At 33.1% G+C, this 72,089-nt stretch overlaps 1 long non-coding RNA gene across 2 annotated transcripts; it reads right to left on the bottom strand.

The window, feature by feature from the left end:
* Positions 1 to 51,048: 51,048 nt before the first annotated feature.
* On the bottom strand, positions 51,049 to 60,975 carry LOC149577577 (uncharacterized). Of its 2 annotated transcripts, none has more exons than XR_016363648.1 (3): positions 60,821 to 60,975; positions 60,570 to 60,672; positions 51,049 to 51,264 (listed from the first exon to the last, which is right to left on the bottom strand). It is a non-coding gene; the product is annotated as an uncharacterized LOC149577577 (long non-coding RNA). The 2 variants fall into 2 exon arrangements; XR_016363651.1 differs by lacking the exon at positions 51,049 to 51,264 and adding an exon at positions 57,881 to 58,290.
* Between the last annotated feature and the right edge of the window lie 11,114 nt (positions 60,976 to 72,089).

The following is a 72,089-nucleotide window of genomic DNA, read 5'->3' as shown; positions in this document are numbered from 1 at the left end:
TTTGCTTATAATAACTTTGTAAATAGGAGTACTGGAAAATCACCATTCCAAATTGTATATGGGAATAGCCCAAGGACTGCACCAGAGCTGAGGAAGATAGAACAAGGGGAGAGGGCAAGTGCTGAAGCTAAGGAATTTGCTGAACATATCAAGCGTCTACATGAGGAGGTTCAAGCACACATTACCAAGATGAATCAAGAGTATAAAGCTAGGGCTGATGAAAGGAGAAGACATAAGGAATTCCAAGTAGGAGATTTAGTCATGGTGCACTTACGAAAAGAAAGATTTTCAGCCGGTACTTACAACAAGCTGAAAATGAAGAAATTTGGCCCTTGCAAAATTTTGAAGAAACATGACTCAGGAAATGCATATGAGGTGGAGCTACCAGAAGGTATTCACATTTCTCCCATCTTCAACATTGCAGATTTAATAGAGTATCATGATGATGGTGCAGATGAGGAGCTGGTTTTAGAGTCATGTCCAATTCCTGCTTCTAAGAAGGAGGAGATAGAAGACATTCTAGATCATCGTGTGGGTAGGAGTACTAGAAATAGGCAGTATGAAGAGTATTTGGTGAAGTGGAAAGGATGGCCAATCGAGGACTCAACTTGGATTTCAGCAGCAGAGGTTTCCCATTTGGGATTTCCTCTACCATTTATAAAGTGACAGGGTCACTTTTCAATCTACCCTGGGTGTCTGATGCAGGAGCATCTATAGGTATAAGGGCAATCCTGTGTCACCAAAAAAAAAAAATGTACTTAGACTTAGTTTCTGTTTCATGTCTTTACTTTTTAGGATACCCATTTGGGTCAAGTAAAGGTTCCAACTCTCATAGTTCCACTATCAGTGCTTTTGAAAATCCCAAAAAAATAGGAGCATGTATTTGGGCCATCATTTTGGTAAACTAGAAGGTGTGAATTGGCCAGATGAATGTAATCATGATTTAGAGCATTCCAGAAAAAGAATCAGGTCAATAGGCCCCACGGTTTGAAAGTTATTGTAGTTTTTTGAGTTTTGGAGACCTCTTAAGAATGCTTCAAAGTGAGGTTTGGGGCTTTAAATGACCTCGAAAAGGGTCAAAAAATGGGGGATGAGCAAAGCTCGTCCATAGGGCTATAGAGCACTTCGAGAGCTTTCCAAAAATGTAAACGGTTCATCAATCGGAGCTAGGGTTCAAAAGTTATGCCTCTCGAAAGTTCGGTTACCATTTCTAGATTCTTCTAGATTTGCATCGACTTCTAACACAGCTTCTGGAACCTTCTATTTTGTCGGTGGATGCCTACTAGCACTTTCTAGAATGTACTCCTAGTCCTTAACCCTTCGGGGTCTATTTAAGGAGATTTCTGGCATTGTAAAAGGCAGTTCAGAGTGGAGTTTGAGAGGAGGTACTGAAAGGAGAAATTATCTCTAGATTTATGCTATTGTAAGCCCTTAGGGCATGTTCTAAAGTTTATTTTCTCTGTACTGTTTGTAATAGCTTATTTTCTCAGTTAATATAATTTTCCCTTTCTGTTGTGTCCATTTTGTTCTTGGGTTGTGTCTCCATCATATCATCACATGATAGTATAACTAGACTTAGGAGTACAACTGAGGTGGATGAATAGAAAAAGGCTACTAGAGGGAAAACATGAGTATATAGTGAAAACACTCTTTGTGACTCAACCAATATATATGTAGGACATCCTATATGCACGTGGGAGGAGGTACAAAGATAGACTTGGGTCAAGACCCTAACCTAGCATTGATGATATAGAGTTGATAGATACAGAGGTACCTCCTAAACTATAGAAGTAGGAGTGTGAAGGTACTACTTGTAATATACCAGTGTACATGGCATTAGATTATTTTTCACATATGATTATTCAATTGGAGATCTGGGTCTATACTTAAGAGTGTAGCAAGGAGATGAGGAGACATATGAGGAGGACGAGGAGGAGCTACCATTAGATGAAGATTCTATGCAGACAAAGGGGAGGGAGGACATGACAATGGTAGGTTTATGAGCCACCATGATCCCCTATAGTTACTAAGCCACTATGATCTGAGTGATATGAGCCCATATTCATATGCCCCCACCTAAAATCATACAAAAGAATCAAGGAAAGTCTATTTTCCCATAATCCATATCACATCCCCAAGACATAGATCTTAGGTTTCACAAGGGAGATCCAGGTATGAAAGATAATTAATGCAAAAGTTATGAATATAGAATATAGTATATGTTGTAAATGCCATATGCAGCCACCACAAAGGAGTGGAGGTCCTTTGTGAGGGACATCTTGATACACATGGTTATAACTCTAAGGATTCCTTCCACTTGCCAAATCCTCTATGAGAGGACACATGATCCAAGGAGACCCATAGAAATGTAGATACAATTGATGAAGGAAATGCTAGAGAAATGAGAATGCGAGCTATAGGAGTGTCAACACAAATCTTAAATTTGGTTAGAGAGGAGCACTTACAAGAGTAATTCCAATTTTTCAACTACCCACAAAGAATCTCCCTCATCATTTCATAGATTAGAGAGATCTATCTCTCACTGTCCAATGGATGATGCATGATGTACTATTTTTCTATTGGACACATTTTGTATAGTGTCTGCTTTGTATACCAAAATAGTTTTATGATCTCATATATATATATATATATATATATATATATATATGATTGACACTACACATTTGTTATCTCTTTGTATGATTAATTTTCATTATATAATTAATGACATAAAAAGGGGAGAAACATGAATTTGCTATGATAAGAAAAGAATATGTACCTAACATTTTTTACATCATATTTGAGAAAGCATAAACAATACTCTAAAGAAAAAATGAAAACACATATAATAGAGGATGAAGAAATCATGTAAACATAATAATGATGTAAATGCATAATATTAATAGGTTCCTTTAGAGTCACACCATTCATATCAAAAATTTTATAAGCACTAGACCCATAAACTTATGTAACAATGTAAGGACTTAAAACTTTAGGAGAAAACTTCCCCTTTTTCACTAGGTAAGGCATTCACATTCCCTTGATTCTCATAAAGAACTAAATCACCTACTAATAAGGAACACCTAATCACTTTATCATTATACCTTTTATTAATAGTTTTTTGATAAGCCATGTTATGTTCCAAAGAATATATTGGTTGTTCATCCAACATTTCAAGCTATTGCAAACATTTCTCTTTAAAAGTATCCTTACCAACTATACCCTTGGAAGAAATTCTCAAAGAAGGAATTTCTAATTCTAAAGACATAACTACATTTGTGCCATTAACTAAATTATAAGGAGATGTTCTTGTCACAGTTCAAACACTAGTTCTATAAGCCCACAAAGCATAGGTTAATTGTGTATGCCAATCCTTAGCATGTTTATCAACTATATTCCAAAGGATATGCTTGATAACCTTATTAGAAGCTTCAACTTGACCATTAGATTGAGGAAAAATAAGGAGTACAAAAATGTTGATGAATACAGTCTTTTTCCAAAAAATATTTTACTTCCTATTTTTAAAATTGAGTTTCATTATAAAAAAAGTAATGCTATAGGAATACCAAATCGAGTGATAATTTTTTGAAGAATGAAATCGCAAATAACATCACAATAGTTGAGCAAAGAGGGATAACTTCAACCCACTTAGTAAAGTAGTTAGTAGTTGTAAGGATGTGTGTGTATCCTTGAGAAGAAGGGGGAGAAATATTACCAGTGAGATAAAAGCCTCATATGTTAAATGGTCATGGAAGAACTTGGGAACATAATGCATAAGAAGGATTGAGTTTGACATCTAGATCCATCAAAGTATAATTTCCATATGTTATATATCTTAATAGGAAAGATAAATTTGTTGGGGAATTCAATTGGTTCTAATATAGAGAGATAGGAAGGAGCCTCATCCAAATGGTCAATCAAGGCCTTCCATATAATAGATTTATGAGGAGTAAACTTTAATTCAAACTCTATTAGGGGCATGACCCATTTATCAAGGTGCCCCAATAACACTATTTTAAAAATATGTGTTTCAAAGGATCAAACTCTACTAAACATTAACTTCTACATTAAGGAGTTAATGTCTGAGTTTCTAACAAGCAAAAACTAAAGCAATACATTTTTTTAAAAATAATGTAAAGTGCCTCTTCATAATTAACATACAAATTATGTAATATACATGATTTTCCATACCATCTTGATCATGTTTAGTCAAGACAATGCTTAATGCCTTAAAGTTAAGATATAGATGAAGAATGACTTATTTGGTTGAGCCGGTTGTAGAATGGAAGGATTAGTGATATAAATCTCAAAATTTTGGAATGACAGCTTACAGTCTTCATTCTAAGATAAAGCAACTTATTGTTCTTAAGCAAGGAAGTGAAAGAAATGGTACAATCTGCTAGATGATAAACAAATATACGAATAAAGTGTATCATCCCTTGTAAGCTCGAAGATGTGAGATATTTTGAGGAGGCATATTGATAATAGCATCAATGTTCTTAGTATTTACCTCGATACCTCTATTAAAGATGATGAATTCTAGGAGTTTTGTCAACCCCAAAGGTACACTTTTGTAGATTCAAATCCATCTTATATTTTTGTATCATTTCAAAGATTTGTCTAAGAGTAGGAACATGCTCACTTAATTTTACTGATTTAGCTAATATATCATCCACATAATATTCAAGAATCCTATGACTGTAGGCATGAAATATCAATGTTATAGCTTGTTGATAAGTAGCACTCGCATTCCTTAACCTGAAAGGCATAACCACCCAAAAAAAATTCCCCAAAGAGTAATGAAAGTGGTATTGTATTGATCATAGGGAATCAAAATCTAATTAGATCCTAAAATCCATCCATGAAGGATAATAATGCATGCCCCTCTATGGAATCCACTATCATATCAATGTTAGGCAAGGAAGATTCATCCTTCAAGGAAGCCTTATTCAAGTCACAAAAATTAGTGCACATCCTTATCTTATGTTATCCCTTGGGGATAGCCACAATATTAGAGATCCAAGGGGAATGATATATAGGACATATAAAATTGTCATCAAAGAGTTTATGTATTTCTTCTTTAATAAGAAGAGAAACCCTAAGATTCATTATACAATTCTATCCATGTTTTCCTTACTACTTCCTAGTTTACAAGGTACAAATTCCATTGGAGCTAAAGAGATACATTTTAATACAATAGTTACATCAAAACTTAATTTATATCTACTTTAGTTGTTCTTTATGTAGGCAGATTTTGATTTGAAGTGAGCTTTAATCAACTAAATAGACCTTTAAGTTTAGAAATTAAATAAAAGCTACAACTGCCCCTTGGACTATTAGTTCTAAAATATGTTCAAGAATTTTCTTGAACATAAATAGATACTAATTATTGCACTCTATAATTGGTTTAAAAACCTTTGAAATAATCCAATCAACATTAGATACTAAATTGACAATTTGCCTCATCATACGAAGAGAGTTACAACCTATTATCATTTCAATACAAACCATGAACATTAATTTACTTGATCAAGAGAGCATAAAGTGTAAAGACTAGATCAAGAATCTGTTAAGTATCTTTCTAAATTTTAGCCTCTTGCAAGTTTGATAAGGAAATATTTCTTTTGATCTTTCCAAGTTTTGTACATTGTCATGAGACCAATTTTTGTGCTTTTACAAGTAATTGTTGATTTTATAATTTTGGTGCAAAATTGATCTGTTATTGTATAGAATCTATATTATTCTATCTTTTTAGATGTATTTTTATTGTTAGCATCTTCTTAAGATAATATTTGTATATATACATCTTTCCTTAGTCTTTTTATCAAATCGTAATCTGTTATCCTAATTGAGTCATGATTGTGATAGAGATACATCATAAGTACTAATAGCCATGATTCTAACTTAATCTACCCATGTTACTCAAGCCACTAAAGATAACTAATATCTAACTGAACTCTTATTAAATCCTAAAGATAATATTAAAGGCTCCCCAAGCAACATCAAATTTAGATCAAAACAAAACTTTAATAGTACATAAATAATAATAATATAAGAGTCTAGTGTATATAAACTAGGTTGAGGGTAGCTAAATGAGAGATGACTGAGTTCTCTAAGAATGGATCTTATAAAGGAGGTTATGCTTATGAAATTAGAGTCAAGGAAATCATAAAAGGGCAATAGATAATGACTAGTAATTCTTATAAACAAATCTCCATTTATATTATAATTACTTAAATACCCAACTAAGTCTTGATTGTCTAGGATCTTGGGTATCTAGATACTCTATATAACTAAAAATATTACTGTCATTTTAAATGTGATATGGTAATATCAAATATAAATTTAAATCTAGTCTATTTTAGATATTTAGGTCTTGTGTAACTATCTACTCACAACCAATTCTAGACTAAGTTATTTAATTTTTAATAGGATCTCATTAATTGAGTGAATAAGTGGACCTATTGCAGAATACCCATGTATTAATGTTTATTAAAAATGGATATGACAAGATGCTTGGCTTCTGATACATATAGATTTGATGATTTTGTAAGACCGAGTGATTTAAGTCTTGTAACTTGGACGATTTATTCTTTTGATAACTTAAAACATGGAAATCTTTGATTTGGGTTTCCTAATACTATTTTCCTTCTAAAAAATTAATAGATTAAGTAAAAGTTTTTTTTCTTGTATGCATCACACTCTGTACTTGTCATTTTGTTTTATGTATCACATTCATTTTAAGGATAGAAAAATAGAGCTATTTATTTTTTCCTTCCCTTGTATGTAGCATTAAACTAAATTGAGAGAATTCTTAATAATTAACATCTTGAACTCATTATATTTCATGGATTAATCTTGTTTACATATAAAATTTCCAATATTACATTCATTGTCTACCATATTGTAAAATAAATTGAGTCAATTTATATTTATAAGGAACTCCTTTAATGTTTATGAACCTTGGAAACTCAATTAAGTCAACTATTATGAGTTGTATTGACTCATAATGGCATCACAAGAGAAAGCATCTACTAAAGGCTTGTTAAAGACTGTGAGAAGAAGCTACCTAAAAATTAGCCTCTTCTCAAAGATAAAATGTTAGTAATTGATTACTAATAATTTAAATTAAGTAAATCCTTACCTATGTTTCTTTATAACTCTTTTGAGGAAAAAACATCTATCACTGCTCTTATGCTAAGAGATACAACATAAGCTAGAGATCCTAATATCATAATAGGGAAGTCCACAACCTAAAGGAAAATAATAATAAAGAAAACAAGATGAATATACATATAAGAAAACTACAACAAACCTATAAAAATGAGAAACCTAGGAGACCAATGGTGATTGATACAAAATACATGACTTTGTATTCCAACTGGATAAAATTGAATAGAGCCAATCAACATACCTTATTGACTAAATCCTGATGTGTAATTGGGATTTTTTAATCTAAAGGTTGTTAACTTGTCGTAGTATGCCAAGTGCTACTTAAATTTACTTTTATTGTATGATCACTTGGTTTATTAAAGGTTATAAGATTAACATTGAATGATATGATTATTCTTTACTAGAGAGTCATCGTCATCTACTCATTTTTTGGCTGAAATATTTGCCTTCTTATTTTCCTCTTGATAGATATGTTTGATATAGATTTCTTTGAATTTATAAACTATATTTAATGCATATTTGATCCTAGAATTTAAATATCCAATTAAGTGTGCTTCTTTTCCTTAAGGCATTTAGTATTGTGAATATTCTTCAATGACCAAATTGCTAATGCCCATTTCCAAACTAAGGTTTAATCCTTTGATCAAAGCTTCTAATTCCACTAGATTATTAGGAAGAACCCTTATAGGCTTCTCTCATTTAATCTATGAATCTTTATCTGAATGGATAATGTTAGCCCCAATTAATAATGTGATTGGTAATTCTATGAATGTATATAAAATAGTCATATCAGTTGTTAAGTTGTCATTGCTGTCAAGTCTTAGTTTGTTAGACATTATGCTAACTTAGTTGAGTGCTATATCAATAGGATTAATGAAGATCATTATGATTGATGAACATGATTTGAGGAAAGTATGTTGAAGATAGAGTTGGCAAGTATGGTATAAAATGAGCACTTGAAGGAGTTGGACAATGATAATGTAATGTTGGTTTGATTAGTTTACAATCATGTAATATTGTAATGTATTGAGCTACTCAAGCTTAACTAAGTGACAAGGTTAAAGAAGAGAGTCATTATTCACCAAAAAATTGGCAAAGTAGGTGGGAAAGTCTGTATTGCCTAAGTGAGTTTAGTATTAATTGAGTACTATATTACCTGCGTGAAGTGTTATGTTCACCAAGTAACAACTAGAAGAACAAGTTGAATGAAATGGAATCTAAGGTTGACTTTTCATGGAAATTTGGAATGTTTGAGATGTTCAAAGGCTCAAGTCAAAGTTTGTTACAAGGTCAATAACTAGGAAAATTCAATAAATATTTGATGATGCAGATTAAAGAAGGATAAGGAAGAGCAAAGAGTTATATGAAAGTTCTATATTTTATCTAGTTAAGTACATTGAGTCTGAGATCGATGATGGTGATTAAGCAAAAATAAATGGAAGAATCTGGAAGCACGTAAACAAATATTTAAGGAGGAGACAAGATAATTTGTAAGTTTTTGATGATGATGATTGTATTGTTGGTTGGAAGTTGATATTGCTGATGAGGTTGATGTGAATGTGAAATTGAAGAAGGTGAAAGAAGATAGTTGATCTAGGTGAACCAAGTAGATTTGGAAGAAAGAGAAGGAGTGAATCAACCAGATGAGTGAATAGAGGAAAGAGATCAGAGTGGAAGATCAAATAGAAACAAGAATATAAAGGTAGTATTATACGTAAACAAATTGTTTTTCATTGTTACTTTCTAATCATTGTAGTAAAAATTCTTGTAGACTGAGTTGACCTAACAAGTTGTGAAATCCTATGTGATAACATCAATTTGTGGTGTTTGTAAGTCCTTTAGAGTAGGCCACTCTTTAAACAAGATCAAGGAATCATAAGGTCTAGATGATCTTTTGATAAAATCCTCTAACAAGGTCACATTAACAATGTGTTGTAACCTTTAACAAGGTTAGATCCTAACAGAGCTCACTTTAGAAGAGTGAAATTTTTGGGTTTTTACTCCTGGATGGTTTTTTCCTTCACAAGGTTTCCACATTAAAAATCTTGGCGTTAATTGTGTGAATATTGTTATCTTTCAAGTTGTTTTATCTCTTATTTTTATTTTACTACAACTTGATAACAATTAATTTTATGATCACTAATAACTAAGTGATATTACTGTTAGCCAGTTAAAATAGAACAGTGAATGACAAGTTTGAAGTAAAGTGATTGAATGAGTTAATTATAAAGTTGGATGAATACATTGAGTGAGAATTTTTTGTGTTAGTAAAGTTTTTTTGGTACTAAATTTGTTAAAATGGACTATGGATAAATAATTCACCCCCACCCCCTCTCCCTCTCACTTATCTAACAATTGGTATCAGAGAACAATGCTTGGAGGAATAAGTTTAAAGAAATTTGGGCTAAAGAACAAATATGTATAAGAGAGAGGTACCAAGATTGAACAAAAATTACTTCTCATCATGGAAATATAGAATGAATCTGCATCTATCTGGAATTGGAGATATTGTCAAACATTGGTCGGAACATGAATACACTACCCATGGTGGTCCTCTAACTATGGAGAAAATGAATGAAAGGAGAAATCACAACAACCTGATCTGATTGAGATTTCTTCTGCACTCAATGATGTTGATTTTGATGATGTCAAGAACTAGACTACTACCTAACAAATATGTGATAAGCTGACACTTTTACATGGAGGAGATGATAATGTAAGGATGGCAAAAGCTAAAATTATTAGAGAAAAGTATGATGACATGAGAATGAAAGAAAGTGAGAATGTTTCTCATTATGTAAACCAAATCAAATAATTCATGGGCACAATCAAAGTTGTTGGAGGAGTTATCAATGACTCTAAAATTGTATGTAAAGTTCTTAGGACTCTTCTTTCTATTTATGCTATGAAAGTATGTGCTATTAAATAAATGATAGAAATTCATGTTAATGGATTTGAACTTGATAGTTTAGTTGGTTGGTTGACTATATTTGAGTTGAGAAATTATGGTAATACTATGGTTAAAATTGAAAATGCATTTGTAATGACCCTTATTGGGATATTCCTCATTTTCCTTAAAATTTATATTACCGACTTCATAAAATCCTTTTTATGTCTCTTTTCCAGTGTTAATACTTCTCTTATATACAATATCAAGGGAAAAGATGTGTCTTTTCATATATTATATAAAATAATATAAGGTTATTATTTATATAATATTATTAATATTAACTTATCACATACACTTCAATTTTGACATATTAAAGAGTATGTAATAACTCATAAATTATATGCTTTATATATATATATATATATATATATATATATATATATATATATATATATATATATATATATATATATATAAAACTTATCACATACACTTCAATTTTGACATATTAAAGAGTATGTAATAACTCATAAATTATATGCTTTATATATATATATATATATATATATATATATATATATATATATATATATATATATATATCAATTACTATTTCATTATTGTATAGTAAAATAATTGTTATATATTATGTTATTATTATTTCAATATGTATATGCCTAATATTATATAAAATATATTATTATTAACCTTTTATTTATATATATATATATATATATATATATATATATATATATATATATATATATATATATATATATATATATATATATATATATATATATATATATATATATATATATATATAAGATTTAAATATATCCAAAAGATTAGTATTATTTATCTTATTTATTATAAAATAGAAGATAATAATATTATTTTAATGATAATTAATCCTTATTTCTTATTAAAACATATTTTGAAATTGGGGACATCATAGTCCTCCCCTCTTGAATTTGCTTATCCTCAAGCAATTGATTTGATCCTCATTAATTCATAGTCTAGATTCATTCTCTTTCCTGCATATGTGTTAGGCACTTGCAAAGTAGACATGTTAGCATGTACAAGAACATATGAATGGAGACACAAAGTAGACACATTAATGCATGAAGACACGATGCAAGCATGAGGTAGACACACGAATGCATGAAGACATGAAGAAGACACAAGGCAAACAAATTGATGCATAAAGGCATGATGTAGACACATAGTATACATGTTAGAATCTAGCTTACAAATTGAAATAAGAAAAGGTAAGGAAATGTTTTACCACCTTGATCGTGAATGTCGTGCTCCTTTCCCCTGTCTTGAAATCAAAAGTTAGATTGGACATGCATATTTTCTATAGCTAGTACTATAATAGGGTGTATCATTCCATAGTGGATGGAAGATCTACTGCGGCTTTGAGTTTGGACATGCTCAACTTGGGGCTCCCTTAGATTTTTAATCCATATTGGGATTCTTGCGTCCCAACGCAACCAATTTACTCCTCCCCCTATGCACACTCCCTACCCACTAGGAACATGCTTAATTTTGATGTGGATGGAAGATTTACTGCGGCTCTAAGTTTGGACACACTCAGCTTGGGGCTCCCTCAGATTTTAAAATCCACATTGGGATTCTATTGCCCCAATGCGATCGATTTACTCCCCCTCCTGTGCACACTCCCTACCCACTAGGAACATGCTTAATTTTGACATGGATGGAAGATTTACTATAGCTCTAAGTTTGGACAAACTCAGCTTGGGGCTCCCTCAGATTTTAAAATCTATATTGGGATTCTATTGCCCCAACATAACCGATTTACTCCTCCCATTGTGCACACTCCCTATCCATTAATATAAGGGGTCTTATCAAGTTATTCACAACTTATTAATTACAATAAACACTTCTCTTAAATACCTAATAATGATAATATTTAAATTAACCAATAAGATAATCCCTATCCTCTATACACTAATACCAAAATCCTTATCATTGACATAAATCTTATTGAACAAATAAGAATATTAGAAAATTATATCAAATGTGAGAGTTAATTTGACTCTCAATATTAATCTTTTTTACATATTTGAATATAGATATTGAATATATCATTTCCCATATTATAAATTGTAATAATATTTAAAATTAATTATTTTCTTTAAGAAACAATATTGATTTCTATAAAAAATGTACCTATTCTCATTTAGATATCATACATCCACTCTATATAGATTATTCTTACATATATCTTGAATTTATAATATCTATTTCTAGATGAAAAGAGAAAGTTGAGACTAATACATACCTTATATGTTGTCCTTCAGCATACTTTTTTCAAACTCTCCTCAATCATAAAATATTTTTATATGCCATTCATATGGCTACCTACTGTGGTATATGTGACTGGTTCATACGAAATCTTTCAAGTGAATTGTAATATGGCATTAGCTACTTATCACATGGTGGTATATTTTTCCTTTGTTGACTTGTGATCACTGACTGAGGGTTCCTTCCCTCGAATTAAACCAATCCACATGTTCTCTGCTAAAAAAATGGTAATACCACATTGTTGTACTTGGTCTATGTTTCCCCATATTTACAAATCTTCTAACATGGATTAGAGAATACTCACTGGTTCATGTTAAATAATTTTATTTTGGAGAAACTTATATGAACTACTTGAATTTCCTTAATTAGATTTTCTCTTTATCATTGAATAGAACATTGATCTTTATTTTTATTGGCATCTCTTATATTACAATGTCTATGCTTTATATATAATTCATGTGACCAATGCACATTCTTGTTTTAATCAATAACATTATATACGATAGATGTGTTGGTTGAAATGATCAATACTTTCTCATATTTGGGTGTTTGAAGTTGTGAGGCCTCGCCCTGGCCCATCATGGCATAGTTGATACATTATTATTTTGATACTCATGACTCGATATGTTGAGACACTGTCAGATACACTGAACATTATTATTTTATTTTATGTTGTGTGATGTTTTACCTATAGATGTTTAATTAAGTTATTCAATATTTTATGAACATGTATATTGATGAAGTAGTGTAGAAAGTGAATGCAAAATTAACACTTTGATCATACAATATTAGCAGTTAGGTATATGAACAGAAATGAGATAAATAGTTAATTAATTGAAAGATGTATGTTGTGAGTTATGTGATTATCTTGATGAGTTATATATCTATATGCATGTGATTTTTCTTGAGCTACTGATGTGTGCAGGATATTTTAGCCGAAAAATCTAACGGAGAAATGGAACTGAACCTTATGTACCAATTGTGGAAACTAGGGTTGAGTCTAACAAAAGGCACAAACCCTATTGTTCATATTTTATTTGTATCATGGATTGAATGAATGTATCATTTTGTAATCTTTAAATGTTAATGTTTTGTAACAGTGATTTTATAGCGTCGCTTGACACTCATGAATTGTATATGCATTCCAGTATGATAGTTAGGGTTAACCGAGTAACCTAAAGATTTAAGTTGGATCAGGTTGGTTTCCTTTTTGCTAATCAGTTAGTAATCAAGATTAATTACCCTAATTAGGATTAGTGAGTAATCTACATTTTTGAAAGTTGTTAGAAAATCCTAAAATTTCTTAGCTTTTGATAGGTCCCTAATTAGTCCTAAAGGCCAAAAATAATGAAAACTAAGTACCTAAGGGGTATGGGTATGGGTTGGGGGCATTTTCCACCCTCCTAGCCCCTTTTTTTGACTTTTATGATCACCCAAAAACCCCATTTTTGCTTTATTACGAAAAATGAATGTTTTCATCATAAGTTGGATAACTTTAACTCCACCTTGAGGTTAGCCTTATGACTAGTTGAGTTAGAAGACTCTAGAACTTTTAGGCAAGTGGGGGAGTTATTGCTTTTTGGGAGTTGGTTGAGTTAACATCTTATTTAGAGGCAAATTTGAGAGAGGAGTGTTCACCCAACCTCTAGTTTCAGAGAGAAATTCATGATTGAAGGAGAAGGAGAGGAAATCAAGCTCATCTCAAATTTTTTCAATTGCCATAACTTTATTGTGAAGGTAGGAATCCCTCATCTCATGTTGTTCATGTTTTGTTCATGCTTAAGTTATTTTGTTTGCATATGTATATTCATGTGTGTGTTGAGTATGTTTGGGAGGGATTGAAATGGGTTTGTTTCTTTAAAAAAAATTCTTTGTATTTTTCTTTGGTTTTCGAAGGGATTGTATGGGTCGTATTGGCATTACTCACCCTCGGATAGGGTAGAAGTGACCATGTATGAGAGGAGGTCTTTAGTTGGACTCCAACAGTGCAGAGTCTCTTCTCAGGATGAGAAGAGGGAGAGAGAGTAGGGTGTTATGGGCCCCTACTCGTTAGCACAAACCATGTGTATGAGTTTTAGAAATTAAGATATGGACGAATGGAAGTTCTTGAGTTTATAGCCCCAAAAGGGTACTTGTTATGGTGTTTTGTTCAATGATGAACATGTTGTGCAAATCGAGATGGGAGTGAATGTTTGATTTGTCTTCATGTTATGATTGGTTGTCTCCTAGTTAGTTTTCATTGTCTCCATGATCACCGTGATGTGTTGCAGACTTCGTAATGTTTTCCCTGTTGTGGAGCCAAGAAGGAAATTTAGAATTGTTATTGAAATTCAATTATGTTGAGAGATTTCTCCTCAAGATAAATATTCCTATGTAAAAATGTTATATTTAAACTTATTTTTGAAATGGCAACGATGTCGAGTTTTCTTCCTAGTTCTTTACCAGCAGAGCCTTTGAATTAGGTGGTTCAATGAAAAAAATTAAGTAATATTCTTGCATATGAGATTTTTGTATTTCAGTTTAGCATATGTTTATATTGAAATTAGATGTGATAATGTTTTTACCTTACTGTGGCATTTTATACTTTGAAATTGCATTCACTTGATTAACGTTAATTGGATAAAATGATGGCATATATTTCAGCAGTTTACATTCAAATTATGTCAAGTAAATTTGAAGTTACATGTATGAAAATCACATCTCACATTTCGTAATTATTCATGATTATGAGGAAGTTAAAAAAAAATGCTATTCGAATTCTATGGATTTACATAAAGCCCTATTTTATAAATCTAATAAAAAAATCAAAAAATAGTTCCCTTGCCATGATAAAATGATTTGTTTTCAAAATTCACACTTAGGAGAAAAAATATAGGACACAAAAAAAATATTCCCCTTTGGCAAATTTACACAACTTAGAAATTCTTTACTTAGACAAAAATAGGCTTGAGGAAAAAAAATGTGTCCCAAGAGTAAATATGCTTTGGATTTTGTATGGGAAAAAAAGAGTTAATAGCCTTCTTGCAACAGAGCATCTTAAAGATTCTCAAATTATCCTTTTTTGAACTTATTTAAATATTAAGTATTTAAATAAAAAGAAAAACAAAACAAAAAGAAAATTACTAAAACATATTCCTAAATATCCTATGTCTCAACAACTAAACTTTACAATTATTATTTTCTTTCCCACCCTAGGCGCAGCCATCCTTGACTTGCTGCATGCATTAAATATGTACTATTTTAAAATGGGGGTCTTGGTTTAACAAAAAACTTTTGATTTGACTTGGGCCTTTAAACCCATCATTACTTTCTCCCCATGCGATTTTGCCAACCCAATTTGCTGACCTTGGGGGCCACGTACAACACACCCCACTTGGATGTGTGCTTAGGAATGTGCCCAAGTTGGGGTAAGTGCCCACGTGGAGTAAGAGGTGGGGAATAGAAAGTTAGGGGGGGGGGAGAGGGGGGTTAAGGGTTAAGTTAGATGTAAGGATGTTAGTTTATAGGTTAGGTTAGTTTAGGATTTGTTTGGGTTAGTAATAAAGTTGTAGTTAGTAATTTGTTTTATTTAGAATTTAGTTTTAATTAAATTTAGTTGTAGTTTGGTGTTAGTTTTAATAAAGTGGTAATTAGTATATGTTAATATTAGAAATTATTTTTAAGTGTTAGTTAGGGTAGTATTGGATTTATAGTTTTTTTTAATGATTGAATATTTTAGTGTTAGAATGATTTAATATTAGATTGTAATTAGATAAGTTAGTTTTTATTATTGGTTTAATATGTTGTTAAGTTAAGTTAGCTGATTTATTTAATTCATTTAAAGAAATAATTTAGAATCATTATGTTAGTAATTAGTGTTTGTTAATTTAAATTTTAGTATTAATTAAAGTTAATAGTAGAGATTACTTAATTAGTTTATTTTAATGTTAGTGGTTATATTGTTCTTAAATTGAAAGTTAGTGTTATTCTATTTTAAAATATTTTCGATTAGTACAGGTTATAAAATTGAGTTAGACTATTAGATTAAACTTTAAGTGTTGAATATATAACTAGATAGTTTAGTATTACGTGTTTAGGATAATTTGATTTATTTATTTTATTTATAATATATTACTTTAAAATTAAAGCAATAACGAAGCAAATGTCGAAATCAATTTAATAACGAATGCTCAGATTTAAAGATCTATTCATACTCATTGATTATAAACTTTAATGGAAATGTCAGGACATTGTTAGGAGAACCCTCATCTGTCTTACAATGTACTTATACTTTCACTTGTGAAAAAAAACATATTAAACTTAGTGGAATTAACTTTAAAAAAAAAAATTACGTGTGTTTTTGCCCCCGTATTTTGTGCATGACAAAAGTTCATTGATATTTCCATATCTTAATGGTCACATCTCCTTGACTGGACATATTTCCTTATCCTAAGAATCAAACTTCTTCCAAATGAACCTCTAATTAAAGAATCACTTGTATGGCAATCACCTTTAAATTAATCTTTGTTTTAAATCGCTAACTAATAATAATATGATTACTAGAGTACGTTTCATCATTGCTTTTAATAATCTCTTCAAATATAAGCCGATGCAAATATTCTTTCACCATTCATTTGTAGAAGTGATAATAGATGGAATAAATTTCCATGACTGTGTCAAGAAAAATGTTGAAGGAATATTGAGTTTTCTTGCAACATGAGGGACCCATTCAAATGGAGAATCATAGATAATACACGAGATTTTTTCAGCTTGAGAATTGAGCCTCTCTATGACCTTTTCAAATCAAAGACCTCCCACCATTCTGAACAAATCAAATATCTTTTCTACATCTTTAGTCTTCTCCAAATTAGGAGAAAGCCCATCAAAAATTGTTTCAATCCTAATATCCTAGAAAGTAGTGGTCACATGAGCAACAGATCCTTGATCGATGAACACATCACCTAATCAGAGATATATTGCCAATATGTGGATCTTCCCTTCTACATCCTGGCTTTAGTCCTAAAGTATTTGCACCAATATCAATTCAGAATGTATCACAAGTATGGTCTAGATCTAATTGTCACCCTTCAACAAGCAAAGCTATGTTGTATAGATTGATGGACAATAAGATCACAACTTGAAACACAGGTTGAGCAATACCAGCTTTGCCAATCATACTATGGTTGCAACAACCAACAAATTGATTCTTCCTTTTATCACTATTGATTTCAATAATTGGTATTGATTTATGACTTATGTAGATTTGTTGTCCTAAAAATATTTACCGCTGCCATTAGATTTTCAATCAGGGGCATGACATAACAATTAGATGGCCTTCAATCATTATTGAATGTAGACACTTGAATAATATTTAACTATCAATCATCTTCTCTCACGTATTTTAAAGATTTAAGGTTGCCACAAAATCTAGGATTAGGAACACTACTTGAGAAAAGGAAGGCTTTTCCTTAATTGCTACATCATCATCACGTTTCTCAAGCACCTTCCTAGTTATCAGTTTTGGCTTTCACATTTTGGCTTGTAACTTTGAACACATCATTCTTAATAGTTTCAACATGTTTCAGGAGAGTCTTCTCATTTCTCTATGGCCTCTCATGTGTGGCAACACTCTTTACTTCATATCTAGCTTTTGTAGCTACTTCCTTTAAATTAGCTCCCATAGTATCTTGTTTGAAGCATCGAAAATAGACATCATTGATGCTGCTTGCACTTCTTATGGCCAACTCTATGATTGAATCATTGATTGCCTTGCTTCTATTATGTGGGTCCTTATTAACATGAGCATTGAATGAAATAGGGAGATTGTATAATTCATTACAATTGTGCCTTAAGCCTTGTTGATTTTCTGGAATCGTTGTAGATATAATAAGCACTCTCATGTTGGTATGTAAAATGTCTTCGTATATTCAAGAATTGATTCTTTTGTAATTATCTTGCTCTTAATTCTTCTGAAACCCTTCAATCATTTTTAGAATCTGCTATAGTTCACCAATCTGCTTAAACCTTCTTCCACACAAGATGGCAAGATCATTGCTCTGATACCATTTGGTAACCCTTATTGGGACATTCCTCATTTTCCTTAAATTTATACTACCGACTTCATAAAATCCCTTTCATGTCTCTTTTCCTGTGTTAATACTTCTCTTATATACAATATCAAGGGAAAAGATGCGTCTTTTCATATATTATATAAAATAATATAAGGTTATTATTTTATATAATATTATTAATATTAATTTATCACATACACTTCAATTTTGACATATTAAAGGGTATGTAATAACTCATAAATTATATGCTTTATATATATATATAATATCAATTACTATTTTATTATTGTATAGTAAAATAGTTGTTATATATTATGTTATTATTATTTCAATATGTATATTCCTAATATTATATAAAATATATCACAATTAACCTCATTATATTATATTATTATATTATATATATATATATATATATATATATATATATATATATATATATATATATATATATATATATATATATATATATATATATATATATATATATATATATATATATATATATATATATATATATTTAAATATATCCAAAAGATTAGCATTATTTATCTTATTTATTATAAATAATATTTATATTATAAAATAGAAGATAATAATATTATTTTAATGATAATTAATCTTTATTTCTTATTAAAACCTATTCCAAAATTGGGGACATCACAACATTTAAATCTTTACTAACCATTGGAAGTTCCAAGAAAGAAAAGAAAAGAAAAGAAAAGAAGTAAGTGAATCAAAATATGAGGATGATCTAGATGAACTTGAAGCTCTTCTTGCAAGAAGTTTGTCAAGAGGAAATGGTGAACACAAAGTTAAATTACCCTTGATTTTTTAAAATGTAATGAGGTTGGCAATGACCTTATGGTCAAATCATTTGCCAATTAGTGTCAAAACACTTGATCATTTGGTTAGTCACATTGTTACCAAGCTTCACATTGTTAACCCAGATATTGCAGTGTTAACCAAGCCTCACAGTCTAAATCAAGTTTTTACAGTATCAACCAAGTAGAAAGTTGTTAATCTCAGATTGGTTTTGACAAAGTGAGTGTCTATACACTTAAGTCATTAACTAATTTTATGCCAAACAAGTAACATATGCTGAGTACAACATGTAAGATAGGGCATGCCAAGTAAATAGTGAGTGCCGAGTCACTCATGTGCCGAGTCATTTATTTGCCAAGTGACATCATTGAAGTCATAGTTAGTGCTAAGCACCAAGGACTTTAGATGCCGAGTAACACAATTTTGACATAGTTGTTTGTATTAGCACAAACTACTATGTAAACCATTTTTGGGCTAACTTAAAGATTGATTTACGATCTTTTGTTTATAAGGATGAATCTTAAGTGGGAATCCCTACATATTACATGTATCCAATCAATTAAAGGGAGGGTTTAAGTGGCAATATGGATGAATCACAATCGTTGATTCATACTTAACCCTGAGTCACCTAGGTCTTCTTAAGGAGGAAAAACCCTATATTTTTATGAATGATCAGAGATAGTGAAAAGAAGAGTTTGCATGTACAAATAGGACATTCATGGTAACCTAGGTATAATGATTTGAATTACATTGCAAAATCAGTTAAAGGAGAATAGAGGAAGAAAAAAGTAAGTAGTAGAGAGACATATGATCAAGAAGGATCAAGTACACAATAGGATCAAGGTGATCTAACATCAAGCAATAGAGTGCTAATCGCAAGATCATTACTCTTTAGTTAAATCTCTTAATAGAGTAGTCCTAATAGGCTATATTGAAATCCTCTAACAAGGTGCCTACTTAATTGTAAGTTGAAGTCCTTTAACCAGGCACACTTCTAACATGGTGTTGAAATCCTTTAATAGGGTAAGTTCTAATAGTCTTTGTAATCTTTTAATAGGTCAGACCTTTCATAGGGTAAATCAAGTTTCATTATCAAAAATTGTAACCTTCATTAGATACACTTTATTACTACAGTAGTGAACATTTGTGAGTGTCATCCCCATGCTAGTTTTACCTTCTCATTGGAGGGTTTCTGGGTAATCATATATTGTGTCATATATGTGTGAATGCTTACATTTTTACATACTTTAGATGTATATTCTTTACATGGTATTTCAGTATATTTATTGAATATGTGAGATGGATGTATGGTGAACTTTTTTTTATGGGTTAAAGTTTAAAGAATTGATTCACCCCACCCCCCACCCTCCTAGAGTTTACCTTTTCAATTGTAATTCTAACAATTGTATTAGAGCCTAGTTCTCTAAAAGTAAAGCTTAACAGCTTTGAGGAAAGATCTTGGAAATGGAAGTCTACAAGTTGGGAAAAGTTATTGAGAACTAGGAGATTGAAATACAACTCATTTTACATCAGTTGAATGAAACAAGATAAGATCTAAAGAAATCATTAAGAAGTAGGTAGGAAATTGCTATTGAGGAGAATGACACACAATACCAAGAAATGGATAGTACTAAGCTATTTGCAAATAAAAACTCCAATGAATTTGATGTAACAGTTGCAAGTCTAATGGAAAAGAACAAAACCTTAGCTGAAGAGATCATAAATCTTAAGAGAGAGCAAGAATCGCAAGACATATTACTATGTGAGGTGACTGAATAGAAAAAGAAAGCTATGGATGACAAAGTCATGTTTGAAGATGACAAAAGAGTTTTGACCAGCAGATTAGAAGAGAGATCATCAGAGGTAACTAGGATTGCTAACATGAAATTAGAAACTTTGGGTCAAATTATGATTGCAAATCATGAACTGAATGCCAAGGCCATTGGGATCACAACACTAAAGTTGCAGAATGAATAGTTGAGAAATGACTTGAAAAGGGAAAATGAGTTTTCCGAAAGCTTCAATAAATCTAGTGAAGCCATCAAGTACTTTGAATAATTGATGAGATCCCCTAGATTTAACAATGATACATTTGGGCTAGGATACACTAGTATTGAAGAAGGAGAATCATCTAAAAGTGTTGAAGAAAGAAGTAACAAAGGTAATAACTCCAAATGTACTTGTCATAATTGTGAAAAGATAGGGCATACTACTAATATGTGCAGGAGCAAGACTATAAATTAGAATGTTAAGCAGAAGAACATAGATCATTGCCACAAGTACAACAAACAAGGTCATCAGGCACATGAATGCCAAACCAAGATCATGCACACTGAAAGATTTGAAGGATACTGTTATAATTGTCAAAAGTATGGACATATAGATTTTGAATGTAGATCCAAACCCAAGTGGTCATCAAACAAGAAAACAAAGGTAGAGACTCTTATAGTTGGGATTATAATACAAGGTATAATTGTCACTATTATCAAGAGTATGGACATGTTCTTGAGAACTGCATTTGAACACACTTTAAAAGTGATTACAAAAGGTGGTTAAGTCAAACCACATGTTTTAGTTGTTTGAAGATTGGTCACATAAGCAAATATTGTCCAACAAGGTCAAAGGCACCAAGTTGTGAGCTCAAAAAAGGAAAAGGAAAGGTAGATATTGGAAATGTTAGAGATGAGATAAACAAGACATGGAAGAGAAAGGAAGATTGCAACACATCAAGTGTAGATGAGATCACTTCACCCAACAGGTCAGGTGATCACACCTCATCAAATTAAGCAATCAAGAGGTATGTGGGACTGATATTTAAAAGATATACCATACATTAGTTCCAAGGATTTAGTTTTGAAACTGTTACACATGCATGAATAAAGATGCAAAGTGTTGTTAAGAATCAACGATAAATTTTTAAGTTTTGTCAAGTTTTTTTGTTCAATTTTTGCTTTTGGGTGCAATTGTGTGTGATTTTAACAACATCAAAATTTTGGATCATACAAAATGATCCATCATCAGGATGAGAGAGCTCAGAAAGTGAATCATGAAACTGTCAAGCATGAAAAGTTTCTTGTGGTTGCTGAGTGAAATGTTAGTTGATGCCAAGCTAACAAAATTTGTTAGTTGAGGCTAAGCTCATAGTGGTTACTGAGCATATGAAAAGATATGTGGATGTCAAGTGAGCAAGAAATTCAATTGATGTCAAGTTTACAACTATGTAAGCACTTAGAATTAAATGCAGTGTTTTAAGGGCTATTTGATCAATTTCTTGTCCATTTGACATCATTCAAATTTGAATAAGAATACAAAGAGATAAAGGAAATTTGGAGAATTTGATTTGAGCATTTGTAGGAGATTTAAATGGTTGTTTGATACCATTTCAACAAGATTTATAAGGTATTTACTATGTGCTAAGCTACGCAATTATTTTTTTTGCAAACCCTAGATACATGTAATGACATCTAGTTCTTCTAAAGAAAAAGGTGTAGAAGGAATAGAGGTTTTAAATGTTCAGTTGATTAGCAATGAAACCAAAAAACCTATCTTCAAGGCTATCCTAGATATAGCTTATAAGTAGGATCCCTTCCGATATGATAGCACTACAAGCCCTGATGATTCAAGATTTTAGGAATTGTTACACATGCAAGATTGGAAGCATAGGAGACATAGAAATCAGAGAAGCATATGGGAGATTATGCAAAAATGGAGTGTTAAAGGAAGAATTCAAGATTGTCAAGCAGAAAGAGTTAACTCATGTCCTAGATTTCCCCAACATCTTCAAAATACAGTGGATTAAGATTTTTTTAAGAAGAATTCATGATAGCTCTGTCTGGTTAGAAAATTGGCCAGTAAAAATCTCAAAGAAGATTGTTCACAAAATAACAAGGTATCCAACCCTAGATCAGCCAAAGACCATGAGAAGTGAATCAAAGGAGGTTATTGGAAAGAACACAAGGACTATATGGAATAAAAGGGGAATGACCATTGATACTATCATAGATCCCCTGATAGCTTTTTCAGTGAGGGTAATAGCATACAAGTTTTATCAATCTAACAGACTAAACAATGTACCTTGCATTGCCGTGGATATGGGCTACAAAATTGTGAAGAAGGATCATACCTATGATCTCGCCAAGTTGTAGTTGCAACAATTGATTGAGAATTTTGGAGCCATAAGGAAAACCAAGAGTGCTCAGTGTAAATTTGGATCTATTTTGGTATGCATTTTCTTCTATGTGCAGAATACATTTCCTACATTTGGTAAGGTTGCATGGAAGGTGAATAGATCAATTACAGTTCAAATAGGAGAACTTATTGAGCAATTAGGTGAAAAATTTGAGTTAATGATGACTAGTTATTTTGAAGATTTAAAAAAAACAATGAAAAAAAGACTATGGATACCAATCTCACTAGTGGAGAAACATTCTAATGATGTTTGCTTCATAGTTGATATTGATTTCACTTATGTACAAGCAAAAACTCCTAGGGTGAGATGGCTAAGGTCATTAGGTTATGAAATCAATGTTGATGAGGATAAGGAAGCCAAAACATTTGGTAATTATGACTTAGCCAAATCAAAAATCACAATGGAATTGAAGACTGCTTCAACAATGAGAAATAAGAACAAATTGGAGAAGAAATTGAAAGAAAAAATTGGTGAAGGATCCAAGGAAGAAGAAGAGGAAGATGATGTTGAAGAAGAAGAAGAGGGCACACAAGCTCAAGCACCACTGGCATTGACACAAGGTCAGGGTGAAGATCAACAAGAGGAGGAAGTAGAAATTGTAAAAGGTGTCAAGGAAGAAGAATTCAATGAAGCACCTATAACTACTAATAAGAAGAAAAGAAAGGCAAAGACTCAAGTAGTGAGAAAATCAAAGAAGGTTGCAAAACCCAATCAGCCCAAACCTACAACACCTACCACAAGGGCTAGTACAAGAATCACTATACATAAGGATAAAGAAGTAGCCAAGCCTAAAGAGAAGGAAGCTAGAGCATAGAAGAGACCAAGGAGGAAGTATGTTTCCCAAGTTGAATTTGATAAGGAGAAGACTGAATCAGATGAAAATAGCCAATTCCAAGTGGTGAGTCGTAGTTCCTCCTTAGATCTAGATAATTTATGTGAGAATGTTAGAAATAATGTTGATTTGTCAGGTTTCTCTCACATTGAGTTTGATAATCTTGGTAAGATTGAGAAGAACCAAGTAGAAGGGGCAGTATATGCCATGATGGCTACATTTTAAAAGACTCCTCTAGAACTTGCCAACTTCATACCTAAAATTTTATATGATAGAGTTGATAAAAAATGGCATTATTGTTTAAATATTGAAAGACAAATTAGGGAGGCATCCCTTGCTCAAGTTATGCCAGAACTTAGTAAGGCTAAAATGTCTAAAGTCACAAATAAATATGTTGTAATATTTGTACCTAAGTATAGGGCATTTAGCATATTGCAAAACAATATACAAGATATTGTAAAGAAGTACAAACAAATGTGGAAGTTAACATACAGACTGTCAACATCAAATGAAGATGACTAGACACCTATTGAGGTAGGAGAAGATGAATAAGATGATAATGAACAAGGCACAATTGAGGGAGGCACTACAAACAAATGTGGAACTTAACATATAGACTGTCAAGATCAAAAGAAGATGACTAGACACCTATTGAGGTAGGAGAAGATGAATAAGATGATAATGAACAAGGCACAGTTGAGGGAGGCAATGATATTGAAAATTAGGCACCAACTAAGGAAGAGAAACAAACATAACAAAGTGTACAAGATACAAAAATGTCGAGTGTCAACCCTCCATAAGTGACAAATGTAAATAGTGAAATTGTCAAAGTAAAGGATGTTTCTGATACTACTAATTAGAACATCAATCCCCTTACAAAGGAAGATTTGAAAAAGACACTTGTTCAATCCACTCTCCAAGCCAAATTATGTGACAACCTTATACTGGTGAGTGTAGATGAAATTCAAAAGATAGAGACTATAACTGCAAGGGAGGAAGTGAAAACACAAGAAACACCTATAATCACTCCTCAAGTCACAAGTGTACAACCTTCACAACCCATAGTTGTATATCAAAGGAAGGAGACATTAGGTTTCACTTTCAATACACTCATGCAAGACACTCCAATCTTAGGAAATAAACAAGAAAATGACAAAGATAAGGTTGAGCCAGCTGGAGATGATAGGTGGAAACATAAAAAAATGATGAGACTGAAAACCAAATAGGTTAGATAGATACACTTGCACCTCCAGTACAAGATCAAGGTGCAACTAAAACCACGAAGGCAGAAAAGGACAAGTCTAAAGAGACAAGTTTGACACCCAATCCGAAGGAGATAGTAGCAATTCAAGCACTGGTGACATAACCAAAATCTGGTCCTCCTTCTAGTCAAGCTCTTCAGAGACCAAGCATAAAGGAAACTCCATTACAATTTTCAGTGTCGAGTCCTAGTTCATCTAAGATAGAATAGGTAATTACTTATGGAGATGTTAGCCTATATAAAGAGATTATACTGCCTAAATTTGATGATGCAACAATCACAATTGAGCAGATGGGTATACTACAAGAGGCCCTAGAAAAGAAGAAACATCAAGACCTACTTAAAAGGGAGCATAGATAGAAGCAATAAATTTTCTTAGATGCATTCAGTCAGCCTATTCTAGATGAAACCAAGCCACTCATTAAAAAATTGACCAATATAATGGAAAGAGTTAGTCACATAGACTTGTATACTAATCTCAAACTATTAGAATGGTTTGAAAAGAATTTTCAAAACAAGGTAAATAAGAAGATATCCAGTGATATTAAACTGGAATAGGTTGTGCTAGCAACTAAGATAGATAGTGTGAAAAAGATACTAGAAAACATTTTCTCTCTTTACACCAAACTATGTAATCCTACACTCTTCACACAAGAGATAAGGAATCACATCCTGAGTTTGGAAAGCCAAATGTAGTCTTTTGGTACAACATTGCCCAAGTCTCCAACTCAAAGTGAGAAACACTTTAGGACCCTATTGCAATCCTAGAGTTAGTTAGCATCATTACAAGTAGATGAAGCCAACATAAGGGCTAAACTAATCAACATCCAGCTGATATTAACTCCTTATATGGAGATTTTACACAAGGAACTAGGTTATGTAGAAATACTTATGAAGAAAGACCCCAATATTTCTACATTAGTTCCCCTTTCTATCAAGCTTTCCATCCAAATTAAGTCTTTGGAGGTAGCTTGTGATAATTGGGATGCAATTCTTAAAATTATACTTGAGGTCCATAAATATTTTTTGGACAAATACACTATTAGTGTATAACCCATTGACATTAGTGTCAAAAAGGAGGAGTAAGAGAAATGGGGGAGCAAGCAAGCAAAATAAAGAGATATCTATCCAAACAGGAGTAAGAAACAAAGGAGTAAGAGAAAGAGTATCAAAATAGGAACAAACAAAGAGTATCAGTTGATGCAAATCTACTTAGCAGGAGAAATATTTTGATATAGTATATAGTATAGAACAAATCAAACAACTTAGGGGGAGTTATAAAATTTGGAGTTATAAATTTTGAGGTCTAAGTCATGTTGCAAAATTTTGAAATTTTGAAATTTTGTATAGAAGTTGAATAGACATCTATGTTATGCTCGTGAGAATAAGATTATTAATGTATGACCAAGTGTTTTTGACACTCATGTCAAAGGGGGAGATTGTTAATCTTAGATTGGTTTTGACAAAGTGAGTGTCTATAAACTTAAGTCATTTACTTAGGTCATGTCAAACAAGTAACATATGCTGAGCACAACATGTAAGTTAGAGCATGCCGAGTAAATAGTGAGTGCTGAGTTACTCATGTATCAAGTCACTCAAGTGCCGAGAAGATAGTATGTGCTGAGTGGTTCAGGAGCCAAGCAAGCAATGCATGCCGAGTCATTCATTTGTCGAGTGAAACCATTAAAGTCATGGATAGTATTGAGCACTAGGTACTTTAGATGCTAAGTAACATAGTTTTGACATAGTTGTTTGTATTGCAACAAGCTACTATGTAAACCATTTTGGGCTGACCTAAGGATTGATTTATGATCTTTTGTTGATAAGGATGACTCTTAAGAGGGAATCCCTATGTATTAGATGCATCCAATTAGGTAAAGGGAAGGTTTAAATGGAAATATGGATGAATCATAGTTGTTGATTCATACCTAACCCTAAGTCACCTAGATCTTCTTAAGGAGGAAAAACCCTATAATTTTTATGAATGATCAAAGAGAGAGAAGGAGAGTTTGCATGCACAAATAGGACATTCATGGTGACCTAGATATTATGATCTGAATTACATTGTAGAAGTAGTTAAAGGAGAACAGAGGAAGGAAATAGTGAATAGCAGAGAGACATCTGATCAAGAACGATCAAGTATACAAAAGGATAGAGGTGATCTAACATCAAACAAGAGAGTGCTAATTGAAGGATCATTGTTGAGACATTCCAACAAGTGAATCCGTTAAATCTCTTAACAGAGTAGTCCTAATAGGTTGTATTGAAATCCTCTAACAAGGTGCTTACTTAATTGTAAGTTGAAGTCCTTTAACCAGACACACTTCTAATAGGGTGTTAAAACCCTTTAAAAGGGTAAGACCTAAAAGTCTTTGTAAGCTTTTAATAGGGCAGACCTTTCACAGGGTAGATCATGTTTCGTGATCAAACATTGTAACCTTCATTAGATACACTTTATTATCGAAGTAGTGAAGATTTTTGGGTGTCATCCCCACCCCATTTTTTCCTTCTCATTGGAGGGTTTTTGGGTAATCATATCTTGTGTCATATATGTGTGAATGCTTACTTGTTTACATACTTTAGATGTATATGCTTTACATGGTATTTCAATTTACTTGTTAAATATGTGAGATGGATGTATGGTGAATGTTTTTTATGGGTTAAAGTTTAAAGCACTGATTCACACACCCCCCCCCCCCAAGAGTTTACCTTTCCTATTGTGATTCCAACATAAAGTAAGTGTTAACCGAGCATAATAGAAAGATAGTATAAACCAAGCTAGTTGTGTTAACTAAGTAGAAAAATGTAGTATTGACCAAGATTCAGTGTCAATCGAGCTCTACAGTGTCAACAGAGTTCTACTGTGTTTACAGAGTCATCAGTGTTAATTGAGTTCATGTCTACTCCTGATTCATCAATGTGGGTTGAGCACCAATGTCAACTGAGTGCCATGGTTTACCAATTTCACTGTGTTTCTGAGTGTTAGAATATCACCCAAGTAGTCTTCAAAACCTGAGTATTAGCAGTGAGCTGAATTGTTGTAGATTATTGAATTTGGTATTGTCATCGACATCTAAAGGTAACTATTTGATTTGATATATATGTAAGACATCTTTTCATATCCAAAAGAGTATGAGTAACAATTATGAATGCTAATTGAAGAGTAAAGAATACAAGAAGTATAAGGAAAAATAGTGTCTCTTATATTATAGCAAGGTGATCATTTTACATCAAAGGAGTCTCATTCAACAAACTAAGTTGTAGAGCAAAGATTAGTCACTAGTTCATCCTAATAGGTGCATGAGTCAAATCCTCTAACAAGGTGAACTTAATATTCTTATATAGTATCTCCTAACTGAGTATATACTTGATTGTATTGTATAAATCCTTTCACAAGGTGGACCTAATCATCCTTGTTTCTCCTAATAGGGCAGATCATCAGAAGTGATCATTTGTAAGCTTTAATAGGCCAACTTTATACTATAGTACTAAAGCTTGTGGGTATCACCTCCACCCCAGTTTTACTTTCTATTTGGAAGGTTTTTGGCTTATTAATTATTGTGTTAAATATTAGGAATGTTTTATTGCTTTGAATCTTTCATGAATGCAATTAGATCATATTAGCTTAAAGAAGATTAATTGGTGAAGTAAAGTAAAAATTTTATTGGTTGCTAATTCACCCCTCCTCTCTCAGTCACCTAGCCTATTCTACATTTCTAAAAATTGGTATCAAAGGATTGGTTCTCACATCAAAAGTTCAAACAACTTGAGAAAATATCAGAGGCAATTGAAGTGTACAAATTAGAGAAAGCCATTGAAAATGAAAAGTTAGATATGTAGATGGCCATGGATCAATTCAAGAAACTAAAGGAGCAACTCTCTAAATCTTTGCAAAGAAGGAAAGAACTAGTAGTACAAATGAATGAAAATCTCTACACAAGAGAAAGAGTTGAAGACATTTTCCAAGATAGAAGTTCAGATGAAGCTAATGCAACAATTAAAGATCTACTTGAAAAGAATCTTACTCTTCATGAAAAAGTCAGAAAATTGAAAAGAGAACAATAAATTTAGTCAATCAGAATGTGTGAAGACATGGAACAAAAGGACATAGAAAAAGAAGAGAAAATATTGCTAACTAAAAGGATCGAAGAAAAGGATAATGAAATTCAACACCTATCTCTTCAGCAAATAGATTTGATAAATCAACTCACAAATCAAGAGCTTATCAACTTAAGGATAGACAATGCAAGATTGCAGAATGATCTCAGCATAGAAAGGAAAACCAATGAAAGAATAATAAAATCTCAAGAAAGCATGAATTAGTTGGACAAGAAAACTCAATTCAAACACAAAGGAAAATCAATATTAGGCTATACAAATGAAGGTGAATCATCACAACAAGGAGCTCAAAAGAACAAAAGACCTACATGTAATCATTGTGGAAAGATAGGGCATACATCAAACAAATGTTGGAGCAATGGAAAATCAAATTTCAATGGAAAATGCTATAGTTGGAACAAACAAGGACATAGAGCAATTCAATGCACAGATAAAACCAAGTTTGAAGGAAAATATTTTAATCACAACAAACAAGGGCACAAATCTATAGGATGCAAGACCAAGAAATGGAACCCAATAGAACAAATTGTGAAAGCTATCTTTGGTTGAGATTATAACACATGGTGTGGATGTTACTAATGTGGTGAGCATGGACATATTGGAAAAAAATGTTAGAAATCACATGAGGAAGAGATACCCTACAAAGAAATGTTTTGTATGTACAGAACTTGGACATCTAGCTAGAAACTATATGAACTGAGCTATGGTTGAAGATGAAAAGAAAGAAAAGGCTAACAATATCAGAAGTCAAATGAGGTAGCAATGGGTAAAGAAATCTCTAGAGAATGCAAGTCAAAGTCATGAGATTATTGACACCCAATAAAATGAATTGGGTGACTCCAAAGAAACATCTTATATAATTAGTTCTAGTCTGCAAGCAAGAAGATCCAAATCAGCATTTTAGATGCATTGGTATCATTGAGTTGATGACCTTACTAAGAAAATTTGGGTTGCAAGACCTTATCGAGAAAAGTTGAGTTACTGACCTAACCAAGCTTCGAGGTAGATGGTGTATACTAATTTCAAGAAATAACTAAGCTTATGCTTACTGAGTTCAAGATTAGAGATATCTGCTAAGTTGAAGACATATCCAAGCATCTCATGCCTACCAAGTTTTCACTTTTCACCATGAATTTCAGAGTGAATAGAGCAAAGCATTCCTGAGCCTGGAGTGATTCAGAGCAAATTTGTTAGAGTTTATTCTTCCATCACTGAGTGATATGCCATCCTCATCCTAAAGAAAGGTTAAGAAGGGTTTTGAGATGCTAGTAAGGAATGTTGAGCATGGCATCTTGACATTCAAACTTTGTCCAACGATCGCAAAAGAATTGGACCGAGTTGGTGCATGATGAGGGCACAACCCAAGACAAAATGAACACAATAGAAAAAGGGGAATACTATTATTAGAAGTGATATGCTATTACATTTAGTACAATGAAAACATATTCAATTACATGCGCTATGGGCTTACAATGTTGTCTGATTCTAGGGAAAAACCCTCCTCACATCACCTTCTCCTAAACTCCCCCAAAAAACTACATTTACAATGCTAGAGATGACCTTAAGTAACCTTAATTATCTTTAGGGTTAGGAATACATTTTAGAATATGCCATTTGGAATCTAATACCAAAACAGAAGGTTCTAGAAAACATGTCAAAAGTCAGTGTAAAATTAAAAGAATCTAAAAATGGTAGTCCAACTTCCGAGAGACATAACTTTTGATCTGGAACTCTGATTGACAAACCGTTTATATTTCTAGAAAGCTCTCCAAGTGCTCTATAGCCGTTAAATTTATTTATTTTCTCATTTTTTAGGCCTATACAAGGTCGTTTAGTGCCTCAAATCTGACTTTGAAGTGCTCTTAGGAGGTCTCCAAGCAACTTTAAACTGCAATAACTTTCAAACCGTAAAGCCTTTTGACCTTTTTCTTTTTCTGGAGTCCCTTAAATTAAAAGTATAATCATCCCTCCAACTTACACCCTCTAACTCATCATAATTATGGCTCAATTACAAAATAACCTATTTTTTGCATTGGCACATATCCCAGGGTTCTCAAAAACTCTAACCCATAAAACTAATAGTGGAACTATGAGAATTGGAATCTCTATTTGACCCAAATGGGTATCCAGAAATGAAAACACATTAAATAGAAACTAACACTAAGCATATTTTCTGGTGATAGAGGATTGCTCTTACACCACTAGATGCTCCTGCATCAGACACCTAAAGTAGATTGAAAAGTGACCCTATCACTTTATAGCTAGCAGAGGAAAACCCAAATGGGCAACCTATGCTATGGATATCCAAGTTGAATCTTCCATTGGTCATCCTTTCCACTTCACAAGGTATTCTTCATACTGCCTATTTCTGGTACTCTGGCCCACATGACTATCTATAATTTCTTCAATATCTTCTTTCTTAGAAGTAGGAATTGAACATAGCTTTAACATCAACTCCTCCTTGACACAATCATCATGATATGCTATTAAGTCTATAATATTGAAAATATGAGAAATGTGAATCCCATCTAGCAACTCCACCTCATATGCATTCCTTGAATCATGTTTCTTCAAAATTTTGTAGGGACCAAATTTCTTCATCTTCATCTTGTTGTAGGTACCCATTGGAAATCATTCCTTCCTCAAGTATACCATAACTAGACCCCCAACTTGGAACTCCTTATGTCTCCTCTTTTGATCCGCTCTATCTTTATATTGTAGGTTCATTTTGACAATATGTGCATTTACCTCCTCATGTAGGTTCTTGACATGTTCAAAAAAGTCTTCTACCTCAGCACTTGTCCTCTCTCCTTGCTCCATCTTCCTTAGCTATGGTGCAGTCCTTGGACTACTCTCATACATAATTTGGAATGAAGATCTACTAGTACTCCTATTCACATAATTGTTGTAAGAAAATTCTACTTTTGGTAGAATTAAATCCTATCCCTTGGGCTTATCTCCTACTAAACACCTTAGCAAATTGCCTAAACTCCTATTCACTATTTGTTTATGTCCATCGGTCTGCAAATGATGTTCAAAGCTAAATTGTAATCCTATCTTCAACTTCTTCCACAAATTCCTCCAGAAATACCCAACAAATTTAGTATCTATGTCATAAATAATACTTTTTAGGAGACCATGTAGCCTTACTACTTCTTTGAAAAATAAATCTACAATATGCACTACATCATGAGTCTTGTGGCATGGAATGAAGTGTTCCATCTTGGAGAACCTATCAAACACCATAAATATTGAGTTATTACCCCTTTGTGTCCTCAGCAATCCAAGAACAAAATCCATACTTATGTCCTCCCAAGGCTTCGTTGGAACAAGCAATGGCTGATAAAGTTTAGTATTTTGACTAAATCCTTTGGCTGTTTGACATACTCAACAACTCTATGTTGATCTCAGATTGGTTTTGACAAGTGAGTGTCAACACACTTAAACTATTTACTTAGTTCATGCCGAACTAGTAATACATGTCGATCACAACATGTAAATGTTAGACCATACTGAGTTGCAATGGGTGCCAAGTCACTCAATTGCTGAGTAGATAGACCATGCCAAGTGATTCAAGTGCCGAGTAAATAGTGGATCCTTTTTGGACAAACACACCATATGTGTATAGCCCATTTGACATAAGTGTCAAAAGGGGGAGATAAATAAAGAGTATTGGGGGAGAATAAAGAAACATGGGAACCAAAAATAGAGGAAGATAAAGTATGGGGGAGATATAATACAAGGGAGTATAAAAAAAGGGGGAGCAAAGAATAAAAGAAAGGAAAAAATAACAAAGGGGGAGCCTAGTAATAAAGTTATATCATTGGGGTGATATACATTTTTGAGATTCTTTTTTGTTTTGTTGAGAAAAGTAGTAAACAGATACAAAATCAGCTATGACAGAGCACATCAGATGAAAGAGTATCAGAATAAGCATTGAAGTCAGAAAGGAGCACTAATTTTGGATACAAAATAGACACATTAACTCAAGGGGGGTTATCAATTTTGAGGTATATAGGTTATTGGAAAATTTTGAAAATTTTAAAGTTTTGTATATAATCGAGTCATGGATATGTTATGTTTGAGAAGATAAGATTGATTATGTATATTTAAGTGTTTTTGACACTCATGTCAAAGGGGGAGATTGTTGATCTCAGATTGGTTTTGACAAGTGAGTGTCAACACACTTAAACCATTTACTTAGTTCATGCCAAACTAGTAATACATGTTGAGCACAACATGTAAATGTTAGACCATGCCAAGTTGATTTGAGTGTTGATTCACTCATGTGCCAAGAAGACAGACCATGCCACATGATTCAAGTGCTAAGTATATAGTGGATGCCAAGTAATGTAGGTGCCAAGTCAAAAGCAGAAATAAAATTTATGTCGAGCATCAGAGACTTCATATGCCAAGTAACACAATTTGGACATATTTGTTTGTAATGATATAGACAACTATGTAAACCATTTTAAAGCCAACATAAGGATATATTACAATCTTTTTGGAGATAAGGATGAATCTTTATGTGGATTCCCCATGTAATTATATGCAACCAATTAGAAAATGGGAAGGTTTAAGCAGCAAAATGGATGAATCTCAGCCATAGATTCATACCTAACGCTAAGCCACCAAAGTCTTCTTAAGGATGATGAAGCCCTAAATTATATATGGTGTAACAAGGGGTGAATGATTGAATTGGAATAGAGAACAAGACAATTTGTAGAGCTTTCAAGGAAACTTAGTAGTTAGAGTGAATTGTAGAATTAGTTAGAGAAGAACATAGGATAGAGAAGGATACAACATTGATACATTAGATCATGAAGGATTGATTAGAGATTGTGAAGAGGTGATCTATTATCAGGCAAGCAAGTGCCAATCATAGGATCTATGCTGATACATTCTAACAGGTGATTTCAATTAAATCTCTTAATAGAGTAGTCCTAATAGGCTATATGAAATCCTTTAACAAGGTGCTTACTTAATTGTAAGTTGAAGTCCTCTAACTAGGCACACTTCTAATAGGGTGTTGAAATCCTCTAACAAGGTGGGACTTAATATGTAAGCCTTTAACAGGGTAGGCCTTTCATAGGGCAAACCATGATTCATGGTCAAACTATTGTAACCGTCATTGGATACACTTTATTGCTGTAGTAGTGAAGATTTGTGGGTGTCATCCCCACCCCAATTTTACCTTCTCACTTGGAGGGTTTCTGGGTAATCATATCTAGTGTTATGTGTGTGTTTGATTACATGTTTACTTGATTGATGCATATGCTTTACATGTTATTTCAGTATATTAATGCATGTGATTTATGAATGATGAAATTTTTATGGGTTCAAGTTTAAACTCTTGATTCACCCCCCCCCCCCCCCCCCCCCCCCAGAAGTTTACTCTCTTCCCATTTTCAATTCCAACACTTTACACAAAATTCTTCACATCCTAGGATAGTTGAGGCCAAAAGTAATGTTCACGAATAATGGATATGGTCTTATCTCGACCAAAGTTTCCTACCATCCCTCCACTGTATTTCTTCTTGATCAAGTTCTCCCTCATGGAACTCCTTGGAATACACAATGGAATTCCTTTAAATAATATGCCATCTTGGATTATGTAATCTAGCCACCTGGTCCTATCTAGAGTAACAAGTTCTTTACAAGTCTTCCAAGCCTTTGCAAAGTTGGGATCCTCAGGGTACAGATTCTTGAGTTCATCAAACCCACCCACTTCAACCTGCATTTCTATTAGCAACAATTGTCTCCTACTTAATACATCTACAACCCTATTAGACCTTCCACTTCTGTGTTTCAATACAAATGTATAGCCTTGCATAAACTCTACCCATTTTAAATGTCTCTGATTTAATTTACCTTGATTATTTAGGTACTGTAATGATTGATGATCAATATACAAGACAAATTATTTTGGCAACAAATAATGCCTCCATTTCTTTAAGGCCTAAACTATTACATAGAACAAAATACTTCTTTGCATGATTCAATTTTTCACTAAAATAGGCAATAGGCTTAGCTTCTTGGCTCAACATAGCCCCAATAGCACTGCCACTAGCATTGCAATCCAACTAGAACACTGTTAAAATATGGAAGTGCCAACACAAGTTTCTCTATCACCTTCTTCTTCAGCAATTCAAAACTCCTTGCAACTCTTGTAGTCCACTTGAACTCTTTTCTATCCCCCCCTATTGTTTCAGTTAGGGGTGCACATATGCTACTGAAATTCCAAATGAACTTCCTATAAAAACTAGCCTAACCATGGAATGACCTTACCTAAGTGGCAGACCTTGGAGTAGGCCATTCCAAGATGACCTTCACCTTCTCTGGGTTCATTTTGAGACCTTCAGCTAAGACAACAAACCCCAAATAGACTAAATCCATTTTGAAAAAGTTACACTTCTTCAAATTAATCAATAATTTCTCTTCCCTCAACCTTTTAAGGACACTACAAATGTGCAATAAATGTTCATCCAAAGACTTGTTGAGAATCAAAATATCATCCAGATAGACAATAACAAATTTTCCCAAAAATTTCTTTAGTACCTCATTCGTAAGCCGTATGAAGGTACTTGGTGCATTGGTTAATCTAAAGGCCATGACTAACCACTCATATAGACCATCCTTGGTCTTGAATGCAATCTTCCATTCATTTCCCTCTCATATCCATATCTGGTGATATCCACTCTTGAGATCTATCTTTGTGAAGTACTGAGCTCAACTCAAGCAGTCCATAAGATCATCCATCCTTGGCAAAGGAAACTAGTACTTGATGGTTATTTTATTTATAGCCCAAGAGTGTGTACACATTATCCACTCTCCATCCTTCTTTGGTGCCAACACTATAGGTACTACACGTGGACTCAGTCTCTCTCAAATTGAACACTTCCTTAACAACTATTGAACTTGTTTGTTTAGCTCCTCAATCTTAGTAGGAGTCATCCTATGAGTAGCCTTGTTAGGCAAACTAGCTCCAAGGACTAAATCTATTTGATGATTGATTTTCCTTATTAGCAGCAACCCTTTTGGAACATTATCAGAGATGATATCTCCATACTCACTTAATAGACCTGAAACTTCAAGTCGAACTTCACTACTACCTTCCTTATCCTTTCTAGGAATTAAAGCATAACACATATGCTGATGCTTCCTGCCATCCAAAAAATTTCTTCGATCCACAAGACATACCCTAGCACTACTGCATACCTTTTCAACCTCTTTTATCAAGGGTGTGAATTTGTGGTGAACTCCATCCTTTGTTAGAGAGTATTTATTTGCATGACCATCATGTATAGCATTCCTATCAAACTACCATGACCTTCCCACTAATAAATGATAGACATCCATCAGGATGATGTCATAGAGAACCTCGTCATGGTAACTCCCAATCTTGAACTCTACCAAACATTTCTCACTGACTAGGAACTTATGATCATCCTGCACCCAAGAAATCTGATAGGGATGGGGGTGTTTCTCCCTCTTGAGCTTTAGCTTTGAGACCATCTCTTTTGACACCAAGTTGTTAGTGCTTTCACCATCAACAATCACATCACAATATTTACCCTCATACTTGCACTCAGTAGGAAACAAACTCCTCCTTTGTTTAGGTTCATTCTCACCACTCAGTAAGACCCTTTCATTAACTAAAACCTCTCCTCTTTTTGCATCCTTTGAATGTGATGACTTTGCATCATCATCCACATGAACAAACCTTGCTTGACCATCAACTCTTCTATATGTCCTTCCTTGGCATTGATGACATTCATAGGCACACAGACCTTCTTCATTGCAATGAAAATAGGTACCACAGAAGCCTCCTCTTCTTGAACCTTGTCCACATCCTCTACCTCTTCCTCTCTAATCTCTAAAGTTTTGATCACGAGAGCAGTTGAAACCTTCATTCCTCTGGTTTCAGCTTGTACCCACATCTTCATTTTTCTTCTGGTTCTCATTTTGGTCTCCAAATGACCTACCATTGCCCCTTTCTCCTTGACTATGCCCTCTTTGCCTTCCATCAATTTTTTTTTTTAGCTTCTCCTCAAATCACAAGGTGAACTAGTATGCCTCTTGAATTCTAGTCATTCTAACTAGACTTAACTCCTCCTGAATGCTAGGTCTTAACCCATTAAGGTAATGAGCAACCTTCTCCTTGTTTGCTTCTGCATGCCCCTCCCTAATAAGGACTTAGTAAAATTCCTCTATGTATTCCTAGATAGTTTCCTACTTTCTTTAACCCTTTCATCTTCTTGAACAAATCAAGCTCATAATCAACAAGAATAAACTGTTTCTTTAGTTTGTCCACCATGCAATCCCATCTTGTGATTTTCTCCTTTCCTTTTCTATTTCTTTCCAACTGAATCTCTTGCCACCATATTTTGGAATGGCCTTTCATTTTTGCCTTCACAAACTTAACCCTATCAGGGTCCTCTATATCCTCATACTTAAAATATTCCTCTAGCTCACTGATCCAGTCGATCAACTCATCTGGGTTTAGATTTCCCAAAAACATGCCAACGTCAATTTTAGGTCTTTTTCCCAACTTGGAAATGGCCCTAAAAATCTTCTCCTCTACTTGGTTTAGAACTTCTCCATCTCCTTCCCCTTCCTACACAATATTTCCTTCTTCATTTTCCTCCTCTATTTCATCACCTACAATAATATTCATCCCTCTATGGATCTCCTCTTGCAATGCCTGAACTTGTTTCTTGAGGGTTCTAACCTCAGGAGGAACAGCTCTGACCCTTCCACCATGCTCCCTTCTTGGAGGCATCTTCTCACTATATTAAAACCCACAACCAAATAGTCCTAGTGCAAATTCCCTCATAGTTGGTGCTCTGTCTACACGCTCAGGAAAACTCGCTCTAATACTACTTGATGATGACACAACCAAAGACAAAATGAACACAGCAGGAAAAGGGGAATACTATTATCAAAAGTGATATGCTATTACATTTAGTAAAATAAAAATAGGCTTAATGACATGCCCTATTGGCTTATAATGTTATCTGATTTTGGGGAAGAACCCTCCTCACAGTACCTTCTCCCAAACTCCACCAAAAAACTATGTTTATAGTACCAAAAATGACCTTAAGTAACTTGAATTAGGTTTAGGGTTAGGAATAAATTTTAGAATATGTAATTTGGCATCCAACACAAAAATAGAAGGTTCTAGAAAACATGTTAGAAGTCTATGTAAAATTAGAAGAATCCAGAAATGGTAGTCCAACTTCTGGGAGATATAACTTTTGATTTGGGACTTCGATTGACAAACTGTTTACATTTTTGGAAAGCTCTCTGAGCACTATATAGACCTATGGACTATATTTTCTCATCCCGCATTGTTTGGTCCTATATGAGGCCATTTAGTGCCTTAAATATGACTTTGAAGTACTCTTAGGAGGTCTCCAGGCAACTTAAAACTGCAATAACTTTCAAACCATAAGGCCTTTTGACTTGATTTTTTTTTGGAGTGCTATAAATTACAAGTATAATCATCCCTCAAAATTACACCCTCTAAATCATCATAATTATGGTTTAATTACAAAATAACCTACTTTTTGCATTGGCACATATCCCAAGGTGCTCAAAAACTTTGAACCAAAAAACCAATAGTGGAACTACGAGAGTTGGAATCTCTATCTGACCCAAATGGGTATCCAAAAATGAAAACACATTAAACAAAAACTAACACTAAGCATATTTTTCGGTGATACAAGATTGACCTTACACCACTGGATGCTCTTGCATAAGTGCACATTCACAAATTCCACCAAAGGTACATTGATACATGACATTAGATCCTTTTATCATTGATCAATTCAAGAACTAGTAGCTTTAGAGAGGAATCAAGTGTATGAAGCATCGTGTGTGGATGGAAACCTAAAACTCAAGCATAAACACCTAGAAGTAAAGCATTTAACCCACATTCTACATATGCTGAGGGATTTTTGAATCAAGTGGATTAGGTTTATCCTAATTCATGTTCACAACATACAATTTTGGTTCAAAGAACCCATCTAGATCACAAAGAAAATGATTCATAGGCTTACCAGGTCCCCCATGCTTGATAGACCTAAAACAACAAAAACCCTAGGTTGGGTTAAACTGGTGAAGAAGACTTTTGCTGAGTGGAATGGAAGACAAGTGAAGCTAAATGGTGTTACAAACATGGAGTTATCAACTGAAGTTTAGATATCTTTGCATACTTCAAAAGTTTTGCAAGAAAATTGGGACAAACCCATGTCTCTAGAATTAAAGGTACATTGTGATTTGCTCTAAAATTTTAGTGTTACCTTGTAATTATGCATTGACATTTGTGTCAAAAAAAAGGGGGACATATATTATAGAATGTAAAAAAGGGGGAAATATAGTTGTATAGAAGGAATTTATGTTCAACAAAGCTACAAAATAGATTTTGAAAAATAAAAAATAGAATCAGTGTTAGTTGAGTATTAGCACAAGTGTAAAAATCAATTTATAGACCCAAGTACATTGATAGGGGGAGTTTTGACTTATCTTTTTGAGCATTTAGAATTTTTGGTATGATAAGTATTTTTTTCACTAATGCCAAAGTGGGAGATTGTTGACCTTATGGTCAAATCATTTGTCAATTAGTGCCAAAACACTTGATCATTTGGTTGGTCACATTGCTACTAAGCTTCACAATGTTAATCGAGTTATTCTAGTGTTAACTGAGCCTCATAGTATAAACCAAGTTGTTTCTATATCAACCAAGCAGAAAGTAAGTGTTAACCGAGCAAAATAGAAAGACAGTGTAAACTGAGCTAGCCATGTTAATAAGGTAGAGAAAATGTATTGTTGACTGAGCTTTAGTGTCAACTGAGTTCTATGGTGTTTGTTGAGTCATCAATGTTAACCAAGTTTATATATGATCCTAAGTGATCAATGTGGACCAAGCACTAGTGTCAACTGAGTGCTAGAGTTTGTCAATTTCACTATGTTACCGAGTGTTAGAATATCACCTCAGTGGTCTTCAGAACCTAAGTATCAATAGTGAGCCAACTTGGTGAAGATTTTTAAATTTGGTATTATTGCCAACCTCAAAAGGTAACTATTTAATTTGGTATATATGTAAGATATCTTGTCATATCCAAAAGAGTATGAGTAAAAAGTATGAATGTGAATTGAAGAGTAAAGGCTACAAGTAGTATAAGGAAAAGCAAAGTCTCATCTATCATAGCAAGATGATAATTTTACATCAAAGGAATCTCATTCAACAAACTGAGTTGCAGAGCAATGATCAGCTACTAGTTCATCCTAACAGGTGCATCATTCAAATCCTTTAACAAGGTGGACTTAATAGTCTTATGTAGAATCTCCTAACCAAGTATATACTTTATTGTATTGTATGAATCCTTTCATAAGGTGGACCTAATAGTCCTTATTGCTCCTAAAAGGGTAGATCATCAAAAGTGATCATTTGTAGGCCTTGACAGGTCAACTTCATACTGTGGTACTAAAGCTTGTGGGTATCATAACCCCCCCTACCAATTTTACTTTCTATTTGGAAGGTTTTTGGATTACCAATTATTGTGTAAAGTGTTATGAATGGTTTATTGCTTTCAATATTTCATGCATTCAATTAGATCATATTAGCTTAAAGAGGATTAATTGGTGAAATGAAGTAAAAGTTTTATTGGTTTCTGATTCACCCCTCCCCTCTCAGTCACCTAACCTATTCTACATTTCCAATAGTTGGTCACTTTCCTACTAAATTTCCTAACAAGAGTAAGAGTGACAAAAATGACAAGAAAGATTTCAATTACTTTAAGAATGGGGATTACAAAGACAAAGGGAAGAATTCATGCTACATTACTGAAGAGGAGCATACCAAGTCTAGTTTTGATGATGAAAAGGAAATAGTTGAGATAGTATGTGTTGAAATCAAAGAAGATCCCAATGGAGAAAGGTATGAAAGTAAAACTTCACTTATGTCACATGTTAGCAAGAATGATTCATGGATTATTGATAGTGGTTTCTTACATCACATGACTAGTGATCTAAGTAATTTTGATAAATTTGACGAAATTGACAGTGGTGTAACTATTAAGCTAGGTAATGATGTTCCATATCCGTTAAAAGGTAAAGGATCACTAATGATGAATGAAAAGATTAGATGTGATTATGCATATTGGGTACAAGGACTAAAGTACAATCTTTTGAGTGTTGGACAGTTGAATAACTCAAGTCACAAGTTTAAATTTTAGAACAAAAAAGTCAAGATCTTTGATGATGAAAGAAATTGGATCAAAATGAAAATAAGAGGTAACTTATTCTATCTTGATCCTACTATTGAGACATGATTATTTGATAAAGTTGAAGATGTATAAAAGGTTGTGTCATGTAAACTTTGAGAAGATGGTGAAAGTTAGCAGAAAGAAAAGAGTAATAGGTTTACCAAATATACAAAAATGAGAGAATGCTATTTGTAAAGAATGCCAACTTGGTAAGATGACAACATCTAGTTTTTCAAGAAAAGCACGCCAAATGATATCCTATAATTGGTTCATATTGATCTATGTGGTTCAATTGGTGTTGAAAGTTACTATGGTGATAAGTATTTCATATTGTTTGTTGATGACTATTCAAGAATCATGATTGTTATGTTCATGAAGGTGAAATCACATAATTTTTATATGTTCAAATGGCATAAAGATAGAGTTGAGAAGGAAACTAGAAAATCTTTGAAATGTTTAAGATTTGATAGAGGTAGTGAGTTTATGTCCGTTAAATTCACTAGATTTTGAGCTGAGAATGGTATTAAAAGACAAATGTCTGCACCAAGGACACCACAACAAAATGGAGTTGTTGAAAGGAGAAATAGATCAATTATGGATTGTGCAAGAACATTGATGATTGAAAAAGAGGTCTCTCAAATATTCTAGAGAGAAGCAATTAGCACTGTTGGTTATACTCTCAATTGAGTTCAATTGAAAAAAGGGACAAACAAGATAGCCTATGAACTTTGGTATAGTCACACACCAAATGTAAGTTATTTCAAACTCTTTGGAAGTAGGTGTTATCTTCACAAAGATGAAAAGAATAGTAAATTTTATTTTAAACAAAATGAAGGTGTATTCTTGGTTATTCATAGAAAATCTTATAAGTGTTTGAAAAACGATACTAACAAGATGATTGAAAGTGTAAATGTAAGATTTGATGAGTTTGTAGGGAAGAATGATGTAGAGAGCAAGATGGAACCTGAAGATTACAACAACTTTGTGTATGTGTATGAAGAGGCACCTAGCACATTGTCCTAGTTACAATAGAGGCCCACTAAGCACTAGAAAATAAAAGTTGAGTTACATAATGCTTTTCTTGAGCATCGGTTAGCACAACCTGAGTAGGAAGTTGAAACCCTATCAAGTGGAGAATTTGCTGAAAATCAAATAAATGAACTTGTATTGGCCAAATATGTGAGAAAGAATCATTCCCCTGAATAAATTATTGCAGATATAAGTGTTGGAGTACAAACAATAACTAAATTAAGATATAGTACCTATTTGATTTCTGATTTTGAATTAAGAATAGTTAAGGCTGCATTGGATAATGAAAATTGGAGAAATGAATGATGGGATTGATCAAAATAGGAAGAACAACACATTGACACTAGTACCCCTATTAAAAACAATGTAATAGGAACCAAATGGATTTTTGGAAACAAGCTGAATTAAAATGGAGAAGTGGTTAAAAATAAGGCAACACTAGCTTGCAAAGGTTAAGCACAAGAAGAAGGGATAGATTATGGTGATACTTTTGCTCCTGTGGAAAGACTGAAAGAAGTAAGAACATTTTTGGCATATGCTACATACAAGAAGTTCAATGTATATCAAAATGGATATCAAATGTGCATTTTTGAGTGAAATACTTGAAGATGAAGTATATATATTGAACAACCTAAAGAATTCATTGAACCTTAAAAGAAAAACATGGTATGCAAATTGAACAAGGAATTATATGGATTGAAAAAAGCACTGGGAACATAATATGAAAGGTTATATTCTTATTTGATTAAGATTGGCTTTGAAAGAATAAGTGAGAATAGTAATCTATATCTAAAATGTGAATACGAAGATATGGTATTAATTACTAAAATATTTGTGGATGATATTATATTGGAGGAAATGACATGTGTAAGAATTTTTTTGATCAAATGAGTACAAAATTTGAAATGTCGATGTTTGGTGAGATCAAATTTTTCATTGGATTACAAGTCTATCAAACAATGAAAGATATATTTGTGACTCAATCTAAGTATGTCAAAAAAATCTTTAAAACTTTTGGGATGGATGAGTCTAACACAATCAGCACACCTATGATGACTGGAGTCAAATTATCAAAACAAGACACTACTAGAGAGGTAAATGAGACACAATACAAATCTATGATTGGTAAGTTATGATATGTTGTACATAGTAGATCAAATATTGCACTTGTTGGAATTGTTGCAAGGTTTTCATCTAATCTAAAGGAGGCACACATGACTATTGTGAAAATGATATTTAGATATCTAAAAGGAACTGAAGAATATGGCTTATGGTACAAGCATATTGATAAATTTAATCCTAAAGTCTAAACAGGTGTTGATTGAGTTGGTAATTTTGATGATAGAAAAATCACAAATGGTTGAGCTTTCTTTTTAGGAGAAAGATTGATTACTTGGATAAGAAAGAAACAAAATTATATTCCACAATCTATTGTTGACGCTGAGTATGTTTCTACTGCAGTCAATTATTCAAATATTGTATGGACTAAGAATTATTGGAAGGTAGGCTAGAAGAGATAACCAAGCCTATTACTATTTATTGTGATAACACTAGTGCAATAGATATTTTAAAAATCTTTTGATGCATGCAAAAATAAAGAACATATTAATCAAGTATCATTATTTGAGGGAGCAAGTACAAGAGAAACAAGTGAGGCTTGAATATGTGTAGTCTAAAGAGAAAATTGTCAACATATTTACTAAGTGATTGCCTAAGGATTATTTTGAGCATCTAAGAGGTAAATTATGGGTCCTACCCCTATCCAAAATTGACTAGGTGAAGATTCATGTTGCATCAATTCATGGATGAATTATAATGTCTTTGTGGAGTTGATGCAAGAGTTCACACTTTGGGAATATTTTTGAAGTTGTGAAGAAGATTGTGATGAAACTAATGTATATTGTACATGCAAGGTAGAAGGATAACTGCAATATTTTATTATTTTCATATTGAAATTTATGATGATCTTTAGCATTACTGTCAAAGGGAGAGAAGTGTAGGAAAAGGGGAGAGAACTAGAAAATGAGAAGATTTCCCAAGTTCAAGGGGAGAGTAAGGAACAATAAAGTACAATATCAGATTTGTTGCTAACAAAAGGATGAGAAGATTATCAAATGGTGAAGTATACCCAAAGGGGAAGATAATTTGCAAAGGGAGAAATTTTGATGAAGATTATTTCTACCAAAGGTACATACTAAGTTATAGAGAACCTATTTATAAAGATAAAGAGTTGAAAAGTTGTATTTTTTACAATGCATATATTTGATTATCTTATGTAATATTTTTTAGTGTAGAATCATATGTTATGTGTTACCATCAATTCCAAAGGGGGAGATTGTTAGCCCTAATATATAATGTAACTATTACTGCTATGAATATATATAAATGAGTCATATCAGTTATTTTGTTTTCATTGATGTCAAGTCTTAGTTGGCTAGAGATTATGCTAACTCAATAGAATGTTTTATCAATATGGTTGATGAAGATAATTATAATTAATGAAGAGAATTTGAAGAAAGTATGTTAAAGATTGAGTTGATAATTATGGTTTACAATGAGAACTTGAAGGAGTTGGACAATGATAATGTAATGTTAGTTTGATTAGTTTACAATCATGTAATATTGTAATGTATAGAGCTACACAAGCTTAACTGAGTGACAAGGTTAAAGAAGGGAGACAATATTCACTGAGTGACTTTAGTGTTCATTGCAAAGTTAATAAACGAAGGTACAGAAATTATGTATTGCCCAAGTGAGTTCAGTATTAACTAGATACTATATTACATGAGTGAAATGTGATGTTCATTGAGTAATAGCTAGAAGAACAAGTTGAAAGAAATGAAATCTAAGGCCAACTTTTGATGGAGATTCAAAATGTTTGAGATGTTCAAAGGCACGAGTCAAAGTTTGTTACAAGATTAACTACTAGGAAAATTCAATAAGGATATGATGATAGAGAGTAAAGAAGAATAGGGAAGATTACAAACCTCTGTGAAAGTTCTATGAGATTGATGATGATGATTAAGCAACAATAAATGGAAGAATCTGGAAGTACAAAAAACTATTTAAGGAGGGGACAAGACAATTTTTAGGTTATTGATGATGTTGATCATATTGCTAGTTAGAAGATAATATTGTTGATGAGGTTGTTGTGAATGTGAAGTTGGAAAAGCTGAAAGAAGATAGTTGAATTAGGTGAACCAAGTAGAGTTGGAAGAAAGAGGAGTGAATCAACCAATCGAATGAATAGAGGAAAAAGATTGGAGTGGAAGATTAGATAGAGACAAGAATAGAAAGGAGATTTGAATAAGCAAGGTAATGCTATACCTAAACATATTGGTTTTACATTGTTACTTTCTAATCATTGTACTAGAAAATCTCATAGACTGAGTGGGCCTAATAATTCTATGAAATCCTATATGGTAACATTGATTAGTGGTGTTTTTAAGTCCTTTAAAGCATGCCACTCTTTAGACAAGAGCAAGGAGTGATAAGGCCTAGATGATATTTTGGTTAAATCCTCTAACAAGGTCACATTAACAATGTGTTGTAACCTTTAACAAGGTTGGATACTAATAGAGATTACTTCAAAAGAGTAAAATTTTGGGTTGTTGATCCTAGGTGGTTTTTTTCATTAGAGGGTTTCCACATTAAAAATATTGGCGTTAATTGTGTGAATGTTGTTATGTTTCAAGTTGTTTTATCTTTTATTTTTATTTTACTACAACTTGGTGGTAACAAAGTTTATGGTCGATAATAACTAAATTATATTATTTTTAGTCAATTAAAATAGAATAGTGAATGACAAGTTTGAAGTAAAGTGATTGAATGAGTTAATTATGAAGTTTAATGGATACATCGAGTGAAAGTTTGTTTGATACTAAAGTTGTTAAAAGGGAATGTGGATAACTGATTCACCCCTCTCCCCCTTAGTTATCTAATAGATAATATAACCTAATCCAATAGGATCAAGATTTCATCTTAAGGCTCCATCAAAGTTTAGGTTATCACAGCCTACTAGAGGAAGTTCGCACTTGCAATCTTCCCTAGCTTATTTATCTGTTTCAGAGTAGGTCAAAGTTGGGTTAATTAGTTTGAGCTAGTTTTTGCACATTTCTAAATTCCATTTAGAGAAAGAACCTTCTTCTTTATGAGAGATTCTAAGGTTATTATTTTCCTCCTCTATAATGCATGCTTCTACTTTACTGAGGAATGAGGTAAGATCTATCCTTTCATTAGAAAATATTCTTCTATTTCTCTCCTTCCATATTTCTCGTAAAATTATGGATGGAGATATTTTCAATAAATTGCTATAGACCCTAGAGTGCCCATTTTTAGGCCAATTGTTTACTAAAATTTCTTCAATTGTCTGGGAATGTTCTTAACCAGATAAGATTTTGACATAACCATTGCCAAGATTTCCTAGCAAAGAGGCATTGGAACTGCAACTGCTCAGTCATCTTAAATTCATTTTCACATAAAGGGCATCTTGAGGCCCCTCAAAACCCATCTTGGAAAATCTATTTGTTTTTAGGATTATGTTTTGCAAAGTTGTCCAAAGAAAGGTTCCCACTTTAGGAAAACGTGCAACATCTGAATAGAGATTGAGAGGGATATCTATCTTTTCTCATTGATTGGAGTTAATTATAAATTCATATCCTCTTTTTACATTGTATTTCCCTCTCTTTGAGGCACCCAAGATTAATTTGTCCTTCTTATCTTTATGGTAAACTTGTTTATTTTTTAGAAATCGTTCAAAAATATATTTTTCTTGGATGGATAGATTTGTCTCTTTAATGGATTTCTACTTCCAACCTCCTTATTGTTCATCATTTCTTATATGTTTGTAATCACTTACATGATGTCCTTGTAGATCTGTTAGAGAGTTTTTAATATTAGTTGGAAGGTTAAAGCTATTAGGTGGAAGCAATCAACCCCACGAATCTTCCAAAAATAGAGTCTCATGTCCTTGACCAATATTCCAACTAATATTGTTAGATATAAGGGATCAACATTGCATCGTGAAGTTCTAGGTTCTTGATCCTTTAGGTGAATCTTTGGTTTGAAACAATGATAAAGGATTTGAACTATTCAAATACTTGTGAAATGTTTTTTTGCCCATTTTCTATCATGTTCTTGGTACATTCTCCAAATTAGTTTTTCTCCTAGGACTTCATTTTTCCAGCTCTAGTTCTTTATAACTAATCCTCCATATTCTTTAGGTCTACATATTCTATCCCATTTGATTTATTCTTGTTTCTTCTTTTCTTATGCTCCTTGCTAGAAAAACTTTCTTAGTTTACTATCTAGGTTTCTTTTAACTCATTTAGGAAGTGGAAGACAACACATATGGTGTGCAGGAATGGCTGATAAAATTGACTTAGTCATGGTTATTCTTCCAACTTTACTTATCCATTTTGCTTTCTAGCTTTCCATTTTTTGGTCTACCTTTTATATTATAAGATTCCATGTTTTAGCATCTCTTGCACCTTTTTTGAACTGGATGCCAAGGTATTTATAACAAGGATATCTAGCTTTTCTTAATCCTATTGTATTACATATATTTCTTTCTATTTTGAGGGGGGAGTATTGAGAAAGAAAATATCTGATTTAATAAAATTTACTTTTTGACCCGATCCTTCCATATAGGTTTTAATAATTTGTTTGAATTTTTGGGCCTCTTCCATCATGCTTTCTCCTAGAAAGATAGCATTGTCTGAAATTATTTATGTGTTATTTTAGGTACTTCCTCTATTACCATGATTCCCCTATTTTTTCCATCCAATTATGTTTTTTTTACTGCTCTACCAAATGCTTTAGCCATTTTGATAAAGAGGAAAGGGTAGATTGGGTCTCCCTACCTAATACATCTAGATATGCTAAAACAAACTTACGAAATACCATTAATTAGAAGGGAAATTTTGCTAGTTGAGATACAATTATATGTTAGGTCAATGCACTGGTGTAAAAAACCAAAGGCTTCCATAAGCATGCATAAAAATCTCCAATCAACCTTATCCTAAGCCTTTTAAATGTCTAACTTTATTAACATATAAGGTTCCTTATTAATTTGAACTGAGTGTATTAGTTCTTGGGTTATTTGTTGGAAACAATTCTTCAATTGTATATTGTCATTGATGTTTACACAAATGTCAGTATTAACTAAGAAATGTAGACTTTGCAATATTAACCTTGTATATCTCAATATTAACTAAGTAGCCTGATAAAGAAGACTTTCCAGTATTAACCAAGTAGTTGGTTAATAAAAGGATTCCTACTTGTAGTGTTGACCAAGTGGTCAGGCATCGAAAGGATGGCAATATTGACTGAGTGGTCGGGCATTGAACGAGTCACAATATCAATCTAGCATTCAATCCTAGTATTGACTGAGTGACATCTTTTTTTAATATTTTAATCAATTAAGGCTGACTATTTGGATGTTTATTGATGTTTTCAAAGGGTATTCAAGCTGAATTTTCCTATCTTATGATATATAAGAAAGGTCAAGTTGTGAGGATAAGATGTAAGAAGTGGAATATGAAATAAGATGGATATGAGAGTGAAGGAAAGGTAGAGCAAGAACGTTGGAAGATAAGATGAAAAGCACATATGATCATAAAGGATCTAGAGGTCAAGCTAAAACAAAGATCTAAATCTACAAATAAAGTTTCTTCATAAATTAGGTAAAATTGTAGTTGCTTTCTAACCATTGTAGTAGTAAAGAAATCTCCTAATAGAGTTGACTTAATAGTCATTTTGTAAATCCTCTAACAAGGTGACATTTCAAGATTGAAGTGCTTGAAGATCTCTAACTAGGCCACTCTTAATAGGGAGATCTAAATGCTCTAACAGGTTCATACTTAATAGTATGCTTTGTAACCTTTAACAAGGTTGGCTCCTAACATAGCTCACTTCAGAATAGTGAAAGTTATTGTGACTAGTTGCAAGGTGGTTTTTTTCAAATTGGGTTTCCACATTAAATCTTGGTGTCATATGTGTTCATGTTATTTGCTTATGCTTTATGTTTCTGCAACTAAGTTACTAAAGATTAAAATAGATTAATAATCTTAAGGTTCTAATGTTAACTAAGCTAGTCGTATTGCATGATCAGTGGAAGTTTGTATTGACATATAAGGGCCATGGATTTATGTTTGTGGTAACTGATTCACCCCTCCCCTCTTAGGTACTCTCTTACATTTCCAACACTATCATCCTACCAAAGGGATTCAAAAAATATTGAATATAAATAGGTGTTTTGAGTTACACATAAAAATAGCTATGCTATGTTTTCTAAAAAAATCAAGAACTATTTTTTGTGTGCGCGGGTTTTGACCCACCTAATTTTATCCATTTTGTAAAAACTCTAGTAGTTCAAAAAGTAGATTAAAACTCTAGTAGTTTAGAAAGTAGATTTGGAATACTACAATTTATATTGTTTACAAATTTTTTCATTTTGAGTGGATGACCCTCAAACGTCTCATCCAAGTTTAGGGTTACTTGATTTCAAGAAAAAGGTGTTCGCTTATACCCCACTTTTTGTAAATCATCTTGGTGCACTTACCCTAGTTTTCTATTATATTTTTGTATTGAAATTATATTTGCAAGTTACCTTTAATACTTAGATTTAGTATGCATGGTACATTTAAAAATTTATTATATTTTTTAATTCGAAATTATATTTGCATGTTAGATTATATATATTTTTATATTTTTCTTCAAATATTCTATATATTAATATGTTAGTGTATTTTTTTCTTTTTCCTTTATATAATATATAAATAATATATCCTAATAAGAGATGTTTAAAAAGGAAGAATAATTATTTTAAAAGATTAATTATTTTAGATTAATGTTAGTTTATGTTTTCTAATATCACATATGGAGGGCAATGCCAACATATAAATCAAATAAATTTATCTTTAAAAAAAATTGTATATTAGTGTTAGTATATTCTTTTCTAATGTAACGTTAGTTTTTCATATTAATTTTACTTTAGGTTGACGTTACTTTTTTAGATTAATGATAGTTTACATTTATGTTACCAAAAAACATTTAAAGTTATTTTTTTCCTAGATTAATGTACTTAAAGATAGTTCCTTTATTAGAATTGCAAAACCAATTACAAACATCTCTGCCCCTTATTGATGTCTTTAACATTCAGTGATCACTTGATGATCAAAGCCAATAAAATCAACAGAGTATCCTTTTTAGGAAATTGTGACACTCAAATCTCAAACAACAGTTTAATCTCAATACACATAGAATGTTGCCCACACATCGATCACAGCATCAATATCTGCAAAAATGAAAAGATACGATATTCTACCTTCCAAATAAAAAGGTTCTACACAGAACCACTTGCTACATCAATATTTTCAATAATGTGAAGCTCGACCAAAAACACTATATATACTTATCGCAGATATACCTCAATTGGCATACGTAGAACTGAACAAGAATATCAGTTACAAAATACCAATAGACTCCACAAGAATGAGGTGATGCCACGCACATGATGCAAGAATCCAATAAGGAGAGAATCGGTGAGAATAGATAACTGTCAAAGCACATTAACAACATGTCGCAATGCCAAAATGTAACCAACATTGCATACTCATTTCCGATGGTGAATACTTAATGTCAACAGTGAATATGAAAGACAAGACATAACCAATGCCAAGTCAGCATCCATATGGTACAAGATAGGAAGAACACGATCATACTAAGTTGAAGAAATAACCACCATGCCAACTGAGCACAAAGCCTCATACACATAATTCCAAATATGTTACACACGAATAGAAATAAGCAATGCATGCAAGTCTCCAAAGATAATGAAACTCTATCATATACCAAAACTGTGAACAGCAGGAAGATTGATCTCTCTCACAGCTATAAAACATTAACACTCCCTTTTAGCAAGAGTGAGATCCTTAGAATGCCAAATGATGACAAGTGCATTTTGCTGCAACAAAAGATAATGTCAACAAAGAATTTTATCATCCATAAAAGAAATTGTTACCTCGATATAACAATATTCACCAAAGTTTCTCTTAGAGGATAAACCAAGAAGCATTTAATAAAGTCATGGAGTCGCACTTTTGACTTCCATCATGCCTATTAGCAGAGGATGGATCAAGGGATTTCACCTTGAACTTCCCTCACAAAGAACTCATTAATAGGGGATTGCACTTTGAACTTCTCTCACAAGGAACTCATTAACAAGGGATTGCACCTCAAACTTCTCTCACAGATGAGAACTCATTAAAGCACATAAAGATCATCTGAATGCTGAGACTCCCTCTCAGCCAAGATCCCCTCTCGAGAGAGGCAGCAAACTCAGCGTTTGAGTATCACCATAAATTGATTGACTCCAATGTTTGACGAAGCAAGGATCTTTTGCATTCTCCTCTATCACAAAAGCTCCCTCTGAATATAATTTCTTCTTATTTGAATAAACTAATCATAATGACAACCTGTATAGGATCTTCCTCTTTAATGAAGTTATGTAACACCAATTCAGTCTCATGGCTGCAAGCAGCATCTCCATGTTCATTTTTAAAGCCTGTGTTACTTTGCATGTAATATCTCATCATCTCGTTACTTCTTGATTCATCATGCAACCAACAGAGATTACAAACGATTCATAGAATCAACTTATCATGAAGAAAAATATATAGATCAATGCTAAAAGCATGCACTATTCCCAATGTTGTAACAAAAACTTATGATCAATATTCAAAGCTATGAGCTTAGAATACTTATATCTTTGTTGTCTAATCTTCCCCAAGAAGGATCTCAACATGCACACAGATATGGAACAATACAGGGCTATCTCTTTTACCAATATTGAGCAATAATCGCAAACCAACACTCATATGAAGATCGTAGCACATAAATAGAATATCTCAATGCTTAAGAGTTCTGGTTCTGGATCTTTTTCTTAACCTGGCTCTGATACCATGTTAAGTTCTGAACCAGAATATAAGGATGCAATAATCAGAAATACAATAACAGATGACACAATTATTATTCTGGGAAAAACCCTCCTCGTCTCATTGATGGAAACAAACCAACCCACAGAAAGATAGTTTCTTTATTAGAATTGCAAAACCAATTACAAAAATCTTTGCCCCTTATTAATGTCTTTAACATTCAGTGATTACTCAATGATCCAAGCCAATAAAATCTACAGAGTATCGTTTTCAGTAAACCGTGATACCCAGATCTCAAACAACAGTTTAATCTCAATACACAGAATGCCGACCAAACATCAAGCATGGCATCAATTTCTGCAAAAATGGAATAGATACAATATTCTACCTTCCAAGTAAAAAGGTTCAAGACAAAACCACCTGCTAAATCAATATTTTCAATAATGTGAAGCTCAACCAAAAACACTATATATACTTATTGGAGAAATACCTCAATCGGCATACACAGAACTAAACAAGAATATCAGTTACAATATTTGAATAGACTCCACAAGAATGAGGTGATGCCATGCACATGATGCAAGAACCCAATAAGGAAATGAATCGGTGAGAATATATAACTGTTGAAGCACATTAACAACATGTCATGATGCCAAAACGGTAACCCACATTGCATACTCATTTCCAACAGTGAATACTTTATGTCAATGGTGAATACGAAAGTCAAAACATAACTGATGCCAAGTCAGCATCCATATGGTACAAGATAGGAAGAATATGATCATACTAAGATGAAAAAATAACCACCATGCCAACTGAGCACGAAGCCTCATACACACAATGCCAAATATTACACATGAACAGAAATAAGGTATGCATGCAAGTCTCCAAAGATAATGAAACTTTATCATATAAAAAAACTGCGAACAATAGGAAGAATGATCTCTCTCACAGCTATAAAACATTAACAAAAGGTACATTATAAAACCAAGTGATCAGTTATGTATGAAATCCACAACACGTCATATACTTCCCCAACCAGCTATTCATGTGTTCAAGACTAGAGTCAAATTTGCTAACCCATAAAGGCAATGTAGTTATGAAAAGATCCTTATATTAATAACAACAATATCATTAATCAAGATCATGAATAGCAGTCCACAATTACCAATCAAGAGGAATCAAATACCAGAAACAACATATCGCATAAAACAGTCCATTTATCAATATCTTCATAAGAGCAATTGATTATATCAAGCAAGTATAGTATAGGGTGACAACAAATTGTGTTTAGATCCATCAAACTAAAATTAACAAACAGAAACACTATAATCGTCAGCCAAAAATGGAAGTATATCAAATGCTGTTTAACTAATCCTTACTGCTGATAAGTTACCCACGTAAGGTGTGATTACCAAGGGTTAAATACTCAATTGACAAGTGATGCAATTTCCTAACAATTGTGATGCAATTTTGGACAATGGAAGAAAATTGCATCGCAATCATTAGAAAATTGCATCACTTGTCGAAAAGCTGATTCTAAGACGGACACATTTATGAAGGCATTTTTTGAATTTTTCGGTTGAAGTCAGATGCTGTTTTCTATCTTCGGGGGGCATAACTTGCTTGTTTTAGCTTCATTTTCCAATCTAAAAGAAGCATCGGAGGACTCTTCTCAAGCACTATACAGATTCTCTGTTATTTTGATCAATATTTTTCAATGGTACATATGATTCTCAAACTAAAGCTTTTTTGCTCTTTTGTTGTACATGCATTCCTTCTAGCAGTTGGGGTTTGGTTTTTTGCATTGTGGGGGGTGTTTTGTATTATTGTTTCTGTTATTTACATCAGTAAACCAAAACATTTTCAAAAAACAATCCAACACCTTCTAAAACAATGGCTAAGACCTCTTCTTGTCTAGAACTTTTGACCCCTCATAACTATCACACATGGAAGTCCCTGATGACAAGGCTTCTCCGGTCAAAAGAGTTGTGGTCTTGTTTAGACACAGTACAACCAGTTTTACAGACGCCTTTTGAGGTCATGCAATACAGGAACAAGATGGATGAGACAATGGGGTTGATTTCTTTACAAGTATTTGACAATCTACAGTTTCATCTTGATGAGTGCAATGCCCCTCTAGCTATGTGGACCAAGCTTGAAGGCTTGTTTGGTACAATGAATGAGTTCAAGGCACTTATTGAGGCAGAGCTTACCTCTCTTGTACCGGATTATTTTCCTTCCATTGAGGGCTTCTTGATGAAGTTCAAACAACAGAGATCTTTATTGCAGGGTTGTGGGAAAACCAAGACTGACACTAAGTGCATTTACTTGATTCTTTCTAAGCTTCGTGGAAACTTTCAGATTTTTGCTTCTATCTTCTATTCCACCAAAGATGCTTTGGGTAATAGATTTACCATGCCATCCTTTGAGGTTTTCTGTGATCGTTTGACTCGAGAGCAAACTAAGCTCTCTCAGTTGGATTCTCTCACAGGCTCACAGACTTATGCATTGGTAGCTCAGCCATCTTCTGGGACGAAGGAGAAGAAACAAAAGTCAATCCTACAAAGTATTAGATTGAATCTAGCCCTCACATCACATCAAGCCCACCTCCTCCTGAGGGAGATAAACCAAAGCCTAAAAGACTGAAGTGTGCTTATTGTAATAAGCCCAATCATGATGAGTCATGTTGCTATGAGAAGAAGTTAGATGGCTATGTCAAACAGGTTTCAGATTTGACAACTCTCCTTCAAAAGAGCAACATTGATATTCCTTTTACTTCTCACAGATCCTCTTCATCATCATCATTTTAGTCAAATGGTAAAGATATAGGAAAGGGTCATGCATTATGTGCAACTACTACTCCACATTCTTCTAGATGGTTACTGGATTCAAGTACTTCACACCATATGGCATCTTCTCAGGATTTGTTCTCTTCTTTTGAGGCTTCTCCTACTCCACACATTTTGATGGGGAACAACATTGTTATGACTGTATGTGGGAAAGGTTTTGTTGGCACTGATGATGGTACATTTCATGATGTACTTTGTGTTCCATCTTTGTCCTCTAACCTTCTCTCTATCTATCAGATTACACACAGTGGGGCAGGGAAGACAGTTGAGTTTGCACAAGATTCAGTGCACATCAGAGATAGTGAGACAAGCAATATTGTTGCTTCAGGGATTGCTGATCACTCTTCCTGCCTATACTCTTTCTCTCATTTTGGTCCACAATCTCCACTATCAGAGGCTCACTCTCCTTCTTCACGAGAGAGTACTGAGGTGAAGTCAGGTCACTTGAACTTATGTGTTGTTCCTAAGACCAGTGTTGTGACTTCTACACCTCCACCTCCTATTCAAATTCCATCCATTGCATAGGATTACTCTTCAGCATTGCCTATCATTACAACTCCAGTCATTGAACCACCTATTGCAATTGTTGAGGATATATCAAAGGACACACATCTCCTCTCAGATGACAGATTTAGCACACCTGTTATCCCACCTCCATTGGAGATTCCATTTCAGGATTTTCGTACATTCTCCTTTGCTAGGACTTCCAGCTTCACCTTACATTCAGGGGTTCCACCCTCCTTGTCCAATGCATTTGTTTCTTTTAGATTGGAGACACATTGGTATGTTCATCGACAGAGGAGTTCTGCCATTCTGGGGGGGCTATGGAGTCTCAAGCCTCTAGCATGGGGGGTCTCATTGTACTTATGGTCTTGAGAAAGTCTTTTGAGACATATCATTTGTACATTTTTTTTGTAATCTCTTTTTTGAGTAGGGTTTTTCCCACATGATTTTCTCTATTTCTCCATTTCATAGAGATTTGGTTGTGATTGGGTACCTCATCAAGCCTTGTTGTCAGGACCCAAGTTCACTTTCAGTATTGTAGTTTCCTTGCTTTTTCATGCATTGTTTGTAGCTGCATTGTTGCTCATCTTAAGGGGGGTGTTAGAGTAAAAAGTTAATTTCATTCCATTTATTAAATTACCTTTACTCCTTTCTTAAGATTTCCCTTTATGCATTTGCATTTCCATTTAATAATTAATTAGTAATTATTAAATGTCTTTACCTCTTAAGGTTTCCCTTTTAGGTTTTTGATCTCTTTCTATAAGGATTGATCTTTTGTAAATATCTCTCATCTTTTCAATTTGATAATATATTTTTCATATTCTCAGAACAAAACCATTGCCTCTTCTTTGTCTTTTCTTCTCTGTGACAGATTCTTGCATGCAAGTGTTCTTCGGGTTTTGTAAATTTGTATTGCTCAAATCCTTCAGAAGTTGAAGTTGTATTTAGCCAATCAAAGATTTAAAAGATTTTGGTAACAAGTTCTAACGATCAGTTTCAATTTAGAATCATTATTTCAGTTAGTGATTTACATCAAAAATCAGAAAATTAAGAAACAAATCAGAATATCATCATAATCCTAAAAAGGGAACAGAACAATATTTCTTTGTTATACCACTGAATTTGTGAGTGTGAAGAATCACACATAGATAATAGCATATAAAATAGCGATATCTGATTTATAGCGTTATAGGCATGCATTTGAGTACATACACCTCACAGATTAAATAGAAGATAGAGATGGTATCCATAGCTGTAACACATCAATTTTTCATCTTATACACATTGATTTTGATACCAATTTTTAATTGGATCAGCAAATAGGAAAATTCCAAACTTAATTAAAAAATAGCTTATTGCAATACGCAAGCCAATTACAGATCAGTTGGTAACTGGGTAGTTCTATATACAAAAAGGATTCATCTGAAATATTGTTCAATCACTAGCTAATCATGCCTTAAATGATTAATTAGACTGGTGATTAATTATTGTTCTGTTTTTTCAATCTGCTAGCTGAATGTTGAAAATTTTCTATTTTTGTATGATAGCAACTATAATTCTTGAATGTGTATACAAAAACCCAAAAACCTCCATATGCCCAAAATATCTGATCCTCCATCTCTTAGTTTAAATAGGTCTTCATTTCTTGTAAATATTTAATAGATAGAATGTCCAGTGAATTCAGATGTTCTAAATGGTAATGAACAATTCTTCGCAGCAAAAGGCACTCAAATTAACTTTACATGGTAAAAGACATTTGGTACACATACATATTTCAGTAAGTAATGATATGGGAGAAAATGACATTGGTGGTGTCAGCGAGTGTAAGAAATTTTCTGATATTGATCTCATTAAGTGTCACATAAACCACAGTTACACATGGAATTTGAAGATCGTACAGGCAAGATACCTACCTCTGATGAATAAACTGAAACTGATGTTCCACTTGCAGATGCAGAAATGATTGATGCTGATACTAAATTTTCTGTCAATGACGTTCCTAATGACCTTTAAGTCCTTAAAAGCTTGGCTCTACAAACAAATAGCTACGAACTTCTTAGTAGATTACGGTTTTATAAATAGTAGTGAGACAGATATGCACCTGCTTGAAAAGAAATGATACCAATGAACCTATTCTAAGTGAAATGGGTCTGACAAAATATTAAATGTGGCAAAAAAAACCAATGGCACAATAAGAGTATAACAAGACTTGGGAAATAAATTGAGAGGAAAAACACAGAAACACAGTACTAGCCGACCGTATTAACTCAATTGTTCACAATACAATAAGATATTTTTCTGCCTGCTTAATCCTAGTCCGCATACAAGTATGTATTGGCATGTTAATATAGGAAACTACCAAGCAATATTATGATACAATGGGTATAAAACCATGGGCCAACAAGAACACCCATAAAGGCATGTTAGCATTTTATGCCCCTTCATAGGCCATTGATTAAGTAAAAAAGAATCAGAGAGATTTATATGGGTTACCTTGCATGAGTTTATGCCTTTGATGTTGCATTATTTTCCCCCTTTTCTTACTTCAGCCAGATCCCCAAAATGAAAAATTCCAAAATTGGGTAAGTTGTCAAATGGTCTGACCTTTTAACTCAATCAAGAACCCTTGTCAGCGATTTGATAGGTACTAGGAGGTTCCTGGTTCCTGCAGAACTGCCAATTCAATTTGTCCCACAACTAAGTCCGTAGGGTAATGAAGGAAAGCAATAGGAGATTCCATAGGAACCAAGAACCATTGGTTAGTGGTTCCCATGATCCCCAAAGAAAGAAGAAGCAAAGGGCTTGAGGGGTAGAGAAAAGCTAAGTCATGGCAGAGGGAGGCAGAAAGAACTAAAACTATTCCAAAGGGGAAGATGATAATGCCAAGTTTTGACACTTGCCTCCCTCTCCAGGGCCATTAACGCACAACCACTCTTGTAGCTACCCAAATCTCATGTTCATGACAGACTTTAATGTGTTTATGGTGCAAATTTTACAGGGAAAGCAGTGCCCATGCTGCAGACCTTCTTTCTACTGTGCAGTCGTACCTAGGCTGCATTTTTAGCAAATTTTACAGGACATTTTATGCATTTTCCATGAAATTCATCAATGCTGGCACTGGTATTGGAAAGGTTTTCTAAATCTGCAGATCAGATTGCTTCATGCAAACTTATCAGGGTTTCTTTACAGCGATGGCTAGGGTTCTGGCCCTGCCACCACTCCCCCACCCCTCTCTGCCCCACCTATTGAATGTAAAATACATCTAGATACAAATTGTAAAGGGTTGTTCTTTTTGTTTCTTTTGGAAACGTGTAATTTTGCAGCTCTAATATTTTAAACAAGCTTCATGCCTATAAACTAATAAATTTGCTAATTTTTACTTCTCACTTCTTTTGCTATGTGTAAACTACTTACCTCTGCTGACAAATTAATGTTCACTATTCTTGCATGTTTATATGTTGTGTTAAACCATTTGCAGGGCTAAGTTTGGATCAATTTTCTTCCTTTAAGCATAACAATAAAAATCACACTCTGTAATCCATGATCAAGAAGAGGATGAAAATTAAGTAAAATGCAGAATAAGTTCCTTAAAAATAGACAAAATGGGTTGGAATGTATTACACAGGATCCAACGGAGGAACTAGTATTAATGAAACATAAGCACCTAGAGAAAAAAAAAGGAAAAAGCAAAATGGCAACACATTCAATAAAAGGAAGTATTGTGAGAGCAATCTAATAGGAACAAATTACATGAGAAAGAGAGCAAAACAAAACTATACACGGCTGTTACCAGAAGCTTCACAATTTATATCTGCAGCTACCGAGAGCTGCTATTTTGTTGATTTTGGGCTGCAATTAGGATGATGTACCCATTTTTTGAATAAAATTGAAGCTTGAGGTGTATGTGCTGTTAAACATTTTACGGGATCATTTAAAATTTTAAACCCCTAAAAGACTTGTCACGTGTAAATTTCAGTAAACTATGGCATCAAACGGGTGCAACCTGCCTGGATGCAAGCTCCTTAAGAATTTGTTGCAATAGGTAACCTTTGGTCACAGCATCTAAATTGAAGGTAGGCAATTTATTTATATTTTTTTTAATGAAAGGGCAACAATTTATCAAACAAAAACATAAGCAGAATCAAGACTCATAGCACATCTAGTTAGAAAGCAGTGGAACGTAAAGAGCCACGCAATTGCAGCAGAATGGTTGAACATTCTGAAAACCCTAAAAACGTAGTGTGTTTGCAAATTGTGTAGTGAGAATGGGGAACTAAGTATATTAATTGAAAAGGAAACAGCTAACTTACCATGTTTAGGAATTGAACCATTCTCTGAGTGTGCCGAAACAACAAGAAGGGGTGGGATATATCTTTTGTAAGCAATGCCTGACCTTCGCCTGATGTAAGTCCCCTGACCAACAACCAAGATTTCGTAATCAACAACTCCATTTGAATTTTAATGTTGAATAAGTGTATGGATGCAATCAATTCTGGGAACTTAATGCTGAATATTAATCAGCTTGTGGATATTACGGAATTCAGAGATGTTGAACAACTACCTGCCAAGAAACGCAGGAAGAACATTTCGTGGGTAATGCAGGTGGGTTTTGCAGGCTTGTCATTTTTAATTACTTGTTATAGCAAAGCGAAAAATCAATTTTATGATTGAAATGTAGAAAAGGGAAAATTGTGGGCATGCTAATACCTTATCCTCTAAAGATTTCTGGCCTGCTTATCACCACCCTTTACATTCAATTTTTTATTTTTTCAAACCTTATTTCACAGCAACGGTTTATGGAAATTACCGTTGCGGGGAATCGTTCGAAGACAAAGGTTCAATAGGTTTATATTTTTTAAAATATAATTTTTATGTGAGTAAATTAGATTATTAATAATTTTTAAATAAAATAACATAATTTTTTAAAATATCTTTTGAATAGATTAATAAATATAATTTATTTCAATTAATCAATACTTTGTAAAAACTAAAATTAATTTTTTAAAAAATTAAAAAATTAAAATCTAGATCAAGTGAGATAACAATTGATTGGTATTTTTAAATAAATGGAAAAAATAAGAGTTAAAAGTGGAGATAACATCTAATATATAGAAAAAAAAATTAAGAGTTAAAAGTGGAGTGAGATGAAAAATGGCTAGAAAATAATTAATGTGAAGGGTTGACAATTTTTCAGGCAAAAAAAAAAAAATCATCACTTCAATGAACAAAGCTCATAACAATTTATAATAATAAAATGAAAAATTAATAAAAATAACAATTTATATGTTATTCTTATATGAATGAATACATAGGGCCAAAATAGTTCTATGGCAATTTTTTATTATTCTATGCATATTTAAAAGGGAAAATGTGACAAATGTATTCATTTTATGTTGGTATTTTAGGTATATTGTTTTGATTACTTGGACATTTTCTAATCCTTGAAGTCATGTTCCTAAGTAGAAATAACATCTGAACTCTGCATTTTTAAATCTCAAATTACAACTTTCTATATTGTGTTCAAAATAGTAAGTGCACAGCAAGCTAAAGTTGACACTATAATATGGTTTGATGAATTATTTAAAATCAAAATATTATTATAGACCCAAGTAATTAACTCCTAACTAGTCAAAATATTCACTCTCTTGCAATAAATTTTTTTAATTATGCATGTAGGACAAATGTAGAAGGGCATCGTTCTTGGTCATTTCAATAATCAACCACTGTTAAGAGATAAATTAACAACTAGTGCGGTCATATTATATCATGGTTAGTGATGCAGGAGCATCTTGGGGTAGCGGGCAATCCTACAGGAACATCAGATTTGGATATTGTGGACCTTATATTTGGCGTGATCAAGGTTATGTTTGAGGATAGTGGTGGAAATTGTCCTATGTGCATAGAAGGATTGGAGTGATCATGTTGGAGTTAAGATCTTTTGGTGGTTGCTAGTAATGTGTTCATATTTCCTAGGTGGACTTTGGAGATTGTTTCCATTAGCTTCGATCTATGGAAATTGGCTTGTGTGATCTTAAATGCCGATCGTTGGATGGTGTGTGGTCCTATGTTTAAGGTTGTGTAATGTTATTTTACCTTATGAGTTAGTTGTGCATTGTAAATTTGGGGTTTGTCCTAAGTCTTATGTAATCTATCAGACCGACTTGTGGCTTGAGTGTTGATTTAATGTAATTTGCTAGGTCAACTTATGGTTTGGTTTAGTATAAGTAGAGGGTCTTATGATGTCTAGAGTCATTCATTCATGAGGGAGTTGAGAAAGAGTTGCTGAGAGGAGTGAAGTTTAGCAAAGCTAGTAGTAGAGTGTGGGCTTAGGAAATATGAAGATTGCTTGGTGAATTGCGAGCTCAACTTCAGATCTTTCTTGGAGTTTCTACAAGATTGATGTGTTGTTGTAGATTTGGGCTAGCTAGGAGTTATTTGGATCTTGTGAGATCTTGCAGAATTGTTACTATAATTGTATTGGCCATAACCAGGAAGACCTTACAGCTTGACACATTGCATGTAATTAGTGATTTGATGTATAAAGAGTTGAATTATCTATCAAATCTTGTACTTTGTGGTGTATTTATGGTGTGTGCTTGTTATTGGGGGCTAGATCATCTCCTTTGGAGGTAGACCTGTCTTATACTGCATCAAGTGATATCAAAGCGAAGGTTTGATCTGGTTGGTGACTGTTAAGGATTTTTTGTAGAGGGTTTACAAAGATCTTGGAAGATGCCTCCGAGAAGATTGGAGACTAAGGCAATTGTAGATCTATGTGATGTTATAGAGAATAAAATTTTAGAGAAGGTTAGATTAGATTTCAAATTTGAGATGGAGTTGATGAAGAATGATATGGTCACTCAGATCATGAGATCTATAGCTGGTGTACCGAGGAACTGGGTATAAAGGATGGTTATGAGGAAGCTATTGAAGACTTTGAGGTTGCTAGATCTAGTGGAGAAGATAGAACTGGTCACATGGAAAGACCTGTGATGATAGAACTAGTCGAGTCAATAGATCTAAAGCTCAGTTGAAGTTGAAGTACAAGATGGATGTTTCTAATTGCTCATATACTTTGAATCTTAAAGACTTGATTGATTGGATTGGTGAGTTACAAGACTACTTTGAGTTAGAGGATATTAGAGATCTGCTCAAAGTGAGGTTGGCACAAACTAAGCTGATAAGACATGTTACTTTATGGTAGAAAGAATTGTAGTGAGATAGAGAAGAGGAAAGTGAAGATCACTAGGTGGAAGTTAATGGTAAAAAAATTGAAGGCTAAGTTCATTTTTGTTGATTATGAACTTGAGTTTTAAAGAGATTGCATAATCTAAAATAGAAGGATATGACTATGAAGGATTACATTGAGGAGTTATATAAGTTAACTATTCAATTTAGACATAGATAACTTTTTAAGGAAAAAGTGACTAGATAATGGTTTGAGATCCAATATTCAGGATGAGATTAGCATGTTGAAGATTGATTTAGTTAACGATGCTTATTAGTATGCTCTAAGGCCAGAAGATAAGTTGAAGAGATGACATCAAGATAATTCTCAAGGGAAGGAGAAGCAAGAACACTCAATGAAGAAAAAAATAGATTATTGAGGATGAACTAAAACCTATTAAGCAAAGGAGAAGAATAGATAGAGGTGAAATTAAAGGTACTTGTTTCATATGTGGTGAGGAAGGACATAGATCTTTTGAATGTCTCAATGCTGACAAGAGGGTTGGTGATAGACGAGGTCTTGTGGTAAATGAGAATAAGGACTCAGTGAATGAGTGTGAGTTGGAGGATAACTTGCTAGTTTGGTGAATATTGTTTGGTAAAAAGGTGTTGGAACCTTGTTAGAAAAGAAATTTTTTCAGGACTTGATGCAAGTTTGGAGGTAAATGGTAGAATGTGATTGTGGATGGTGGTAGTACTATTAGTCTAGTTGCTGAGGAGATGATTTAGAAACTTGGATTGAAAAGAGTGAGACTTCCATGTCCTTATAGGATCAGTTGGTTGTAAGATGAACATGCTTTAGAAGTGAAGGAGTTATGTCTTATTAATTTTCAGATTAGGTAGTATGTTGATGAAGTGTTATGTGATATTGTGGACATGAGTAGTTGTCACATATTACTTGGTAGAACTTGGTAGTATAATTGCAGGGCAATGTATGATTGTGTCAAGAATGTGTTTACTGTTGAGAAGGGTGGCAGAAAATTTTCACCGATTCATTTATAGAATGTAGAACTTGGTAGGAGGAACCTGAGTGTTGGTAGGCAAGTTGATTTGAAGGATTCTAAAAGGGGTAGAGATCAATGTGGGAAATAGACCCATGGCACACCAAGGAAAATGTAAAGTTGTATCTTGTAGGAAAGGAATTGTAGAAGTGGAACAAAGGCAAGAGTGTACAAGTAATAACATAGAGGACATGTATGCGAACAACCAATTTAAAATTAATGTGTTGAATCCTGGAAGATGTTCTTCTAGCTATTAAAAACATCTTTTTACACCTGGGTGTGATGCAAGAGCATCTTGGGGTAGTGGGCAATTTTGCAGGAGTATTGTGCTTGGAATTTGTGGACCTTATGTTTCATGCAGTTAGGGGCCATTTGGTTGTAGGCATAGGAATTGAAAATTAGAATAGAAAATGAGAATGGGAATGGAGAATGAGAACATGAAAATGCAATTCCAATCCTATTTTGTTCACCTAGAATTTGATTGGGAATATTTTAAATCCTTTTTTGGTTGTACAAAATTGAAATTGGAATTGGGAATGGGAATGGAAAAATGGTTAGATTCAAATTTAGATGAAGACTCATGAATATGAAATGATAAACCTATGACATTGATGGGGAAAATTGACTGTTTTGGAGCAATTGATCATTGATGCCAAATTTTTGATAGAGAGACATTTTTTAATGCAGGGGAAGAGCTCAATTTTTGGCATCATTCTCCACCTTTTAACTTTACTCTGAATAAGGCATGTTGGATATGTCGTGCATAGATGCATTCTCTACCTTTGAAAGGTTTTCAAGTATGATTCTTCTATTAAAGCTAGAGTTGGTACTTATCTCCACCACATGGCTATTATGTTTCTCGCATTCTATGGCATCCCATTATTTGGAGTAGTCTATTTCAGTATTTGCAAATGGAATGTGATCGTCTTATGTAGGAATGGTCATGTTAAAGGAGAGGAGAGTTTCATATTCCTATGGAGGACACCTGCATACACACATATATGGACTGACAAATAGGATGATTAAAAACACCAAACCGGTATCGATCTTAACCACATCAAACACCATTGCATGAAGGAATAGGAGAAGATAGGTTGATGTTATTTATCTAGTAGAGCAAATAAAATAAGAGAAACAGAGGTAGTGCTAGGAAATATCGTAAATAACATGGGTCAATTTTCAAACTCATATGACATTGCCACATGAATAGAGTGAAACATCAATTGAAAGCAAAATATGTGCATTCAACACACATAATCAGTCAAGTTTTCTAGTTTCTTTGTGAACAATGAGGAGTTTGCAAACAAATTTGAATTGGATGATCCATTCTCTAATGTTGTAGAAGTTGTGGGTTTGGATAATCTATTGTCTAAGGTTGTAGAAATTGAGCAAGTAAGGGAAACAAAGTGGGAAGACAAGCTACAAATGAGTGTTCTTGATCTTTTGTTGCAGGTATTGATGCACAAAATTGTTGGTCTACTGGATGCTGGGAAACTCAACACAATTTTAGCCAATGAAGAAGATTGAATCTTAACTTTGTTCAATCTCAACACTTTAGCCTCTACAAGACCTAGGTGGTTGTACCTTAGATGGGAATGTTGGATGGTTATGAATGCAAACTTAACAATACTCTTGAGTTGGCAAAAGTTCTCAAAGAGAAATTGATTAGAATAACAAGTAATAAAGGGGAGAATTTCAAAACAAAATGCAATAGCACATGAAAGCAAGTTGATACTGATTGTTTACCTTCCACAAAGTCGTTCTTAATTTTTAAATTTTGATATGACCAGTGCCTTCCAAATTGGAGAAGAGAGTCAACTTTAATAATTATTGAATTAATCTTATGTCTTGGAGACAAGCACACCACCATAAACTAATGAGCAACCAAACTGAGAAAATTTAACAAACCCTGGATAATTGAATTTAACTTCAAACTGAAGACCAATTAAACAAAACATCCATAAGCATTTGAGTCTAGTTTCCAATAGTTTGCCTCGAATTTGTCTTGCAAATAGTATAAATCCAAGAGGAATTTGAATTTAGTAAAATCGATGACTAATTCCCTATCTTTTGGAAAAGAACACGCTATATTTTATTAATTCATAAAAAAGGTACAAGTGGGCTATAACAAGTTGTAGTATCTAGCTTTACCTATGCATGCCTATATCCATAATGTATGTTTTTTTTTTTTGTATATCTCTCTATATCACAAGGCCCTAGTATCCTTACTTATAAAACATGAAAGGATGCAAAAAAGCTTCAGCCTTGTTCATCCTAACTAACTAAAAACTAACTAGAACTCATTACAGATTAATTACAATAAAAAAGATCACAAAAGAGTTTATAATTCTCTCATCATATCGAGAATTTATTCTAACCATTTGGCCACCTCCTCATCTGGCACTTTGATGAGCATGTTCAAAGCTTCACCATTTTCCTCTTCCATCAAGATCTCAAGGAAATCACTCTAGTACCAAGTGTGTGTTGTCCAAAAATCCCATGCAGTTGCATACAAGTTGTTGATGACATCAAATTGGTCATCTTCAATTGGTGCCAACCTAGGTTGCATGATCCTTGCTGCATGATTGTACTAGAAAGCCCATATCTTCTGCCCTGCAAAATAAACACAGAAAATTGCACAAGAATGTTTTTTATAAAAGAATAATCTTACGAAATGCCCTTATATCAATGATCAAGACAATACACATTTAATGACTATATTCCCTTCAAATCCCTACCACGAGTCATCCTTGATCAATGTCATACGTTGAAATAAATTCAAACAAATGAAACAACTCCTTGACATAGCCTCATCTGCCAGATAATTAATGAAATAAATGCTCCTTTTTAATCCCCAAAATTATAGAATGTCAGAGAACCGTTGGCATCAAAATCGTGAAATCAAAGACCAGAGACATCTCCCTTGGTGAAATCATGAAATCAAAGCATAACTAAAAGTCCATTCCTGAAATCACAAAATTAGAGAATCATAAGAAACTTGGTTCTAAAATGGAGAAATTAGATGTTGAGAATTTTGAAATCACGAAATTGGAAGGTTTTTCATGGCTGGGTCTCAATTTTGTGAAACTTAGCAAAAGCATTCAAATTTTGAGGTTCCATTAGTGGCTCTTTCTGGGGATGCTTTTTCATTTAGGATATGGAAAGAATCCAACTATCTTTGGGATAAAAATAAAAGACATAAAACAAAACATCATCCCTACTTAATAATTAAAAAAAAAAAAAAAATTAATCAACTAAGAGAAAAAAGGTTTTAGATATTGTATGTGGATAGGTAACTCTAATATGTGCCCATCTATTTCTTGAAGAAGAAAGGAAAGTTCTCTAGCTTTATCAAATATAATATAAGGTCCTAACCATAAGGGATCAAATTTTCCATGCTTTCACTTGTCTTGGTCTTTAACATTCCACTTTAGCACCCAATCTCCCACATTAAAGATTATTTTGAAGCTTTCTTATCATGTAAGTATTTCACAGCCTTTTGTCTTTCAAGGTTGTGTTACAATGCTTCTTTTCCTTTTTAATCTAATTCCTGCTAGGGTTGTAATTCTTTCATCCATAAAATCAATATCCTTAAATTGCTCAATTCTGATGAATCTATATATCAATAATAAGTTATTTTCAAGGATTATTTCCTCTTGCCCATATCTTATCTGTCCAGACAGCCACATGAAACTTTGAGTCCCAAACTCTTTTGTTATTATCCAACATCCTTCTTATAATTTTAAGGAAACTATTATTAGCTAATTCTACCTGATCGTTTCCCTGTGGATGGTAAGGGGAAGAATATGACACTATTGTCCCATATTTAGTACATTTTTTTGTGAATTCTTCTTATCTAAAATACATCCCATTACCAACAATCATCTTTCTTGGAACACCAAATCTTGTTAATATGTTATTCATCAGAAAATCTGTAACAATAGTAATAGTAGATCTTGTGGTTGGGGTAGCTTCAACCCATTTAGTGAAATGGTCTATAGCAACTAAAATCCAACTAAATTTGTTGCTTGACTCATTACTGACTTCACCTATAAAGTCTATTCCCCACATCTAAATTGGTTCGTGTGCTTGTAATGACCAAAGGGGAAAAGCTCCATCATATTTTAATTTACCTAAAAACTTTTGACATGCTTCACATTTTCTCACATAGTTGTAGCAATCTCTGAAGAGATGAGGCCAATAATATCCCACGCTCAAAATCTTAATGGTAGTAGTTCGGGCACAAAAATTCCCTCCATAGACTCCTTCATGCAATTGTTTTAGAATAACAGGTGCTTAATGAGTATCAAGGCAGAAATGAAATATGTCATCTCTATTTTCCCAATATAAATCTCCTTCAATAAGAACATATTTAGTTGCATGCAATTTAACTATTCTTTTTTCTTTTCTTTTTTTCACTCCAATTATCATGGGTTTCCATGGTTCTCAAATAATAAACAACATCAGTGCACCAGGGAAAATTTTCTATGCTAACAATATTATAATTTGCTTCCACTTGATTGATATGTGATGCCTTTGGGTTGACATCTTCCATAAGCTTTGTCGATCCTTGACCTTGGACTAGCTTGGTTATTTGAATATCAATGTTAAACTATTTGATTTAATTAATCAACGTACATCTTCACCCAGTGGTTTCAATCTATATGAATATGTCTTTGATCGTCACATGGGGAACATAAGCAATAATGCTAGTGCCTACTAAACATGGGCAAAAAGATTTGAGGGCTTTAACCAAAGCATAAGCTTGCTTCTCATTTATATCATAGTTTAACTCAAAATTTTTCAAACTCATGCTAAAGAAAGAAATAGGTTGTTCATGCCCTTCCTCATTCTTTTGAAGCATCACAACAACAACGGTATGATAAGATGCAAAAGGAAAACCCTGAAAGGGTTTATTGAAATCTGGGGCTTTAAGCACAAGTGCTTTTATAATAGCTCTCTTTATTTTGTAAAGGCATGTAAGGCTTCACCGTCCCAAACTTAATCAACCCCCTTTTTAAACATCCTTGACATTGGCTTAGTAATTTCAGCAAAATTAGATACAAATCTTCTGACAAAATTGATCTGACCAAAGAATGATTGTATTGCCTTTACTGTCTTTAGAATTTTTATCTTATCAATGGCCTTTAGTCTATCAAGGTCTATTCTAACACCTTCCTTGGAAACTATGTGGTCTAATAGTTTTCCTTCTGTTACTGCAAATTCACGCTGCTTTGGATTGAGAGATACCCCATATTCAAGAGCTCTCTTGAATATTTTTTCCGAATGATTACAATGATCTCCTGCTTTTTTTGAACAAGTTGTTAGATCATCCTGATAAATGACCAAAATGTGATCAAATACAACATCTGTATCCCTTTGAAATGTTTCCCCGATATTGGTTAAGCTGAAAGGCATCCTAACATATAAATATGTCCCCCATGGAGTAGTAAATGCAGTTTCATACTGTTCAATTTCTTTAACGTTTACCTGATTATAGCCAGAGAAACCATCCATCATGGAAAGCAATTCATTTCTTGTAACCTTTTGTAACAGAACCTCCATATTTGGGAAGGCATAATTATCCTTTAATGATGATATACTTAAATTCTTGAAATTGTCCTCAAACATGACCAATCCTTTAGGTATTTTATTAGATTTAAGCTACAAAAATTCATTATTGTCCTTTCCATCCTGACTTTTTACTAGTCCATTCCAGTCAATTTTAGTATCTTGCTAATTTTCTTGACATGTTAAAAACTTTAAGACATCCTTATTATCTTCAAAGTCCTGCCAATTATGAACATTATCTGGTATAGATGGCCTATTTTTTTTATTTCGACCTAAACCAAATTTTGTAAAGATATATCAATTTGTTTAACAACTATATTTGTCATCAAATCAGCTGGGGAATTATCACTCATATCTATCCAATTGATTGAAAAAGCATCAAAATGTTCAATCAAATCCCATACATAATTTTTGTATTTTTTTAATCTAGAACATATTGTACAAATTTGTTCCTTATTTGGTATACAATTGTAATGCCTACCCCTAGTTGACCTTTCTTATGGTAATGTCAAATTCTTTTAGGTCAGGCTTCTAACTATGTTTTATGATTATCAGTGCTTGGTTACCAGATTTGATTATATATATTACTTCATATTCAGTTGATACACACACACACACACACACACACACACACACACACACACACACATGGTTATTTTAGTTATCTAATGATTGTTCGATGATGATATATATGTTAGATGTTAGTTAGATGAATGATTTTTATGCAGTTTCTATGGATACTTACATCATACTTGCATGTGTATGGTGTGTGTGTGTATGTTTTCTTTATGTTTGACATTTTCGATGTGGTTGAGGAAGGAAGTCGTAGTCACCTGCTAGTTGGGATCTACACGATACACCACTCCCCACCATTATCTATTTAGTTTAGAATATTGTGTTTGTACATGCGTGGATTTTACGCAGATTGCAGGTACCGAGTATCGACTTCCCTGAATTTTTAGGATGAGCCTACCCTATCACAGTATTTCAATGGTATAAGTGGGGAGATAACTCTTGAGTCCAAATCCTAAACCCTAAGCCAATTGTCCTAGAAAGTAGGACAAGTATCCAAGTTAGTTCACCTTTCCGAATTCATCAAGTGATGTAAATTCGTGATCACAACCCTTGATTTTGATCTAGTTTTCTGTGCTTTTGTTATGAGTTTGTTTTTGGTTTGTGGGTTTGGTGTAATGATGTTCTATTTTAATTAAATTAAATTAAAGATAATGTAGTGATTTAATTTAATGGATATTTTATAAAGAAAATTTGATATTTAATCATATTTAATTAATTGATGAATTAATTAAATAAAAGAATTAAATTTAAAGATTTTATTAAAGTTCTTTTTTTGACGTATTTATATTTATTTAATTTAATGATAATTATTTAGGAGTTTTTAATAATAAAATCTAAATAATTTTATTAATTAAGTTAATAAATATATTATTAAAAATGTCTCATGAATTTATTTAAATAAAAGAATTCAATTTAAAGATAAAGTTATAGTTCTAATTTTGACATTCTATATTTGTTGAATTTAATATAATTTATTCAGGAGTTTTATTTTAATTAATAAACTCTAAATAATGTTGTTAGATAAATTTATAAATATTATATTAAAAGGGTTTCCATGATTTAATAAAATAGAGAAAACATAAATTTAATAAAGTTTATTTTTAATTAAATTTCATAAAGCCTATGCATGAAATTAAAATATAATAAATCAATTAAAGGGAGAAAGTGAATTAATTTAATAAAAATATTTTAATTGCAAAAAGCATGCATGAAAACGTAAAAGATTATTAAATATTAAAAGTTAATGATCATTGAGTTCTCTTTGGTGATTGCACAATTAGAGCCCCAAATTTAGGGGAGAACTCTTTATCAGCAATTGAGAGTTCATTTTGATTGACTGGATTTTGGAAGGAGCAATTTTGGGGGAAGAAGATTTTTCAGAGAGCTAGGTTTTGGAGGAGCGATTTCAGAAAAAAGAAGGATTTTAGAAAGAAAGAGAAATACTTGCATGCTTTG

This window comes from Cupressus sempervirens, chromosome 1 (assembly GCF_028749045.1).
Source record: "Cupressus sempervirens isolate cs-2001-9-10 chromosome 1, ASM2874904v1, whole genome shotgun sequence".
Taxonomy (NCBI): Eukaryota; Viridiplantae; Streptophyta; class Pinopsida; order Cupressales; family Cupressaceae; genus Cupressus; species Cupressus sempervirens.
The sequence above is the reverse complement of the archived record's forward strand: the minus strand, read 5'-3'. Positions and strand labels throughout refer to the sequence as shown.